This window comes from Nerophis lumbriciformis, linkage group LG27 (assembly GCF_033978685.3).
Source record: "Nerophis lumbriciformis linkage group LG27, RoL_Nlum_v2.1, whole genome shotgun sequence".
Classification (NCBI taxonomy): Eukaryota; Metazoa; Chordata; class Actinopteri; order Syngnathiformes; family Syngnathidae; genus Nerophis; species Nerophis lumbriciformis.
The window spans coordinates 8,141,469-8,213,557 of NC_084574.2; the positions used below are offsets into that span (position 1 = coordinate 8,141,469).

At 40.7% G+C, this 72,089-nt stretch overlaps 1 protein-coding gene and 1 pseudogene across 4 annotated transcripts in view; both read right to left on the reverse strand.

Moving 5' to 3' along the window:
• Positions 1–8,830: 8,830 nt before the first annotated feature.
• Positions 8,831–39,563, reverse strand: LOC133570199 (uncharacterized; annotated as a pseudogene).
• A 7,694-nt stretch (positions 39,564–47,257) lies between these two features.
• rnf150a (ring finger protein 150a) overlaps positions 47,258–72,089 on the reverse strand; it is a 101,252-nt gene continuing 76,420 nt past the window's right edge. For 2 of the 4 annotated variants that reach the window (XM_061922964.1, XM_061922963.1), the window contains 6 exons: positions 60,120–60,370; positions 56,136–56,207; positions 55,893–55,975; positions 53,721–53,817; positions 49,382–49,592; positions 47,258–47,414 (listed from right to left, as the gene is read on the reverse strand). In XM_061922964.1, the coding sequence (XP_061778948.1) occupies positions 47,302–47,414; positions 49,382–49,592; positions 53,721–53,817; positions 55,893–55,975; positions 56,136–56,207; positions 60,120–60,370 (827 nt within the window). In that variant the 3' untranslated portion in view covers positions 47,258–47,301. Of the gene's footprint in view, positions 47,415–49,381; positions 49,593–53,720; positions 53,818–55,892; positions 55,976–56,135; positions 56,299–60,119; positions 60,371–72,089 lie in introns of all 4 variants that reach the window. The other 2 variants (XM_061922965.1, XM_061922966.1) reach the window with 2 other exon arrangements.

The following is a 72,089-nucleotide window of genomic DNA, read 5'->3' on the forward strand; positions in this document are numbered from 1 at the left end:
ACATCTTATACGTAAACGCAGCATCGAGCGCTACTGCCTACTGGCGCTGACGAGACGCGGGGCCACCATCTTGGAGTGGTGATCCGCTCCACTCAGTGCAATTCATTTGGCAGGAGCCAGGGCCGGCCCGTGGCATAGGCCGTATAGGCAAATGCTAAGGGCGCCGTCCATCAGGGGGCGCCACGCCAGTGCCACAAATGTTGGAGAAAAAAAAAAAAAAAGTTGGTACTATTATTTCTAAATACAAAAAATAATCCCACGTTAATTAAAATGCAAAGTAAAGCCTATTTAATAGAAATATTATTTGTTACAACATTACGCCCCCCCTCCTCCCCCCGCACGGATCGCCCCCTCCCTTCCCGTATCATGACTCTTTTTGGACGTCACCACATCAAAAAATCAACACAAGATGTCAAAACGGCCAAAACTGTCAGGTGCCCAGGGAAGAAAAAAGAGAAAAGAAGAGGGGTAGAAACGAGAAAAGACAGAGGTAGCAGGTAGGTAACGTTAGCCTACATGAAATTATTTGTCTGTTACAGAATGTGATAGTAACCTGGCTTTTTAGCATTAAGCTAATGCTACATGATTCGGCAATTGCTAATCAATAAATAGCTAGTTCTGTTTTAACGTCGGGTTAATATTGTGGAGGGGGCTAAATTGTTATGGAAAATAATAATGTAACGTTAGGTAATTACAGTACTCCCACCTTACATTCCTCAGGGACATTTGTATTAGATATTTTAAGCAGGTGTTTTTTGTTTACGTTGTTATTGCCTTCTGGTTAGCTAACGTTTGCCCTGCAGGTAATAGTCACTTTTCCACCCCTTTATATATTAGGTATAGTTGTAAGTAAAAAAAAAGGCCAAAGACAAAGCTATTCGGGTTCTTGTGAGTATATACACTTCACTGCCGATGTGGGGGGGGGGGCGCCACCTAAAATCTTGCCTAGGGGGCCAGATTGGTTAGGGAGCAATGAACTGTCAGCGCATTTAATTAATTTTACCTCACTGAATACCACTGATTTTCACGTGGTTTTTTGTCATACGTATAGCTATGATAAAGGACACATGTTTTGGCGTGTTTTATTATTCATAGTTTGCTTAACAGTTATAGAATATTCTTATATGCTATAAATCAGTGGTCCCCAACCACCGGGCCGCGGCCCGGTACTGGTTCGTGGATCGATTGGTACCGGGCCGCACAAGAAATTAAAAAAATATATATATTTTTTAATTTTTATTAAATCAACATACAAAACACAAGATACACTTACAATTAGTGCACCAACCCAAAAAACCTCCCTCCCCCATTTATACTCATTCACACTCATTCGCACAAAAGGGTTGTTTCTTTCTGTTATTAATATTTCTGGTTCCTTCCTACACTATATACCAGAGGTGGGACCAAGTCATTGTTTTGCAAGTCACAAGTAAGTCTCAAGTCTTTGCCCTCAAGTCCGAGTCAAGTCCCGAGTCAAGACAGGCAAGCCCCGAGTCAAGTCCAAAGTCAAGACTGGAAAGTCTCAAGTCAAGTCCTAAGTCCTGCATTTTGAGTTTCGAGTCCTTTCAAGTCCTTTTAACCACAGACTAATATATTAACACAGATTGTGTATGCTTTTCAAACGCTGTATTTATTTATTAAAACAAGTGCATTTTAAATTAAAATTGTGCTGACATTGCACTTTATAATAGCACTATTAACCAGTCATTTTAAACATTAACTCATTCCTTTACAGAACAAACACATTGAAAAATAAAGTGCAAATGTACTTATTTGTACAAAAGTGTTAACATTGAAAAAACATGACATATACGTGAACATAACAAAAAAGTTGTACTTTTTATATGTCAGGGCCCTATGCTGCATTGCATTTGCAAAAGACCAAATTAGCCAAGAGTCTGTCAGTCATTTGTGCACGATGGGGGCGTAGTATGATGCCACCATGGCTGAAAACTCGCTCCACTGGAGCACTGGAGGCAGGCACTGCCAAGACTCTCATGGCCACTCGGAACAGTGAAGGAAGAGTCTTCATGTTCAATGCCCAGAACAAAAGGGGGGAGAGAGTTTGTTTGGGTTGGTGCACTACTTGTAAGTGTATATTGTGTTTTTTATGTTGATTTAATAAAAAAGAAAAAAAAAGAAAAAAAAGAAAAAAATGTTCTTGTGCGGCCCGATACCAATCGATCTACGGACCAGTACCGGGCCGCGGCCCGGTGGTTGGGGACCACTGAGGTAAACAACCAACAGTATGTCAGAAAGCTAGCTAAAACGGTACACATATTCATAATATAGTATACATTTTAACTGACCTTTATTTTACTATTTTTGTCTTTTTTTAGGTGGCTAAAATACGCGGTGCTGCTGACCGCCGTCTAACGTTACGTGTGATATAATGACTAACGTAACCCTGCTTAAAAAAAAATCACTGAACAAAAAAGTATGAATAAGGTAGTGAACTGCAACAGATTCCCGTGTTTGCAATAACGTTATAACGTTAGCAGTGAGTTTACAGCCTCACTGATTTAACTACACAGCAAATAAAAGTCACGTTACTTAGCCAATAAACGTTATCTTTCATTCAAAACTTACCGTTCTTTGTGCAACTTCAAATGCCGGACGAAGTTGGAAGTTGTTGCCTCTCCATCAGTAATTTTCGAACCGCATGTGTTGCATACTGCAAACCGTTTTGTGTTGACCACCTCGTAATTTTTATACCCAAACAAAATTATTTTAGGTATCATTTTTTGTTCACTGGCGTGTGGTTTGGACATGTCTTCTTCCTTGGTTGTCCTGCAATTTGCTTGGATGAATGCTGTGTGATGAAAACAAAGTAGATCTAATTTGATTGGCTGTTGTACTGAGAGCACACCAGCTGACACACGCAACGCTGATAGACAAGTACACAATGAAAAATACGGAGCGCTCCCGAATAACTTTTTCATCTTTGGGTTTTGGGGAAAGTAGCAAGTCATGTCAAGTCATGTCAATTCAAAAGGCTCAAGTCCAAGTGAAGTCACAAGTCATTGATGTTAAAGTCTAAGTCGAGTTGCAAGTCTTTTTACATTTTGTCAAGTCGAGTCTAAAGTCATCAAATTCATGACTCGAGTCCAAGTCATGTGACTCGAGTCCACACCTCTGCTTCACTGTACTAAAATACTGACTACCAAACTACAAGGTTTAGTGGTTTTAATAACCACCTTGCATAACAATGACCACAAATAATCCATAAATCAATAAAGTTCCTGTAATATCTCTTTTTTAAGTGATGACACACTCAAATGTGCTGTAGAGCAGAGTGATGAGGACAAAAGGAAATTCAAATACTTTGTTACTTTTGAGAAAATGTCACCACCACGTGGAATGTTTTAGTATTACATGCACCAACCTGTAATCTGTCTTGTGATGTGAAATGTTGTTTTAAAGAGATACCTTTTTATGAAACGTTTCTTACCTATTGGTACCTTAATGTGAAACCAAACCGGGGATGCATGGTAGAGATATTTATAAACAATCTTGCCTTCCAAACTTGCTCTAAACAAGCCATTTGAAATTTGCCAACATGTTTTCAAATATGTGACATTGTAATCGGAAACTAGACGGTAACTTACTTTTTTCTCCTCTTTCCTGTTGTGGGAAAGACTGGCTTGTACATATGCACATGCATCCTCCGCTGTTTCCAATTCTAATAAAGTAGCAGATAGTTCTAACATATCTGTCAGTAGACTGACTAAAAACTACATCATGGCTGGCGGGGAGCAGGGCCGGCCCGTGGCATAGGCCGTATAGGCAAATGCTAAGGGCGCCGTCCATCAGGGGGCGCCACGCCAGTGCCACAAATGTTGGAGAAAAGAAAAAAAAGTTGGTACGATTATTTCTAAATACAAAAAATAATCCCACGTTAATTAAAATGCAAAGTAAAGCCTATTTAATAGAAATATTATTTGTTACAACGGTGTGCCCCCTCCCTTCCCGTATCATGACTCTTTTTGGACGTCACCACATCAAAAAATCAACACAAGATGTCAAAACGGCCAAAACTGTCAGGTGCCCAGGGAAGAAAAAAAGAGAAAAGAAGAGGAGGAGAAACGAGAAAAGACAGAGGTAGCAGGTAGGTAACGTTAGCCTACATGAAATTATTTGTCTGTTACAGAATGTGATAGTAACCTGCCTTTTTAGCATTAAGCTAATGTTACATGATTCGGCAATTGCTAATCAATAAATAGCTAGTTCTGTTTTAACGTCGGGTTAATATTGTGGAGGGGGCTAAATTGTTATGGAAAATAATAATGTAACGTTAGGTAATTACAGTACTCCCACCTTACATTCCTCAGGGACATTTCTTTCTTTCTTTAGTTTATTTGGAACATGAACACACTTACATCGTAATACATCACACAATTTCATATCATTTCATTTTACATCATGCCCGAAAAGGAGTAGGAAGAAGCAAAGCTTATTTAATCCTACCCCTTTCCCACTTCAAAGCGTTTACAAATATATAGAATCATTTACTGACCTTTTTATATAATAAAATAACATCTATGAATTAGTATACAACAGTTTTGTAATATGTAATTAATTAATTAATTCAGTCATTATTAACATACTGAGATGAAGAATATCTTATTTTCAATAAGGTTGAAAGTATTTCTCATAATTCTTCTTCTTTGTACTCTGTAAGCACTATTATTTTGAACAACCTCTTAAACTGGATCATATCAGTACAATTTTTAACTTCTTTACTTAATCCATTCCATCATTTAATTCCACATACTGATATGCTAAAAGTTCTAAGTGTTGTACGTGCATATAAATGTTTGTATTAGATCTTTTAAGCAGGTGTTTTTTGTTTACATTGTTATTGCCTTCTGGTTAGCTAATGTTTGCCCTGCAGGTAATAGTCACTTTTCCACCCCTTTATATATTAGGTATAGTTGTAAGTAAAAAAAAAAAGGTCAAAGACAAAGCTATTCGGGTTCTTGTGAGTATATACACTTCACTGCCGATGTGGGGGGGCGCCACCTAAAATCTTGCCTAGGGCGCCAGATTGGTTAGGGCCGGGCCTGGCGGGGAGAATACTCAGTCAAAGTGGAGGCATGTAAATAAGACTGCCCATAAAACCGGTGAGTATTAAGAAACGGTCAGAAAGCGGTTTGGAGATGGTCTGTAAAACAAGCATGTAAAAATGTTATCAAAAAAACACCATTACATGTTATGTAGACCACAAGGAAGTGGAAAAATACAACTATGATCTTTTTAATGTTGAGAAAAATCAATATAATTTTCCTTTAAAATCTCAGTTGAAAAATTAAGTGTCTTTAATATTCTTTATACATTTAGGAGGCCGCGAGGAAGACCCAGGACACGTTGGGAAGACTATGTCTCCCGGCTGGCCTGGGAACGCCTCGGGGTCCCACAGGAAGAGCTGGACGAAGTGGCTGGGGAGAGGGAAGTCTGGGCTTCCCTGCTTAGGCTGCTGCCCCCGCGACCCGACCTCGGATAAGCGGAAGAAGATGGATGGATGGATGGATTCCTCATATAGTGGCCAGGAGTGTACTCAACTGCAGAGAATACCAAGCACTTTGGTTTTCCAATTTAATTATTTTCAGGTCAACATTGTAATAAGCAGCTTTTTGGACTGAATTCTCAGTTTTTTTCTTTAAACCCAAATACAAATGTCAGCTTTACAGATAGTCGTCGGTCGCTACATTGCGGCTTCACCACGTGGCCAATATTTTTTTAAAGCATATTCTACTTTTTTTTGGTTCTAAATGAAGCATTTTCAAGCATAGACATGGCTAAATAAAATAATATCAATAGCACAGTAGCAATGGCCAATAGATGAGACCAAACCAATCAGAGCGTGCTGTTCAGTATTGTGGCCACTGATTGGCTCAGCCTGGGATAGCGTTACTATACTGGATTAAAATAATGTAAAGGTGACTAAAGGGTGTTATTTAATGTCTAGAGGTGTGACGATCTGTCACTTCATTTCGGTTTGTTTCCATGTTTTTGTATTTACTTCCTGTCAGTGCTCTTATTTTGTTATACTTCCTGTTTGTTCCGCTGAGCACTGTTTTCTCCTCACCTGCCGGTGATTGGCAGCTGGTCCACACCTGCTGCAAATCAGCAGATGCCTATTTATGTTTTCACTCGAGCACTCCTCAGTGCTCGACGATAGACTATGTTTGGAACTGTTGTATGCAAGACTGCTACATTTCTCTGTTGTTTTATTATTAAAATCATCTTACCTGCTCATCCTCATCCTGGTTCTTGCATCTTGGGGACACACAAACGGCAGCCATGCGAGTTCCTCACAAGAGGGCTCTCATGATGTTGAAAAACCTGTTAAGAAGGTTGTAAACTGTTTTTTTGCTCAAGCCACAAAAATATTCGATTTATAAGGGAAATTCATTATTCGTGGTCATGTCGGGAACCAATTATCAGCAGTAACCGAGGGACGACTAATATGTTTCAGGCAACACTTGTCAACACCACTCATGATAGTAGTCGTAACAGATTTCATTAACGCTAGTGGATGACAATTTTGACAGCTATCTGGAGCAGGGCCGGAACTAGGATTTGACGAATACCGAAGTCAAAAATTGGTGGTCCAAGAGGTAACCTTGAAAGGCTGAAATCATGGGTATCATAAATTATATTACCTTGAGAAACATGATGAATTTCCAGAATAACAAAAGCTTTAATTGAGCTATAACTGTCTATCCCTTGTCTAAGATATTTGATAATCCGCGTGATTTTGTAACAGTCCACTTTTTTATTAATATCCTGAAGTCTATAACATAATGAAAACATGAATTAAAAAAAAAAAAACAGGAAAAACTTTCAACCATGACCAGGGTTCGAACCCAAGATCTTCTGCTTTGCACTTCAAGTACTGACGACGTCCGCCGAAATTTTGCTTCTTAACACAAAACGCCTCCACCCAACTGATCGTGAAGACCTACGCAGAGCGCGTGTTCTGCATTTAGGACGAGGCGGCACCTGACTGACATGACAACGTTTCACATGGATCTCATTCTGGTGAAAGCAATATTAGTTACATCAGTACGCTTTAATGTTAACGTTATATTGACAGCACATTTCGGATCGGATAATGTTTAAAATAAAAGTGAACTTCTTTGCGTTACGTCGTTGGAGTTATAGCGGGCTGTGCATGACCAAAGATTGCATATTGCGAGAGGATGATCTATGCATGGTGATCAGAGGTGGGACCAAGTCATTGTTTTGCAAGTCACAAGTAAGTCTCAAGTCTTTGCCCTCAAGTCCGAGTCAAGTCCCGAGTCAAGACAGGCAAGCCCCGAGTCAAGTCCAAAGTCAAGACTGGAAAGTCTCAAGTCAAGTCCTAAGTCCTGCATTTTGAGTTTCGAGTCCTTTCAAGTCCTTTTAACCACAGACTAATATATTAACACAGATTGTGTATGCTTTTCAAACGCTGTATTTATTTATTAAAACAAGTGCATTTTAAATTGCAGGAAAGAAAATTGTGCTGACATTGCACTTTATAATAGCACTATTAACCAGTCATTTTAAACATTAACTCATTCCTTTACAGAACAAACACATTGAAAAATAAAGTGCAAATGTACTTATTTGTACAAAAGTGTTAACATTGAAAAAACATGACATATACGTGAACATAACAAAAAAGTTGTACTTTTTATATGTCAGGGCCCTATGCTGCATTGCATTTGCAAAAGACCAAATTAGCCAAGAGTCTGTCAGTCATTTGTGCACGATGGGGGCGTAGTATGATGCCACCATGGCTGAAAACTCGCTCCACTGGAGCACTGGAGGCAGGCACTGCCAAGACTCTCATGGCCACTCGGAACAGTGAAGGAAGAGTCTTCATGTTCAATGCCCAGAACAAAAGGGGGGAGAGAGTTGTTTTGGGTTGGTGCACTACTTGTAAGTGTATCTTGTGTTTTTTATGTTGATTTAATTAAAAAAAGAAAAAAAATTTTTATTTCTTGTGCGGCCCGATACCAATCGATCCACGGACCAGTACCGGGCCGCGGCCCGGTGGTTGGGGACCCCTGAGGTAAACAACCAACAGTATGTCAGAAAGCTAGCTAAAACGGTACACATATTCATAATATAGTATACATTTTAACTGACCTTTATTTTACTATTTTTGTCTTTTTTTAGGTGGCTAAAATACGCGGTGCTGCTGACCGCCGTCTAACGTTACGTGTGATATATTGACTAACGTAACCCTGCTTAAAAAAAATCACTGAACAAAAAGTATGAATAAGGTAGTGAACTGCAACAGATTCCCGTGTTTGCAATAACGTTATAACGTTAGCAGTGAGTTTACAGCCTCACTGATTTAACTACACAGCAAATAAAAGTCACGTTACTTAGCCAATAAACGTTATCTTACATTCAAAACTTACCGTTCTTTGTGCAACTTCAAATGCCGGACGAAGTTGGAAGTTGTTGCCTCTCCATCAGTAATTTTCGAACCGCATGTGTTGCATACTGCAAAAACGTTTTGTGTTGACCACCTCGTAATTTTTATACCCAAACAAAATTATTTTAGGTATCATTTTTTGTTCACTGGCGTGTGGTTTGGACATGTCTTCTTCGTTGGTTGTCCTGCAATTTGATTGGATGAATGCTGTGTGATGAAAACAAAGTAGATCTAATTTGATTGGCTGTTGTACTGAGACCACACCAGCTGACACACGCAACGCTGATAGACAAGTACACAATGCAAAATACGGAGCGCTCCCGAATAACTTTTTCATCTTTGGGTTTTGGGGAAAGTAGCAAGTCATGTCAATTCAAAAGGCTCAAGTCCAAGTGAAGTCACAAGTCATTGATGTTAAAGTCTAAGTCGAGTTGCAAGTCTTTTTACATTTTGTCAAGTCGAGTCTAAAGTCATCAAATTCATGACTCGAGTCCAAGTCATGTGACTCGAGTCCACACCTCTGATGGTGATGTACAGCGCACATTATGTCCTACACAAAGTATATTTACAGTCAGTCATATCACCATCCTTTTGTCACCTGAATAAAATACCTTGGTGTCCCCAATGGTAGTTACGACCATGATCCGGAGTGTGGCGTCCATTACAGCTGAGGGCATTATTTGAGGAAGAAAGTACAACAGTTAAAAATGTCACCTGTCCCTGTTGCAGCCCACTTGTTGCCAAAGAAGCGCCCTGCAGGCTGCGACGCATCCTTATCGGCGTAGTGATACTTCCCGGTCAGAAGGCCACCTGGCAAAGTGAGTCTGAACATTAGCGCCTGGAACAGTATCGCCATTTAATTCCTGTTTTGTTTTTTTAACTCTATGTGTGAAACAGAGTGGATACTATTTGACACAAACCTGATGTATAATGAAGAATACGTGAAATTATTTTTCATGCAAAACAACAACACTGACAAAGAAAACGACTGTGGGCTATCCAAAACTGAAGGTTTTTCTGGCATCAACAGGGATTAAAGCCGTGATATCCTCCTGTACACTTCATGATCACGTACTCTTAACACCGAATGTCATTAATATATCCATGACAGGTGTGTCTGGCAGGGCACCCCTATGACCTGCTGTCTCCCTGGTCTGATATAATGTACTGTAAACTATACCAATAATATTACAAAAGTAGAGTGTGGTGTTCTGCTGACCTCGACTGCGGATGTTGTGGATCGGTGGAGGGGATACTTCGAAGACCTCCTCAATCCCACCAACACGTCTTCTTATGAGGAAGCAGTGCCTGGGGAGTCTGTGGTGGGCTCTCCTATTTCTGGGGCTGAGGTTGCTGAGGTAGTTAAAAAGCTCCTCGGTGGCAAGGCCCCAGGGGTAGATGAGATCCGCCCGGAGTTCCTTAAGGCTCTGGATGCTGTGGGGCTGTCTTGGTTGACAAGACTCTGCAGCATCGCGTGGACATCGGGGGCGGTACCTCTGGATTGGCAGACCGGGGTGGTGGTTCCTCTCTTTAAGAAGGGGAACCGGAGGGTGTGCTCTAACTATCGTGGGATCACACTCCTCAGCCTTCCCGGTAAGGTCTATTCAGGTGTACTGGAGAGGAGGCTACGCCGGATAGTCGAACCTCGGATTCAGGAGGAACAGTGTGGTTTTCGTCCTGGTCGTGGAACTGTGGACCAGCTCTATACTCTCGGCAGGGTCCTTGAGGGTGCATGGGAGTTTGCCCAACCAGTCTACATGTGTTTTGTGGACTTGGAGAAGGCATTCGACCGTGTCCCTCGGGAAGTCCTGTGGGGAGTGCTCGGAGAGTATGGGGTATCGGACTGTCTGATTGTGGCAGTCCGCTCCCTGTATGCTCAGTGCCAGAGCTTGGTCCGCATTGCCGGCAGTAAGTCGGACACGTTTCCAGTGAGGGTTGGACTTCGCCAAGGCTGCCCTTTGTCACCGATTCTGTTCATAACTTTTATGGACAGAATTTCTAGGCGCAGTCAAGGCGTTGAGGGGATCTGGTTTGGTGGCTGCAGGATTAGGTCTCTGCTTTTTGCAGATGATGTGGTCCTGATGGCTTCATCTGGCCAGGATCTTCAGCTCTCACTGGATCGGTTCGCAGCCGAGTGTGAAGCGACTGGGATGAGAATCAGCACCTCCAAGTCCGAGTCCATGGTTCTCGCCCGGAAAAGGGTGGAGTGCCATCTCCGGGTTGGGGAGGAGATCTTGCCCCAGGTGGAGGAGTTCAAGTACCTCGGAGTCTTGTTCACGAGTGAGGGAAGAGTGGATCGTGAGATCGACAGGCGGATCGGTGCGGCGTCTTCAGTAATGCGGACGCTGTATCGATCCGTTGTGGTGAAGAAGGAGCTGAGCCGGAGGGCAAAGCTCTCAATTTACCGGTCGATCTACGTTCCCATCCTCACCTATGGTCATGAGCTTTGGGTTATGACCGAAAGGACAAGATCACGGGTACAAGCGGCCGAAATGAGTTTCCTACGCCGGGTGGCGGGGCTCTCCCTTAGAGATAGGGTGAGAAGCTCTGCCATCCGGGGGGAGCTCAAAGTAAAGCCGCTGCTCCTCCACATCGAGAGCAGCCAGATGAGGTGGTTCGGGCATCTGGTCAGGATGCCACCCGAACGCCTCCCTAGGGAGGTGTTTAGGGCACGTCCGACCGGTAGGAGGCCGCGGGGAAGACCCAGGACACGTTGGGAAGACTATGTCTCCCGGCTGGCCTGGGAACGCCTCGGGGTCCCACAGGAAGAGCTGGACGAAGTGGCTTGGGAGAGGGAAGTCTGGGCTTCCCTGCTTAGGCTGCTGCCCCCGCGACCCGACCTCGGATAAGCGGAAGAAGATGGATGGATGGATGGAGTTAAAAAAAGTTTATGATCTCAACCTCCAGTTAAAGAGCAAACATTCTTTCAATCCTTTCACTGCGTGCTGTCAATCAGTGTTACGTTGGCAAGAAAGTAGCGCCAGAAAGCAAACCAATGAGCTTGTGAGCGGTCTCAAAGGACGAGCTTCAGTCTGAGAGGCGGCTTTCCACCTGGCACAAGTGTTTGACTTGTCTCCATTTAAAAGTATTACATTATTTTTGGACAATTAAGAATGTTCAGGGTACAAAAACTGCCTCTTGAAAATGACATCCATAAGTATGACAGACAAGAACGGGTGTAATAAGTGGTACCTGCGAGAAAATTGTTTGCATAGAACTTCATCCCTAAGTATCTCAGACACGGCAGCAACTCGTCTCGACTTGTCTGGTGGTGGCGTTGTACATCCCCTGTCAATGTAGTAAAGATTAATTCAAGTAATTTTTACAAAACCCAAAACCAGTGAAGTCGGCACGTTGTGTAAATTGTAAATATAAAACAGAATACAATGAGTTTAAAATCTTTGTAAACGTATATTCTGTTACGGTAGCGAGGCATTGTGATGCCGGAGGTCGTCTTTTCAAGATGCAGAGGGATGTCAGGAAGCGGCTTGCAGGTGAGAATAAATGATTTATTCTGATTGCAGAACAAAATGCTGCGCGGTGCACCACGGCACGGAAAACAAGAGGGTAGCAAAGATGCTAATATCAAAAATGTAAACTATGAGCGAAACTAGGAGCGTAACTTGTTGCGTAGGAGCAAACAAAACCAACAGACCGAATGAGGCCAGCGCGTAAACTAAATAGCCCTCTGATTAGTGCCCGGGCAACAGGTGCGCGTCCGGGACACTAACCAGAGGCAGGTGACTATAATCTGCCGTCATGGCAACAGAAACAAACTCAAGAGGTGCTGAAAACACAAGTGACTTGAAAACAAAAACAAAAATATGATCCGGGCAGCGGATCATAACAATATTCAATTGAATAGACTGCAAAGACAAGATATTTAATGTTCGAACTGAGAAACAACATTTTTTTTTTGCAAATAATCATTAACTTAGAATTTAATGGCAGCAACACATTGCAAAAAAGTTGGCACGGGGGCATTTTTACCACTGTGTTACATGGCCTTTCCTTTTAAAAATTGCAGAATGTGGCTTGGCATTGTCTTGCTAAAATAAGCAGGAGCGTCCATAAAAAAGACGTTGCTTAGATGACAACATTTGTTGCTCCAAAACCTGTATGTACCTTTTGGCATTCATTTTACCCATGCCTTGGGCACTAATACACCCCTACCATCACAGATGCTGGCTTTTGAACTTTGCACCTAGAACAATCCGGATGGTTCTTTTCCTCTTTGGTCCGGAGGACACGGCATCTACAGTTTCCAAAAACAATTTGAAATGTGGACTTGTCAGACCACTTTTCCACTTTGCATCAGCCCATCTTAGATGAGCTCGGGCCAAGCGAAGGCGACAGCATTTCTGGGTGTTGTTGATAAATGGCTTTCGCTTTGCATAGTAGAGTTTTAACTTGCACTTACAGAGGTAGCGACCAACTGTAGTTACTGACAGTGGTTTTCTGAAGTGTTCCTGACCCCATGTGGTGATATCCTTTACTGATGATCCTTTTCTGATGCCGCTTTTTAATGCAGTACCGCCTGAGGGATCGAAGGTCCGTAATATCATTGCTTACATGCAGTGATTTCTCCAGATTCTCTGAACCTTTTGATAATATTACGGACCGTAGATGGTGAAATCTCTAAATTCCTTGCAATAGCTCGTTGATAAATGTTGTTCTTAAACTGTTTGACAATTTGCTCATGCGTTTGTTCACAAAGTGGTGACCCTCGCCCCATCCTTGTTTGTGAATGACTGAGCATTTCATGGAAACTGCTTTTATACCCAATCATGGCACTCACCTGTTCCCAATTAGCCTATTCACCTGTGGGATGTTCCAAATAAGTGTTTGATGAGCATTCCTCAACTTTCTCAGTCTTTTTTGCCTCCTATGCCAGCTTTTTTGAAATATGTTGCAGGCATCAAATTCCAAATGAGCTAATATTTGCAAACAATAACAAAGTTTACCAGTTGGAACATTAAATATCTTGTCTTTGCAGTCCATTCAATTAAATATAGGTTGAAAAGGATTTGCAAATCATTGTATTTTGTTTTTTTTTAACGAGTTACACAACATGCCAACTTCACTGGGTTTGGGTTTTGTAATATAAATAATGACTTTAAACATTGTGACAAGTGGAAATTGAAGTGTCCTTTACCTGATACACAGTTGGAGTGATCCAGTGATGCTGTCTGCAGAGGGTCACTATTTCTGCCACTTCCCAGCAAGAGTAGTTGGACAGTCCAAACTCCTTAAATTTACCCTGAGAGGAACATTTCATTGGTACGTTCAAGACTTGAGAAAAGATGGCAGCCACTAGTGATGGGTCCGGCAACACCGATGCATCGGCGCATGCGTCGAGCTCATAGAGCAAAACCCTGTGTCGGTGCGCGTACCGCTTTTAGAAAGTCACGTGACCGATCATGAGCTGTTTTGGTCACGTGACCGATACGCGAACTGTGTCGCACTGACGCCTCCTCTGTGCCCTGTGAACGGGTCTTTTCTACAGCCGGAGAAATAATAACTAAGAGAAATCGTCTAAAATGTAATACGTCGGAAAAACTTTTCTTTTTTTTTTTTTTTTTTTTTATAAAAATGTGTAAAAAAATTAAATTAAAAAAATTCCCAGTCCACAATCATCCACAACACGTTCTCTTAGATTTCCATGTTATGATACATGTTCACATTATTTATTGACTGTATCTAAAAAAGATAAAAATATATTTTTATTTAAATGAAGATATGAAATAATCCTAAATGAAATACAATGACTTGGTTTATATTATTGTATATACTAGGGCAGGGGTCACCAACGCGGTGCCCGCGGTCACCAGGTAGCCCGTAAGGACCAGATGAGTCGCCCGCTGGCCTGTTCTAAAAATAGCTCAAAGAGCAGCACTTACCAGTGAGCTGCCTCTATTTTTTAAATTGTATTTATTTACTAGGAAACTGGTCTCGCTTTGCTCGACATTTTTAATTCTAAAAGAGACAAAACTCAAATAGAATTTGAAAATCCAAGAAAATATTTTAAAGACTTGGTCTTCACTTGGAATAAGCGGTAGAAAATGGATGGATGGATGGGTCTTCACTTGTTTAAATAAATTCATTTATTTTTTACTTTGCTTCTTATTACTTTTAGAAATACAATTTTAGAGAAAAAATACAACCTTAAAAATGATTTTAGGATTTTTAAACAAATATACCTTTTTACCTTTTAAATGTCTTCCTCTTCTTTCCTGACAATTTAAATCAATGTTCAAGTAAATGTATTTATTTTTTTATTGTAAAGAATAATAAATATTTTAGCTTCTGGTTTTTCGACGAAGAATATTTGTGAAATATTTCTTCAAACTTACTATGATTAAAATTCAAAAAAATTATTCTGGCAAATGTAGAAAATCTGTAGAATCAAATTTAAATCTTATTTCAAAGTATTTTGAATTTCTTTTAAAATTTTTGTTCTGGAAAATCTAGAAGAAATACTGATTTGTCCTTGTTAGAAATATAGCTTGGTCCAATTTGTTAAATATTCTAACAAAGTGCAGATTGGATTTTAACCAATTTAAAACATGTCATCAAAATTCTAAAATGTATCTTAATCAGGAAAAATTACTAATGATGTTCCATAAATTATTTTTTCAAAAAGATTCAAATAAGCTAGTTTTTCTCTTCTTTTTGTCGGTTGAATTTTGAATGATAAAGAGTCGAAATTGAAGATAAACTATGTTTTAAATAGTTTCAAAATTTTATTTTAAATTTTTTCTTGTTTTCTCCTCTTTTAAACCGTTCAATTAAGTGTTTTTTTCATCATTTATTCTCTACAAAAAAACCTTCCGTAAAAGGAAAAAAAAATGTACGACGGAATGACAGACAGAAATACCCATTTTTTTATATATATAAATTTATTTATTTAGCTATTCTTGTTTAAATCACACTTACGTGTAACTTACAAATGACAATATATTTATTTATTTAAGTGTGTATCAAACTGGTAGCCCTTCGCATTAATCAGTACCCAAGAAGTAGTTTTTGGTTTCAAAAAGGTTGGTGACACCTGTACTAGGGCATCAAATCAGTGTCAGTTGAGTCGGTCCATAGGTTGCCTGTAGGGATTTTTAATGTCCAGCAGATGTCAGTATTTAGTGACACAGTATCGACACAGTATCAATACAGTTTTGCAATGTGTCGAAACGCTTCATGACGCCTCATCAACCCATCACTAGCAGCTACTGTTGTTTTACCTCTTTGTGGAGTTCATTGCAAGCCCGCAGAGTATCCACAATTGGATTCTGGTGATCGGGGGCGTGCAGGTAGAAAAGGTCCACAGAGTCGGTCTGCAGCCTCTGAAGGGACGTCTCCAGCTGAGAACGCACACTCTCTGGTTTTAACGTCTTGCCGTCCCACGGGTTTGCCTTGGTGGCGATGCTGACTGCAAGCACAAATACGCCATATAGAGGATCTTTGACTAGGGGTTGTATACAGTAGTAGATGTCTAAAAACAGCAGCAAACTCCTGTTAAATTGACGATCTTTGACCAGTAATTTTTGGTCTTTAAAAACATGAGGATCTTTAACTGGCTTTTTTTTAATTTATTTTTTTAAATAGCCGATCACTTTTATAGTGGATCTTTAAAAACATAACATTCTCTGACTAGTGTTTTTGCAGTGGGTCCTAAAAACAACAGAGCACCCTTGTCAAATTAAGGATCTTTGACCAATGGTAGGTCTACATGAGGACATTTAACTGTCATTTAAAACAAATGTAAATGTACTTTTATAGTGGATCTTTAAAAACATAAGGATGTTTAAGAGGTGTCTTTTTTTTTTTTTATAGCAAATTACTTTTATGGTGGATCTTTAAAAACAATGATCTCTCATTAGTGTTTTTCAGAGGTGGGTAGAGTAGCCAGAAATTGTACTCAAGTAAGAGTACTGTTACTTTAGATATTTATTACTCAAGTAAAAGTAAGGAGTAGTCACCCAAATATTTACTTGAGTAAAAGTAAAAAGTATGTTGTGAAAAAACTACTCAAGTACTGAGTAACTGATGAGTAACATACACACTCATATCATATATATATATATATATATATATATATATACATACATATACATTGATATATACAGTATATCATTTATATGTATTTATTTTGCTGTTTTTGTTTACATGTTAAAGGTGTTTTAATGAATATACATGCATGTTTAACATATAGATTCCTTTCTTTCATGAAGACAAGAATATAAGTTGGTGTATTACCTGATTCTGATGACTTGCGTTGATTGTAATCAGACAGTAGTGATGATAACGTCCACGTTTTCAAATGGAGGCGAAGAAAAGTTCCTCCTTTCTGTCTAATACCACATGAAAGTGGTGGGTTTTTGGCATCTTATTTGTCCAGCTTCCATATTCGTTTTTATACACTTAACAAGAAATATATTGGCGTCAAACTCCGTAGCTTGCTAGCTTGTTCGCGCTGGCTTTCGGAGACTCTTGTTTTGAAAGCGCAGGCGCGATGGAGCGGCACTTTTATTGTGAAGACAGGAACTGTGCAGTCAGTCTTTAGGCTTTTGACGGGATGTACGGTTGAAATAAAAAAATATCTTTTTTCCTTCACACTTTTGATTGATTGATTGGAACTTTTATTAGTAGATTGTACAGTACAGTACATATTCCGTACAATTGACCACTAAATGGTAACACCCCAATACGTTTTTCAACTTGTTTAAGTCAGGTCATGTGACCACCTGGCTCTGTTTGATTGGTCCAACGTCACCAGTGACTACATCTGATTGGTGGAACGAAGTGAAACGTCACCAGTAAGGCAGGCACTATGAAGGTCTGTCTGACAGACCAAAACAAACAAAGCGTGCATTAACAGATCGATAAAAATTAGTAGCGAGTAGCGAGCTGAATGTAGATAAAAGTAGCGGAGTAAAAGTAGCGTTCCTTCTCTATAAATATACTCAAGTAAAAGTAAAAGTATGTTGCATTAAAACTACTCTTAGAAGTACAATTTATCCCAAAAGTTACTCAAGTAGATGTAATGGAGTAAATGTAGCGCATTACTACCCACCTCTGGTGTTTTTGCAGTAGGTCTTTAAAAACAGCAATGCGCTCCTCTCAAATTGAGGATCTTTGACCAGAAGTAGGTTTTTAAAAACATGCTCTTTGACTGATATTTTTAAAATAGCAAATCATTTTTAGAGTGGCTCTTTAAAAAGTGTTTTTGCAGTATATCCTCAAAACAGTAGAGAACTCCTGTCATATCGAGGGTCTTTGACTTGTGTTTTCGCAGTAGATCTTTTAAAAACAGCAAAGCGCTCCTGTCAAATTGAGGATCTTTGACCAGTAGTCCATCTTTAAAAACATAAGAATCTTTAACTGGTGTTTTTTTTTGGCGGATCTTAGATAACATTAGGATCTCTAATTGGTGTTTTTGTAGTAGGTCTTTAAAACTGCACATTGCTCCTCTCAAATTGAGGATATTTGACCAGGAGTAGGTCTTTAAAACACATGATCCTCAACTGTTTTTTTTTAAGAATAGCAAATATCCTATTATAGTGGTTCTTCGAAAAGTGTTTTTGCAGTATAACCTTCAGTCTACTACTTTTTTTTTTTTTTTAAGATTTGTTTTGAGTTTTTGACTTATGCATTTGCCAGAAATACAATACAACACGTCAAACGTCTAAGAGAAACTGGTTTAGTTGAGTTTGCGTCATAATCATCCATAACGGAGGGGGATCTAATGCGTCGTATTGATGTATCATATCGAGTATCTTTGATTTGTGTTTTTGCAGTAAGTCTTTTAAAAAAAAGCAATGCGCTCTTTGAGGAAATTGAGGATATTTGACCAGTAGTAGGTCTTTAAAAACATGAGGATCTTTAACTGATGTTTTATTTTTATTTTTAATCCATCCATCCATCTTCTTCCGCTTATCCGAGGTCGGGTCGCGGGGGCAGCAGCCTAAGCAGGGAAGCCCAGACTTCCCTCTCCCCAGCCACTTCGTCCAGCTCTTCCTGTGGGACCCCGAGGCGTTCCCAGGCCAGCCGGGAGACATAGTCTTCCCAACGTGTCCTGGGTCTTCCCCGCGGTCTCCTACCGGTCGGACGTGCCCTAAACACCTCCCTAGGGAGGCGTTCGGGTGGCATCCTGACCAGATGCCCGAACCACCTCATCTGGCTCCTCTCGATGTGGAGGAGCAGCGGCTTTACTTTGAGCTCCCCCCGGATGACAGAGCTTCTCACCCTATCTCTAAGGAAGAGCCCCGCCACCCGGCGGAGGAAACTCATTTCGGCCGCTTGTACCCGTGATCTTGTCCTTTCGGTCATAACCCAAAGCTCATGACCATAGGTGAGGATGGGAACGTAGATCGACCGGTAAATTGAGAGCTTTGCCTTCCGGCTCAGCTCCTTCTTCACCACAACGGATCGATACAGCGTCCGCATTACTGAAGACGCCGCACCGGTCTCTCACGATCCACTCTTCCCTCACTCGTGAACAAGACTCCGAGGTACTTGAACTCCTCCGCTTGGGGCAAGATCTCCTCCCCAACCCGGAGATGGCACTCCACCCTTTTCCGGGCGAGAACCATGGACTCGGACTTGGAGGTGCTGATTCTCATCCCAGTCGCTTCACACTCGGCTGCGAACCGATCCAGTGAGAGCTGAAGATCCTGGCCAGATGAAGCCATCAGGACCACATCATCTGCAAAAAGCAGAGACCTAATCCTGCAGCCACCAAACCAGATCCCCTCAACGCCTTGACTGCGCCTAGAAATTCTGTCCATAAAAGTTATGAACAGAATCGGTGACAAAGGGCAGCCTTGGCGGAGTCCAACCCTCACTGGAAACGTGTCCGACTTACTACCGGCAATGCGGACCAAGCTCTGGCACTGATCATACAGGGAGCGGACTGCCACAATCAGACAGTCCGATACCCCGTACTCTCTGAGCACTCCCCACAGGACTTCCCGAGGGACACGGTCGAATGCCTTCTCCATTTTTATTTTTAATAGCAAATCAATTTTATAGTTGATCTTTGAAAAGTGTTTTTGCAGTATATCCTCAAAACAGTAGAGAACTCCTGTCATATCGAGGGTTTTTGACTAGTGTTTTTGCAGTAGATCTTTAAAAACAGCAATGCGCACCTGTCAAATCAAGGATCTTGACCAGTAGTAGGTCTTTAAAAACATAAGAATCTTTAACTTGTGTTTTTTTTAATACCAAATCACTTTTATGGTGGATCTTTTCAAAACAAGGATCTTTGATTAGTGTTTTTGCAGTAGATCTTTAAAAACAGCAATGCGCTCCTATCAAATTGAGGATCTTTGACCAGGTTTTTCAAAACATGGATCTTTAACTGATGTTTTATTTTTATTTTGAATAGCAAATCAATTTTATAGTTGATCTTTGAAAAGTGTTTTTGCAGTATATCCTCAAAACAGTAGAGAACTCCTGTCATATCGAGGGTTTTTGACTAGTGTTTTTGCAGTAGATCTTTAAAAACAGCAATGCGCACCTGTCAAATCGAGGATCTTGACCAGTAGTAGGTCTTTAAAAACATAAGAATCTTTAACTCGTGTTTTTTTTAATACCAAATTACTTTTATGGTGGATCTTTTCAAAACAAGGATCTTTGATTAGTGTTTTTGCAGTAGATCTTTAAAAACAGCAATGCGCTCCTATCAAATTGAGGATCTTTGACCAGTAGTAGGTTTTTAAAAACATGAGGATCTTTAACTGATGTTTTATTTTTATTTTTAATAGCAAATCAATTTTATAGTTGATCTTTGAAAAGTGTTTTTGCAGTATATCCTCAAAACAGTAGAGAACTCCTGTCATATCGAGGGTTTTTGACTAGTGTTTTCGCAGTAGATCTTTAAAAACAGCAATGCGCACCTGTCAAATCGAGGATCTTTGACCAGTAGTAGGTCTTTAAAAACATAAGAATCTTTAACTTGTGTTTTTTTAATACCAAATTACTTTTATGGTGGATCTTTTCAAAACAAGGATCTTTGATTAGTGTTTTTGCAGTAGATCTTTAAAAACAGCAATGCGCTCCTATCAAATTGAGGATCTTTGACCAGGTTTTTAAAAACATGAGGATCTTTAACTGATGTTTTGTTTTTTTAAATAGCAAATCAATTTTACATTTGATATTTGAAAAGTGTTTTTGCAGTATATCCTCAAAACAGTAGAGAACTCCTGTCATATCGAGGGTTTTTGACTAGTGTTTTTGCAGTAGATCTTTAAAAACAGCAATGCGCACCTGTCAAATCGAGGATCTTGATCAGTAGTAGGTCTTTAAAAACATAAGAATCTTTAACTTGTGTTTTTTTTAATACCAAATTACTTTTATGGTGGATCTTTTCAAAACAAGGATCTTTGATTAGTGTTTTTGCAGTAGATCTTTAAAAACAGCAATGCGCTCCTATCAAATTGAGGATCTTTGACCAGTAGTAGGTTTTTAAAAACATGAGGATCTTTAACTGATGTTTTATTTTTATTTTTAATAGCAAATCAATTTTATAGTTGATCTTTGAAAAGTGTTTTTGCAGTATATCCTCAAAACAGTAGAGAACTCCTGTCATATCGAGGGTTTTTGACTAGTGTTTTTGCAGTAGATCTTTAAAAACAGCAATGCGCACCTGTCAAATCGAGGATCTTGACCAGTAGTAGGTCTTTAAAAACATAAGAATCTTTAACTTGTGTTTTTTTTAATACCAAATTACTTTTATGGTGGATCTTTTCAAAACAAGGATATTTGATTAGTGTTTTTGCAGTAGATCTTTAAAAACAGCAATGCGCTCCTATCAAATTGAGGATCTTTGACCAGGTTTTTAAAAACATGAGGATCTTTAACTGATGTTTTTTTTTTTTTTTAAATAGCAAATCAATTTTATATTTGATATTTGAAAAGTGTTTTTGCAGTATATCCTCAAAACAGTAGAACACTCCTGGCATGCAGAGGATCTTTGACTAGCAGTAGATCCTTAAAGCAGCAGAGCAGATTTGATGGTAGTTTAAACCATAACAAGTCGAAGTTTAAATGTTTTTAAATGTGACCAAAATAGTATGAAAGCTCGAGTAAATACAAGTTGGGTAACGAAACAAGTTTCACATGCAAGCCCTTGTCAAATATTTAATCTTTGACTGCCAGAGAGCAAGGTTGGCTCAAAGTTCATTGCAGTTCGCAGTTAGTCGCTAGTTTTTGAACGACTTATGACAACTCTTGTGATCAACTTGTTTATAGACTAGACTAGAGGGTGTGCTCCTGACAATAAAACAATCTATGTTAATACCTAGCTTTCATTATTTATGCAATACAAGACTTATGAGGAAATGAACACGTTTCTCCTGCACCTGTTTTAGGAAGCTTCATGTCGCCCACGATGCTTTCCGACTTCCCATCCGTGTACATGAAGGCCGTGTCCACCAGCGTGTGTCCCTGCTCCAGGAAGGTCTTCACAATCTTCCCACTTTGCTCCACATCCACCCGGCCTCCGAGGCCCATGGTTCCCGAGTAAGGTAACGGGCCGTGCGGTCGACATGTTCCTCCGAGGGTGCGCCAACAACTCTGCTTGCAGAACTTGACTGCTAATAAAATACAGTGGCTAGTGATGGGTGCGGCAACACCGATGCATCGGCGCATGCGTCGAGCTCATAGAGCGAAACCCTGTGTCGGTGCGCGCAGGGCCGGCCCGTGGCATAGGCCGTATAGGCACATGCTAAGGGCGCCGTCCATCAGGGGGCGCCACGCCAGTGCCACAAATGTTGGAGAAAAAAAAAAGAAAAAAAAAAAGTTGGTACTATTATTTCTAAATACAAAAAAATAATCCCACGTTAATTAAAATGCAAAGTAAAGCCTATTTAATAGAAATATTATTTGTAACAACATTACGCCCCCTCCCTTCCCGTATCATGACTCTTTTTGGACGTCACCACATCAAAAAATCAACACAAGATGTCAAAACGGCCAAAACTGTCAGGTGCCCAGGGAAGAAAAAAGAGAAAAGAAGAGGAGAAACGAGAAAAGACAGAGGTAGCAGGTAGGTAACGTTAGCCTACATGAAATTATTTGTCTGTTACAGAATGTGATAGTAACCTGGCTTTTTAGCATTAAGCTAATGTTACATGATTCGGCAATTGCTAATCAATAAATAGCTAGTTCTGTTTTAACGTCGGGTTAATATTGTGGAGGGGGCTAAATTGTTATGGAAAATAATAATGTAACGTTAGGTAATTACAGTACTCCCACCTTACATTCCTCAGGGACATTTGTATTAGATCTTTTAAGCAGGTGTTTTTTGTTTACATTGTTATTGCCTTCTGGTTAGCTAATGTTTGCCCTGCAGGTAATAGTCACTTTTCCACCCCTTTATATATTAGGTATAGTTGTAAGTAAAAAAAAAAAGGTCAAAGACAAAGCTATTCGGTTTCTTGTGAGTATATACACTTCACTGCCGATGTGGGGGGGGCGCCACCTAAAATCTTGCCTAGGGCGCCACATTGGTTAGAGCCGGGCCTGGGTGCGCGTACCGCTTTTAGAAAGTCACGTGACCGATCATGAGCTGTTTTGGTCACGTGACCGATACGCGAACTGTGTCGCACTGACGCTGACTCTGTGCCCTGTGAGCGGGCGGGTCTTTTCTACAGCCGGAGAAATAATAACTAAGAAGAGAAAGCGTCTAAAATTGAATACGTTGGAAAAACTTTTTTTTTTTTTTTTTTTATAAAAATGTGTAAAAAAAAATAAATACATTTTTTTTTCCAGGTCCACAAGCATCCTCATTCACAACACGTTCTCTTAGATTTCCATGTTATGATACATGTTCACATTATTTATTGACTGTATCTAAAAAAGACAAAAAATATATTTGTATTTAAATGAAGTCATGAAATAATCCTAAATGAAATACAATGACTTGGTTTATATTATTGTATATACTAGGTCAGTGGTTCTCAACCTTTTTTTCAGCAATGTACCCCCTGTGAATTTTTTTTAAATTCAAGTACCCCCTAATCAGAGCAAAGCATTTTTGGTTGAAAAAAAAAAATACAGCACTATGTCTTCAGTTTCTGATTTATAAAATTGTATAACAGTGCAAAATATTGCTCATTTGTAGTGGTCTTTCTTGAACTATTTGGAAAAAAAGATATAAAAATAACTAAAAACTTGTTGAAAAATAAACAAGTGATTCAATTATAAATAAAGATTTCTACACATAGAAGTAATCATCAACTTAAAGTGCCCTCTTTGGGGATTGCATACCTGCCAACTTTTGAAATCAGAAAAACCTAGTAGCCAGGGTCCAGGGGCCTTAGGCCCCGGTAGGTCCAGGACAAAGTCCTGGTGGGGTGTTCGGGCTTCGCCCCCCGACGCAAAATGATTATTAGCATTCAGACAGGTTAAAATGTTGCTAAAACCATCACTTTTCTATCAGTCACAGTGACTTTTCAAAACAAAAATATTACAGCAAAAATCATATGGGTTGATTGACATGTTTATTCTGTAAGCTAACTTCAATAGTTTGAAATTATTTTGACAGTTAATGCCAGTTATCCTGTCAACCTTTCACAAGACTTCAATTTGTTAATTGAAAGTATAAACAGTATAAACACTTTTTACAGTAAACAAATGGTAAAACAGTACTAAACAATTCCATTAAAAAAAAAATTGGTGTCATTATTAACTTCCTGTCCAAGCTTGTATAATCTACTGCCTTGTTCAATTGTAAAAAATATTCTGTGCCTAAAATTCACATTTCTATCACAATTATCATACTGTAAACATGGTAAGCTAACTTCATTAAAATTAATAGTCCTGTCAATAGCATGGAATTACAATTCAAATGTAGTTTTTTTGTAAGCCTTTCAAAAGAATTCAAAATATGAAAAATTAATGAAAATTAATTTAAGCCATCAGACACTTGAAAAGTGGCACATCACATCTCTAATGTAATCATTTGAACTTTTCAACAGAAATAGCACTGCAAAAATATTAAGGACATACTTCTGTATTTTGGTAGTTATGCTGTCAACATTTAACAAGATTTCTTCAACTTGGACTTGAAAGCATAAATAGTATAAACACTTTTAACAGTATGTCGTGCTGTGAAATACAGCCGACAGGATTGTGCACCAAACACGAAGCAAGGCCAAAGCGCATGCATGGTGCAGGAGAACAAAGGACTTCTTTCATTTAAGGTTTGTGATAAACCATCAAACTCATTCGTTAAAAGGACTCTATAGTAATATAAAGCGAATTTTTCTGGACATTATCATGCAAGAAAAGTTTATTTTTGGGACCGCGATCACCGCATAATGATTTTTAAAGGTTGCATTACAAACATTTAACTGTCCCATGTGATCAGCCAGTGCGATTGGAAATCCATGCTCAATTATTGCCTCCGTAAATAAAACTTCGGCATTTATCACATCCAAAGAATCTGTTTGGGCGACGAAAAACGTTGAAAGTTTTCCACTTGTATCGCTAGCAACGGCATTAGACTTGTGTTTTTTTGTCCCAACGTGGTCTTTTACATCGCTAATTCCTCCGTGTCCGATCGAAAAATCTTGTCTGCACAAGGTGCAATTCGCGTAGTTTTCACCCTTTTTTTTTTTTAAATTAATGAAAAACCGTATTTTTTATCACTGCAACCGTAACCCGGAATAGGTTGATGAAAACCGTATGAATTACGGGAAACCCGGAGTAGTTGGCAGGTATGGAGATCCATCTGGATTCATGAACTTAATTCTAAACATTTCTTCACAAAAAAAAAAAATCTTTAACATCAATATTTATGGAACATGTCCACAAAAAATCTAGCTGTCAACACTGAATATTGCATTGTTGCATTTCTTTTCACAGTTCTTTTTGACAGACATTTTAGTGACAAACCTGAGCTTGTGCTTCACTGAGTTTATGAACTTACATTCATATTTTGTTGAAGTATTATTCAATAAATATATTTATAAAGGATTTTTGAATTGTTGCTATTTTTAGAATATTTGTTAAAAATCTCACGTACCCCTTGGCATACCTTCAAGTACCCCCAGGGGTACGCGTACCCCCATTTGAGAACCACTGTACTAGGTCATAAAATCAGTGTCAGTTGAGTCGGTCCATAGGTTGCCTGTAGGGATTTTTAATGTCCAGCAGATGTCAGTATTTAGTGACACAGTATCAATACAGTTTTGCAATGTGTCGAAACGCTTCATGACGCCTCATCAACCCATCACTACGTCAAACTGTTCGCTCAAACCCAAATCAATTAAACAAAACCAAAACAGCTTCACTTGAACGCTTTGTACTTTCTCTTCATTTTCAAAACTAAGGTTCAATACGGAGCGGTTGAAAACTATTTCTGCTGGCGTCTGGACTCTGGTGTGCAGCGAGCACACCTGTGTCATATTGATCATCAAGGCAACGGGCCTGCATTGATTGCGTCACCGCTCAAATCCAACAAAAATGCGAGGTTTGTAGTACGGTATCTCTTTAGATGGCTCCGACAGTCATTTTTCAAATTCCTGTTTGACTGCACAATGCTTCCAGATTGTTGGCCTATTTTGCATGAGACACAAATGTTTTATTACTTTTTACTAGGGGTGTAGCGGTACACAAAAATAAGGTTCGGTGCATACCTCGGTTTAGAGGTCACGGTTCAGTTCATTTTCGGTACAGTAAGAAAACAACAAAATATACATTTGTGGGTTATTTATTTACCAAATTTGCAAAATATTCCACCAAAAATATTTTTCTTAGTGGAATATTTGATGTGAAGTAATGGGAACCTTAGATAGGTCAATAATTCATAATAACATTGATTTTGATTCAATATTATGTTTTGAGCAATGACAGTTTGAAAGAAAAAAAACAGCTTTGTTTTATTAGTCAACATTGCAACTTTTTATAAATTACATTTAACCTTTAAGCTTTTTTATTTCACTTTTGTTTATTTTAAAAGTATTTTTAGAATGTGGCGTGGGCCTTTAAAACATTAGCTGTGGGCCGCAAATGGCCTCCGGGGCACACTTTTGACACCCCTGCTATAGATAATAAAACATTTAAATGTGATAAATCTATGGATAAAAAGCAGAGCCTGGCGACGCATGCGCGTTTATCATAACTCTCTCTCTCTCTCTGTCTCTGCCCCTCCCTCACCAATGCTGCTGCGCGCACAATTTGTTTTGTTTTTCACCCCTTCTTAACCCTGAACGTACATTGAAAATACACGCAACCCTAACTCAAAATGCCGGACATTTGAGGCATTTAAGAAACTCTGCCCTGACAGCTCTGCAAAAGAGATCATGTCCGGTTAAAAGAGGACGTATGGTCAGTCTATCGTAGCCCGTTAGCTGCTAGCATGCCGTGTGTTGTGTCTCGGTGTGCATTGTTTACACAACGTGCGTTACGCTACTTAATATGTCCATGTGGAAACTCGTTCGGTACACCTCCGAACCGAACCGGAACCCCCCTACCGAAACGGTTCAATACAAATACACGTACCGTTACACCCCTAATTTTTACCTTATAATCTTTAAGCATATGCACTAAAATACATATCATATTTTGGGATTGTCTCATTCCTAATGCAAAACAAAATGCGTAGTATTTTTCGGACTATAAGGCGCACTTAAACTTCTTTAATTTTCTCAAAAATCGACGGTGCACCTAATGTACGGAATAATTCTGGTTGTGCTTACTGACCTCGAAGCAATTTCATTTGGTAGATGGTGTATTAAGTGTGACCAGTAGATGGCAGTCACACATAAGAGATACATGTAGACTGCAATATGACGCCAGTAAACAACATCAAAACTTTAATAAATGTTCCATTGAAAAATAAAGAACATTACACACAGCACTCAAAAATATGTCAAAAATATTTTAGCATGACTTTGAAGCCGCACCGCTTGATGGATTGTCGGCCCATTACGGCTACCGGAGTCAGAGATACAAGTACTACTATGGTGTGTGTATAAGGACCGCAAAATGGCACCCATTAGCAGACATTATCTGGCGTTTTGCTTTGCAATATTACGCAAAACCAAGTTGTCTTACCTTCTGGTACCTGCTGATGTGTATTTGGGATCTGCATAAGTCCTGAAAATTTGCCCACGTGCCGACACCATAGTCGATAAGCTTCTTCTTTTTCACTATCTTCTTGTTATGGGGCATTCATCCTCTGCTGTTGCCATTTCTAATATAAAGTAGCGTCAAGTTCTAACTTATATCTCGCTATGGAAGCGCTAAAAACTACCGGTGTAGTGAGTTTACATAATTCACCCGTGGAACGTTATTAGAGAGTTCCGGTCGGACGGTTTTTCACGGAACACATTTGCACTAGACCAGCTCTATACTCTCGGCAGGGTCCTTGAGGGTGCATGGGAGTTTGCCCAACCGGTCTACATGTGTTTTGTGGACTTGGAGAAGGCATTCGACCGTGTCCCTCGGGAGGTCCTGTGGGGAGTGCTCAGAGAGTATGGGGTATCGGACTGTCTGATTGTGGCAGTCCGCTCCCTGTACGATCAGTGTCAGAACTTGGTCCGCATTGCCGGCAGTAGGTCGGACACGTTTCCAGTGAGGGTTGGACTCCGCCAAGGCTGCCCTTTGTCACCCATTCTGTTCATAACTTTTATGGACAGAATTTCTAGGCGCAGTCAAGGCGTTGAGGGGTTCCGGTTTGGTGGCTGCAGGATTAGGTCTCTGCTTTTTGCGGATGATGTGGTCCTGATGGCTTCATCTGGCCGGGATCTTCAGCTCTCACTGGATCGGTTCGCAGCCGAGTGTGAAGCGACTGGGATGAGAATCAGCACCTCCAAGTCCGAGTCCATGGTTCTCGCCCGGAAATAGGGTGGAGTGCCATCTCCTGGTTGGGGAGGAGACCCTGCCCCAAGTGGAGGAGTTCAAGTACCTAGGAGTCTTGTTCACGAGTGGGGGAAGAGTGGATCGTGAGATCGACAGGCGGATCCGTGTGGCGTCTTCAGTAATGCGGACGCTGTATCGATCCGTTGTGGTGAAGAAGGAGCTGAGCCGGAAGGCAAAGCTCTCAATTTACCGGTCGATCTACGTTCCCATCCTCACCTATGGTCATGAGCTTTGGGTTATGACCGAAAGGACAAGATCACGGGTACAAGCGGCGCAAATGAGTTTCCTCCGCCGGGTGGCGGGGCTCTCTCCCTTAGAGATAGGGTGAGAAGCTCTGTCATCCGGGGGGAGCTCAAAGTAAAGCCGCTGCTCCTCCACATCGAGAGGAGCCAGATGAGGTGGTTCGGGCATCTGGTCAGGATGCCACCCGAACGCCTCCCTAGGGAGGTGTTTAGGGCACGTCCAACCGGTAGGAGGCCACGGGGAAGACCCAGGACACGTTGGGAAGACTATGTCTCCCGGCTGGCCTGGGAACGCCTCGGGATCCCCCGGGAAGAGCTGGACGAAGTGGCTGGGGAGAGGAGAGTCTGGGCTTCCCTGCTTAGGCTGCTGCCCCCGCGACCCGACCTCGGATAAGCGGAAGAAGATGGATGGATGGATGGATGGACATTTGCACTAGTGAGCCACGGATGAGGAGATGCTGCTCCGTTGTTTATTTAAGTAAAGTCTGAACGTCATTAAAACAGTTAGCTCCATCTTTTGACACTTCTTCCACCTCCGTCCTTGCACGCTACACCGCTACAACAAAGATGACGGTGAGAAGACGCTGCGAAAGGTGAGCCACGTAAATAAGACCGCCCACAAAACAGCGCATCCTGAAGCGACTGTCAGAAAGCATACTTGCCAACCATGGCGGATTTTCTGGGAGACTCCCGAAATTCAGCGCCTCTCCCGAAAACCTCCCGGGACAAATTTTCTCCCGAAAATCTCCCGAAATTCAGGCGTAGCTGGAGGCCACGCCCCCTCCAGCTCCATGCGGACCTGAGTCCGCTTCCCCACAATATAAAGAACGTCTACAGTAAAGCAGTCCGTCTGCCGTAAACAGCAATGTTGTGACACTCTTAAACAGGACAATACTGCCATCTAGTGCATTTGATGAAAGCACTTTTGTGCGTGCTCACAGCAATGCATCATCAGAGAGGGTGTTCAGCATGGTTAGAAAGATAGTGACTGAGAATAGAACAAGGATGGACAATTCAACCCTTAACTCAACAATGAGTAGATGAGTGTTATGTGTGTGTATATGTGTAAATAAATGAACACTGAAATTCAAGTATTTCTTTTATTTATTTATATATATATATATATATATATATATATATATATATATATAATAAAATAATTATATATATAGCTAGAAATACTTGACTTTCAGTGAATTCTAGCTATATATAGCTAGAATTCACTGAAAGTCAAGTATTTCTTATATATATATATAGATATATATATCTATATATATATATACATACATATATATATATATTTGAAATACTTGACTTGGTGAATTCTAGCTGTAAATATACTCCTCCCCTCTTAGCCACGCTCCCAACCACGCCCCCGCCCCACCCCGCACCCCCCACCTCCCGAAATCGGAGGTCTCAAGGTTGGCAAGTATGTCAGAAAGTGACTTGAAGATGGTCTGTAAAACATCATCTATGCAACATTTTGACCAAAGAACCACCATCACATGTTATGTAGACCACAAGGAAATGTTTTAAATTTAGAAAAAAATCATAATATGACCCCTTTAATGCGCCTTATAATCCAGTGCGCCTTTTGTATGAAAAAATACCTGAATAGACCCGCTCATCAGCAGTGCCGGTGCGCCCTATGGTCCGGTAAATACGGTGGATAAATTGTTGGTATTACAGAAGTAATGGAGCGTGGTCAATTCTGGTGGCGCTTGCGATCATCACAGCGTCGCTCACTGCCCACCTGAGTGCAGGCACGTTCACAATTGTACAGATGAGAGTTACTGGCATGTTGGCGTGACAACATTAGACTGTGTAAAACAAAAACATGTTTTCTACAGTCTCCTTCTGGTGGGAATGTTGTTGTTTTTTTTCTTGTATAAAACAATAGTCCTTCAAGCCGCGCCTCCGTGAGTTAGGACGATTTCACAGTCGCTCAGGGTTTCGGCTCGACACGCACCTTTACCGGCCACCTCCAGGGGCGCCCCCTTGTAGGTGGCCACGCACTGGCCGTCTGTGCGCAGGTCTGCATGAACCTCGTCCCACACCTGGGCCGAGTCCAGCTCTCTGTCCGGGTCACCTGGAGACCATCAAGCAACGGTCATGAACTAGTTCTTCGTAAGAAAACATTTTATTAAAGCAACAACAAAACTGTACAAAAATACAAGTGTATATATTAGGGATGTCCCGATCCAGGTTTTTGCACTTCCGATCCGATACCGATACTGACCGATACTGGCCTATCTGAGCATGTATTAAAGTTTAAAGTTATTTAGCCTACTTAGTTGTCAGAATCATGTTGAAAAGGGTTTTAGTACTCTTGATAACAACTAGCCAGCTGAATTAGGGGAGTTTGAATAATACACAATGGTTGGTAACAAGAAACTGACCTGTTTATTCAAGGATAAACACAAAATAGACAAAATTATACATGACAAACAGAAATGGCATCATTGAAACTAGGGCTGGGCGATATGGCCTTTTTTTAATATTGCGATATTTTAAGGCCATATTGCGATACACGATATATATCTCGATATTTTGCCTTAGCCTTGAATGAACACTTGATGCATATAATCACAGCAGTATGATGATTCTATGTGTTTTGATTGATTGATTGAGACTTTTATTAGTAGGTTGCACAGTGAAGTACATATTCCGTACAATTGACCACTAAATGGTAACACCCCAATAAGTTTTTTTATAGATTTGCCCTGCGCAGAGGACGCTTGAGCAGGCGCGCACCTTAGCGGCTGCGCTAGCATCACAGCTAACGTTAGCCATGCTGCTACCTCTCTGCTGGGAGAGGGCGTATACGTATGTGACGTATGACGTGACAGTATGTGATGTGTGTAAGAAGGTGCGCTTGCTGTCTGTGAGAGGGAGACACAGGAAAGAGTGAGAAGAGCCTGTCGTGTAATGCCAGCAGCTAAAAGCAACTGCGTGAGAATCCAATGGATGTGTTGAAGGTGTGCTGGAAAATGCGGAACGGCGCTTAGGGAACAGCATAAAAGTGGAATGTATTATTTAAATCGGTGCGTTGGAAAACACGGACCGGAGTTTTTTTTTTAAACTGGATCTGGATCGGCATTTTCCCATGCCTTGCCGATATGCATTTTTTTGCAAATATCGGCGGCCGATCCGATCCAAATATCGGATCGGGACATCCCTAGTATATATGTTTTGGGTTGTTCAGGGAAAAAAATTACATATTTAGTTAAAATACAGAGATACCTTCAATTTTTATAGCATTTTTTTAATTAAACGGATCTAAATATTTCAGGAGCAAAAATATATTTTACATAAAATTTAATTATACTCATAACAAAATCAAAAAGGGACATTTTTACATTTTAAGTAGGTATGTTCCGATCAGGTCTCATACTGCCAATTTTGATACCAATCATCCATGAGTGAGATTGTCTGATACTAGAGATGTCCGATAATATCGGACTGCCGATATTATCGGCCGATAAATGCTTTAAAATGTAATATCGGAAATTATCGGTTTCAAAAAGTAAAATTTATGACTTTTTAAAACGCCACTGTGTACACGGACGTAGGGAGAAGTACAGAGCGCCAATAAACCTTAAAGGCACTGCCTTTGCGTGCCGGCAAAATCGATTTTCAGATTAATCGAAATTCTTAATCGATGAAAAAAAAAAAGAAGAAAAAAAAATACATACCGTACATACATATATATATATATATATATATATATATATATATATATATATATATATTTAAAAAAATAAAAATAAAATACAAAAAAAAAATATATATATATATATATATATATATATATATATATATATATATATATATATATATTTTTTTTTTTCATCGATTAAGAATTTCGATTAATCTGAAAATCGATTTTTTTTTATTATTTTTTTTTACACACCTTATTTCTTATCTCTTCAAACAAAAAACCGAAGAAAATCTTAAGTGTGGACATTTTAAACAGTGGTACATTCTCGGGATGTGTCAATCGGTGTCAGGACGTGAAAAAGTACGTGATCGCCCATTATGTCTTAAACATCGATCACTATTTATTTTTAAATTAATCATCATCAGACTTTATTCCAAAAATGACCCATAATACACTGAAACGATACAGACATCAACAAAACATAATAAATTTATTAAAAACAATCATCTCCATTTCTGGAAATAAACTACATTTTCAAGTATATAAAAAAAATAATATATATATATATATATATATATATATATATATATATATATTTTTTTTTTTCATCGATTAAGAGTTTCGATTAATCTGAAAATCGATTTTTTTTTTTTTTTTTTACACACCTTATTTAAAAAAAAATAAATAAAAATAAAATATATATATATATATATATATATATATTTTTTTTTTTTCAATCTGTCATGTCCAGCCACTCATGCAAATCCTATTGTCGATGTAGATGATCATATCTGCTGTACAGATTTACTTATTATTTAAGAAAAGTGCTGGATATTTCTCTAGTTGCCTTATTTGTATTTGACTTTATTTAATGTTTGGGAAGCATTTCAAAAAACGAATTTTGTTCAATAAGTTATATAGAAATTAATCAGAACTTTATTATTTTATCAAGGATTGTTTTGAATCGAATCGTGCGGTGTTTTAAGATTCACAACCCGAGTAAGAATGTCCCCAAGTTACCTGGACAGTCAATGCAATAGTGTCCCAATACTTTTGTCCAGCGCCTCCCTTACCAAAGTTAACGAAGAGCCCTTTACCATAGTTTCACTATTTTTACTTTTACAATGGCACGACAACAAAGTTAAAATGTGATTTCAAAAAAATGACCTTTACAGTGACTGAAGGTGTCATAGTTTGAACCTGGAACTGATTATTTATATTTCCAATTAAAAATATTGTTTTAAAATATGAACAAAGCTGATGTTTTGCATGGGGGAGTTGAACAGTACCTAGAAGGCCCCGGAAGGTGACTCTATCCCCAGGAAAAGCTCCGTTGGGAGGGCTGAGGACCTCCACTTTGTCCGGCGACCTGACACAGATGACCACCGCCTGCGACGCCACGCCTCGGACCTGCGTGGGCTTCAAGTTACACAGCAGGACAGCCATGCCGTTCTGCAACTGACACACGGCATGCGCCGACATTAGTCGACGCAACATTTCATTTCCATGTGATAGGACGCCGCACCTGGTTAACAGGCACACACTCGCTGACCACCGTCCTGGGATGGGCCTCTCCCACGTCCACGTGCCGCAAGTACAGATTATCCGTTTCGGGAAGCTGCATGGTTCGGATTATGCATCCCACCCTCAGGTCCAGGCGGGAGACCTCCGCTTTGTTCGAACCGTCCACAGCAATGTCCAGACCGGAGGGCAGCTGTGCCTTCTTTCTTTCTGGCATCAAAGATAAGATTAAATTATCATTTAATCACATCAAGACTTGGTGGACACTTCATTAAGTACACTGTAAACCACTTTTCAATACCACAGTTTCCCCTACATGTAGTTGCTGGGTTGCAATCACGTGACCTAGAGGCACTTCCGGGTTTCAGGCAATGGTCGAGTTTATTTACCTGCATCAGTGCATATTTTGAAAGGTTTAGAGGCAAATACACAGTACAGGCCAAAGGTTTGGACACACCTTCTCATTCAATGCCTTTTCTTTACTTTCATGACTTTTTATTTACATTGTAGATTGTCACTGAACTATGTTTGTCACTGAACTACGAATGAACACATGTGGAGTTATGTACTCAACAAAAAAAGGTGAAATAACTGAAAACATGTTTTATATTCTAGTTTCTTCAAAATAGCCACCCTTTGCACTGATTACTGTTTTAAAGTTAAACTACCAATGATTGTCACACACACACACTAGGTGTGGTGAAATTTGTCCTCTGCATTTGACTAGAGATGTTCGATAATGGCTTTTTTGACGATATCCGATATTCCGATATTGTCCAACTCGTAATTACCGATTCCGATATCAACCGATACACACTTGTGGAATTAACACATTATTATGCCTAATTTTTTTGTGATGCCCCGCTGGATGCATTAAACAATGTAACAAGGTTTTTTCCCAAAATAAGAGAACAACTTCAACTCAAGTTATGGAAAAAAGTGCCAACAAGGCACTGCCATATTTAGGGCCCGCATGGCCCATTGCATAAGGACTCCCAAAGGGAGTCCTTATGCAATGGGACATAAGGACCTATTGAATTTGTAAGGTTTTATTCTTTATTCTTCCGCCGCCACATTAAACTGTAATTTGACCCACTTAACATGCTTCAAAACTCACCATATTTGACCCACACATCAGGACCTGCGAAAATTGCCTTTTCAAAAAAAAAAACTAACCACAAAACTCAAAATTGCGCTCTAGCGCCCCCTAGAAAGAAAAAAAAACTAGACTGCCTGTAACTCCCACTAGGAAGGTCGGAGAGACATGAAACAAAAACCTCTATGTAGGTCTGACTTAGACCTACCTTTCATAATTGTATATCCTCGGGCAAAAATCAACAGGAAGTTGGCAATTCCCCCTTCAAGACAAAAAAGTACTAAAAACAGTAACTTTTGCCTCTTTGAGCTGTAATTTGACCCCCTTAACATGCTTCAAAACTCACCAAACTGAACGCACACATCAGGACAAAAATTGCGATCTAATAAAAAACCTAACCCCAAATTTAAAAATTGCGCTCTAGAGCAATTTTTGAATAAAACGGAGAAAAAACTGCTCCTCGGAAGAAAAAAATGACAAAACTGCCTGTAACTCCCACTGGGAAGGTCGGAGAGACATGAAACAAAAACCTCTTCGTAGGTCTCACTTAGACCTACATTTCATAAATTGACACCCCCCAGCAAAAATCTACAGGAAGTTTGCTATTCCCCCTTCAAAACAAAATTTTTGTAAAAAACGGTCACCTTTCTTCAAAATCTATCTCCTCTGAGCGCGTTTGTCGTTTCGGCTTCAAACTAACACAGGAGAGAGATTAAACCCTTGTGTATAAAATAACAGAACAGCGTTTTAATACCTGCTCCGGTTTTGATTTTATGACCCTTCAAAGACCTGCTGCGCTGCTGTTTTTTTAAGATGGCTGCTTAAAAGCAGGAAGCACCAACGTGCCCACACAATGCAGACAAGGTAGGTACATTAGACAAAAGTCTTGGGACACTTCCGACTAAAAGTAGATAAAAGTATTGGGACACTTAGGACTAGCACCTGCCAAATACGCGGGCCCGACCAATGCTGCTTGCAGCTTTAATTATTATTGAAGTCACAAAGTGCTTTTTTTTTTTTTTAACATGCCTCAAAACAGCAGCTTGGAATTTGGGACATGCTCTCACTGAGATAATCCTGATACCCACTACAACTATGGGAAATACTATACTTTGACTTTCACAAAGTGCATTATTTTTTTTAAACATGCCTCAAAACAACAGCTACAAAAACAATGAAGGCACACAGCTTCAGTCCGGAGTATACTAGAGTAATAAAGTAAACAATAACATAGTCCTCCTTTAGTACAAGACTGCCTGGTATACTGTATAACAGGAAATTATAAACTGGGCTCAATCTGCCCTGCTCTAACATATTTGTATGAGTAACACAAATGTGCTGCAAGCTAGTGGTGAGTGCTTGAAGTGGCCTAGCAGTCAGCCAGAGCTTCTGAAATGCTGCCTTGAGACAGGGCACCTCCGTTCACTGCAAGCTGCAAAGTGTGCGCCATGCAGGGCAGACTGTCCACACCGAACTCCATCGTAGCTTTCCCCCAATTGCAACCCTTGGTGCTGAGTGCCAAGCAGGGAGGTAATGGGTCCCATTTTTAGAGTCTTTGGTATGATTCGGCCGGGGTTTGAACTCACAACCTACCGATCTCAGGGCGGACACTCTAACCACTAGGGCTCGGCATTCTCTCGATGAGCTTCAAGAGGTAGTCACCTGAAAGGGTTTTCACTTCACAGGCGTGCATAGTTTTGACACTATTTACATTGTAGATTGTCACCGAAGGCAATCTACAATGTAAATAGTCATGAAAATAAAGAAAACGCATTGAAATGAGAAGGTGTGTCCAAAAAAAGCATAGACGAACGTCTAACAGAACTTGGTCTGAAATTGTAGAACGTTCGGGAGAGACCGTGTCGAATATGCTTACGGTGCTTTCGCTTGATAGGGAAACTCGAAGACACTCTGCCCACTTATAAAAGATGGCAAAAAACTGAGGAAGAACCGAGTTCTGAACAGTCATCTCCTTCGGCGACATCAGAGAGTGCAAATGTGTCTGTCGCACATGAACGGGACAACGAAATTGTGTCCCCATCCCGACACCTACTGCTCCCCCAGCTCCTAAACTACTGAGGCCAACAAGTGAAACCAGAGCACGACAAAGTGTTACTGAGGTAAGTCAAAATCGTGAATTGTAAGACATGCAGTAGCTAATGATGCAGACCAGTGCAACGCAAGCACAATATGAACAGTTTTTTCATCTTTTAACCCTTGTGTAATGTTCATATTGTTGTTACTCAGCCAGCGTTTGTGGGTCTGATGGACCCCTTGCATTTTGTGGTTTTAATGCCTCACAATCAAACACTTTTATGTTAAAATACTGAACAGATGTTTACCTTATCCCAATAAACATCTGTTGAGACCTCCGAATTCGGGAAATGGGGGGGGTTAGAGGGGAGGGACTTGGTGGTAGCGGGGGTGTATATTGTAGCGTCCTGGAAAAGTTAGTGTTGCAAGGGATTCTGGGTATTTGTTCTGTTGTGTTACGGTGCGGATGTTCTCCCGAAATGTGTTTGTTTATTCTTGTTTGGTGTGGGTTCACAGAGTCGCATATTTGTAACAGTGTTAAAGTTGTTTATACTTACTTGAGTACAATTTCTGGCTACTCTACCCACCTCTCGTTGTTACTCAGCCAGCGTTTGTGGGTCTGATGGACCTGTTGCATTTTGTGGCTTTTAATCAAACACTTTTATGTTAAAATACTGAACAGATGTTTATTGGGATAAGGTAAACATCTGTTCAGTATTTTAACATAAAAGTGACTGTAATTGATTGGTGAAACGGAGTCAAACGTCACCAGTGACTGCATTTGATTGGTGAAACGCAGGCATGCGATAGATCCTACTTTGAAGGTCTGTCTGACAGACCAAAACAAACAAAGCGTGCATTAACAGATCGATACAAATCAGTAGCATAGGCACATAGGCGATTGCAAGGCATACTTGGTCAACAGCCATACAGGTCACACTGAGGGTGGCCGTGTAAACAACTTTAACACTGTTACAAATATGCGACTCTGTGAACCCACACCAAACAAGAATAAACAAACACATTTCGGGAGAACATCCGCACCGTAACACAACAGAACAAATACCCAGAATCCCTTGCAACACTAACTTTTCCGGGACGCTACAATATACACCCCACCCCCCCGAATTCGGAGGTCTCAACAGATGTTTATTGGGATAAGGTAAACATCTGTTCAGTATTTTAACATAAAAGTGATTGTGAGGCATTAAAAGCCACAAAATGCAAGGGGTCCATCAGACCCACAAACACTGGCTGAGTAACAACAATATGAACATTACACAAGAGTTGGTGAAACGGAGTCAAACGTCACCAGTGACTGCATTTGATTGGTGAAACGCAGGCATGCGATAGATCCTACTTTGAAGGTCTGTCTGACAGACCAAAACAAACAAAGCGTGCATTAACAGATCGATTAAAAATCAGTAGCATAGGCACATAGGCGATTGCAAGGCATACTTGGTCAACAGCCATGCAGGTCATACGGAGGGTGGCCGTATAAACAACTTTAACACTGTTAAATAAATAAATAAATGGGTTGTACTTGTATAGCGCTTTTCTACCTTCAAGGTACTCAAAGCGCTTTGACACTACTTCCACATTTACCCATTCACACACACATTCACACACTGATGGAGGGAGCTGCCATGCAAGGCGCTAACCAGCACCCATCAGGAGCAAGGGTGAAGTGTCTTGCTCAGGACACAACGGACATGACGAGGTTGGTACTAGGTGGGGATTGAACCAAGGACCCTCGGGTTGCGCACGGTCACTCTCCCACTGCGCCACGCCGTCCCTCGTTACAAATATGCGACTCTGTGAACCCACACCAAACAAGAATAAACAAACACATTTCGGGAGAACATCTTCACCGTAACACAACAGAACAAATACCCAGAATCCCTTGCAACACTAACTTTTCCGGGACGCTACAATATACACCCCCGCTACCACCAAGTCGCCCCCCCCATCTCCCGAATTCGGAGGTCTCAACAGATGTTTACTGGGATAAGGTAAACATCTGTTCAGTATTTTAACATGAAAGTGATTGTGAGGCATTAAAAGCCACAAAATGCAAGGGGTCCATCAGACCCACAAACGCTGGCTGAGTAACAACAATATGAACATTACACAAGAGTTAAGCACCCGTACGAACCCTGAAACAACATGACGTCGCCCGTTTATGGTAACTAAAGCTCCTAAATGAGTCAAAGCCCGATTATTAGTCTTTAACGAGACTTTTGAGATGTTGGACGCTAGGCCCGGAACCCACCTCTGGCCTTGCCTTCGGTGGACCCCCGCCGGCGGAGCCCCATCTCTCGCAGCTCCCTGCTCACCGTGGTCGCGCTGACTTTGGCCCCCGACGCTCGCTGGAACTCGAAGGTGAGAGCCCGCAGGGAGGGGAAGGTCTGCTCCTGGGCCAGGCTCTCCAGGACCTGCCGGTGCTCCTCCTTGAGTTTGTGCGGGCGGCCGCAGCGGGGGAGCGGACACGTCCTGCCCTCTCGCTTCCATTGTAGCACTACGTTGCTGATGGTGGAGCGCGGCAGGTTTAAGAGGTTGGCAATCTCCCGCAGGGTCTTCTTACACATGTGGCATCCGACCACGATGCCCCGCTGGAAGTCGCTCAGCTCCCGGCTGCGACCCATTGCGGCCAGGCGGTGGACGTCGAGTCCCAGGTAAACTGGGCCGGGAAACAAACCACCGCTTTCTTCTTCTTCTTCCTCTTCTTATTCAGTTTATGGCGCGTCGCAACCAACGTTATAGTTGCATACCGCCACCTACTGTACTGGAGTGTGTATCCTCAGGGTGAGTACTTACTACTTAGGTCAGGGTTTTTCAACCTTTTTTGAGCCAAGACACTTTTTTTTTTTACATTGAAAAAATCCGGGGGCACACAAGCAGCAGAAAACATTAAAAAATGAAACTCAGCAGCCGATATTGACAGTAAAAAAATTGTTGTCGCAATTGTTGGATATGACTTTAAACCATAACCTAATTGTATTATTACCTTCGTAGGGTTTTTTATTCATTTAATTTTTTTTTCTATATATTTTTTTCTATATATATATATATCGCCTTCCGCCTGAATGCAGCTGAGATAGGCTCCAGCACACCCACACATTTTCATAACATCAATCAATCAATCAATCAATCAATGTTTATTTATATAGCCCATACTTGCCAACCTTGAGACCTCCGATTTCGGGAGGTGGGGGGCGTGGTTAAGATATATATATAAGAAATACTTGACTTTCAGCATACCTGCCAACTACTCCAGTTTTCCCGTAATTAGTACGGTTTTCATCAACTAGCTATTCCGGGTTACGGTTGCAGTGATAAAAAATACGGTTTTTCATTAATTAAAAAAAAAAAAAAAAAATTCTAAATGCGCGAGGCTATTTATAGCACCGCTGCCAAGCACGAGGCACCAGTTGCCATTGTTTCCAAACGAGCGGACGATCATGGAATCAGCCGGAGAAAAATCGCAAACGAGTCTTAAACCGAAAAGAAAACTGCAGTCATTCCGTGAAGAATATTCAAAAGCCTATCCGGGAATAATTATCCGTTCCAAAAAGGGTGAAAACTACGCGAATTGCACCTTGTGCAGACAAGATTTTTCGATCGGACACGGAGGAATTAGCGATGTAAAAGACCACGTTGGGACAAAAAACACAAGTCTAATGCCGTTGCTAGCGATACAAGTGGAAAACTTTCAACGTTTTTCGGATTTTAGCCACAAAAAGGTAATGACACCAATGTTATCTATTGGAATTGTTTAGTACTGTTATACTGTTAAAAGTGTTTATACTATTTATGCTTTCAAGTCCAAGTTGAAGAAATCTTGTTAAATGTTGACAGCATAACTACCAAAATACAGAAGTATGTCCTTAATATTTTTGCAGTGCTATTTCTGTTGAAAAGTTAAACTGATTACATTAGAGATGTGATGTGCCACTTTTCAAGTGTCTGATGGCTTAAATTAATTTTCATGAATTTTTCATATTTTGAATTCTTTTGAAAGGCTTACAAAAAAACTACATTTGAATTGTAATTCCATGCTATTGACAGGACTATTAATTTTAATGAAGTTAGCTTACCATGTTTACAGTATGATAATTGTGATAGAAATGTGAATTTTAGGCACAGAATATTTTATACAATTGAACAAGGCAGTAGATTATACAAGCTTGGACAGAAAGTTAATAATGACACCAATTTTTTTTTTAATGGAATTGTTTAGTACTGTTTTACCATTTGTTTACTGTAAAAAGTGTTTATACTGTTTATACTTTCAATTAACAAATTGAAGTCTTGTGAAAGGTTGACAGGATAACTGGCATTAACTGTCAAAATAATTTCAACCTATTGAAGTTAGCTTACAGAATAAACATGTCAATCAACCCATATGATTTTTGCTGTAATATTTTTGTTTTGAAAAGTCACTGTGACTGATAGAAAAGTGATGGTTTTAGCAACATTTTAAGCTGTCTGAATGTTAATAATCATTTTGCGTCGGGGGGCGAAGCCTGAACCCCCCACCAGGACTTTGTCCTGGACCTACCGGGGCCTGCGGCCCCTGGACCCTGGCGACTAGGTTTTTCTGATTTCAAAAGTTGGCAGGTATGTTTCAGTGAATTCTAGCTATATATATTTATTTTATTACATATGTATATATATATATGTATATATATACACATATAAATAAATAAAAGAAATACCTGAATTTCAGTGATCATTTATTTACACATATACACACACACATAACACTCATCTACTCATTGTTGAGTTAAGGGTTGAATTGTCCATCCTTGTTCTATTCTCTGTCACTATTTCAGAACACACACATTATACAAATATACATTATAAAATCAATAAGAAAACGGGAGCTCTAATTTGGGAGTCTGAATTAGGATCAGAAGTTCCTATATAAACATTGCGCACTCACGTCGCCTTTTTGTATTGATTACTGCAGCTGTGCACTGGATTCATTCACAAATACAAACTACAACTCACAAACACTTTAGAGTTAGGCTCCACCATCAGAATGTGTACTTAAACTTACAAAGATCACATGGATATTATTCAGTGAGTTGATTCACCAAAACTAACCTGTTATACAGGAGGAAAAAGCACACAGGACGTTTCAATTGTTCACAGACTGGTCGCGCTCATCAGAATGACAAGACACTTCCGGTCTGCAGGTGATAGCATTCAATTGGGAAGACACGCCCTACTGCCCCCTACTGACCAATGTGAATACTGATAAATGTGGAATGACAGCTCCAAAAACGAATTCAAACCACAAAATAAACTAAATAAATCAACACAAAAACGTGACACATTATGGGTGGGTCACATATGCATGTACAGTAGATGGCAGTATTGTCCTGTTTAAAAGTGTCACAACATTGCTGTTTACGGCAGACGAACTGCTTTAGGTAGACGGAAACTTGACTGCTGTTGTTGTGTGTTGTTGCCACGCTGGGAGGACGTTAATGAAACTGCCTAACAATAAACCCACATAAGAAACCAAGAACTCGCCCTCGATCATTAGCTGTTTATATTGTGAGAAAGCGGACGTGTGAACAGGCTGTCAACACGTCACTCAGGTCCGCATGGAGCTGGAGGGGGCGTGGCCTCCAGCTGCGCCTGAATTTCGGGAGATTTTTAGGAGAAAATTTGTCCCGGGAGGTTTTCGGGAGAGGTGCTGCATTTCGGGAGTCTACCGGAAAATCCGGGAGGGTTGGCAAGTATGATATAGCCCTAAATCACAAGTGTCTCAAAGGGCTGCACAAGCCACAACGACATCCTCGGTACAGAGCCCACATAAGGGCAAGGAAAAACTCACCCCAGTGGGACGTCGATGTGAATGACTATGAGAAACCTTGGAGAGGACCGCATATATGGGTAACCCCCCCCTCTAGGGAGACCGAATGCAATAAATGTCGAGTGGGTCTGACATAATATTGTAAGAGTACAGTCCATAGTGGATCCAGCATAACAGTAAGAGTCCAGTCCATAGTGGGGTCAGCAGGAAACCATCCAGAGCGGAGACGGGTCAGCAGCGCAGAGATGTTCCCAACCGATACACAGGCGAGCGGTCCACTCCGGGTCCCGACCCCGGACAGCCAGCACCCCATCCATGGCCACCGGACCTGAGTGTCTCCCCCTCCACAAGGGATCGGGGGGAGCAGAGGAGAAAAGAAAAGGAACGGCAGATCAACTGGTCTAAAAAAAGGGGGCTATTCAAAGGCTAGAGTATACAAATGAGTTTTAAGATGGGACTTAAATGATAACATGGTCACTACTGCCTCGTTTCTCTTGTTATATTATTATTTTACTGTAATATTTTTATTCTCATTGTTGCTTTTTATTTTTATTCTATTATAATATTTTTCTATTTTGTTTCCATTTATACTCCCATTATTTACTTTTCAAATTAGATCTCAATTCTGTACACTGCTGCTGGAATTTGAATTTTCCTGAGGGAACTCTCCTGAAGGAATCAATAAGGTACTATCTATCTACCCCGCGACACCGAAAGGGACAAGCGGTATAAAATGGATGGACTTTAAACCATAACCTCATTGTATTATTGCCTTAGTAGGTTTTTTTATTCATTTCTTTTTTATGTTATTTTTTTATCTATTTTTAAATAAAACATTTTTTATTTTTTTTTATATATATATATATATAACGCCTTCCGCCCAAATGCAGCTGAGATACACTCTTAAAACGAATGTGTTGGAAATCAACACATGTTTTGTGTAATGATGATTTCAACAAATGTGTTAAGTCACAGGATTTCCCTGAGGGGAAAGTTACACAGACATTCTACACAACATTGTGTCATGAGCTGTGGCCAATCGCCTGGAATGCCATAGTGTTTGAAAAAATGAAAATAAAAAAATAAGTCAGCTACATCAAACTCAACATTTTAAGCACGTAAGCCCGCCCGTCCCGCCTTTTCCTGGATCTATGTGGCCATTACCGGACCTCTGCGACTGTATCAGTCCACATTTAGGCTTAAAGCTGCAAGCAGCGTTGGTCGGGCCCGCATATTTGGCAGGTGCTAGTCCTCAGTGTCCCAATACTTTTGTCCAGTTTTAGTCCTAAGTGTCCCAATACTTTTGTCAAGTTGTAGTCCTAAGTGTCCCAATACTTTTGTCCAGTGTCGGTGTCCCAATACTTTTGTCCAGTGGTAGTCCTAAGTGTCCCAATACTTTTGTCCAGTTTTAGTCCTAAGTGTCCCAATACTTTTGCCTAATGGTAGTCCGAAGTGTCCCAATACTTTTGTCCAGTTTTAGTCCTAAGTGTCCCAATACTTTTGTCCAGTTTTCGTCCTAAGTGTCCCAATACTTTTGTCAAGTGTTAGTCCCAAGTGTCCCAATACTTTTGTCAAGTTGTAGTCCTAAGTGTCCCAATTCTTTTGTCCAGTGTAGGTGTCCCAATACTTTTGTCCAGTGGTAGTCCTAAGTGTCCCAATACTTTTGTCCAGTTTTAGTCCTAAGTGTCCCAATACTTTTGCCTAGTGGTAGTCCGAAGTGTCCCAATACTTTTGTCCAGTTTTAGTCCTAAGTGTCCCAATACTTTTGTCCAGTTTTCGTCCTAAGTGTCCCAATACTTTTGTCAAGTGTTAGTCCTAAGTGTCCCAATACTTTTGTCCAGTTTTAGTCCTAAGTGTCCCAATACTTTTGTCCAGTTTTCGTCCTAAGTGTCCCAATACTTTTGTCAAGTGTTAGTCCTAAGTGTCCCAATACTTTTGTCAAGTTGTAGTCCTAAGTGTCCCAATACTTGTGTCCAGTGTAGGTGTCCCAATACTTTTGTCCAGTGGTAGTCCTAAGTGTCCCAATACTTTTGTCCAGTTTATGTCCCAAGTGTCCCAATACTTTTGTCCAGTTTTAGTCCTAAGTGTCCCAATACTTTTGTCCCGTGGTAGTCCGAAGTTTCCCAATACTTATGTCAAGTTAGGTAAGCATCATACTTGCCAACCTTGAGACCTCCAATTTCAGGAGGTGAGGGGGTTGGGGGCGTGGTCGGGGGTGGGGTTGGGGGCGTGGTTAAGAGGGGAGGATTATATTTACAGCTAGAATTCACCAAGTCAAGTATTTCATATATATATATATATATATATATACACATCCCATCCATCCATTTGCTACCGCTTATTCCCTTCGGGGTCACAGGAGCCTATCTCAGCTACAATCGGGCGGAAGGCGGGGTAAACCCTGGGCAAGTCGCCACCTCATCGCAGGGCCAACACAGGCAATGGCAAATCTGGTATGCAATGTCACCGTTAAGCAGAACTTTGTTTCAAACTGTTGCTTTAACATGTTTATTATCTGGGAGACTGACACAGGCATTTAGCTTTTTCACACACCATCCTGACTCACGGTTTCAACATTTGGTTCTTCTTAAAAGTGTATTAAATTACTTTGTACTTTCTGCAACCATTGGCCTTCCCAATGTAAAGCGAGTGGAGACAATTTGGAGATAGCACTATAGCAATATCAGACAAGTGCTGCTTTGACTCTTTTTCTTGTTGTTAAACTTGCACGTGAACAATTTTGCAGCAGAATACGCCAAATTAATATAACATGACATAGGCCAACGTATGACTCAGAGTCATATAACTTGGTTTCTTGAGCAACAGCTATAAGGTATAATGCATCCGTAACTTAAAAGGGTTGGCTGAACAGCTATTAAGGTACGATGCAATCGGCGCCCACGTTCACTACAGAACCATAACTTAAAAGGGTTGGCTGAACAACTATAAGGACCATAAGGCGGCCGGGCACCATGGGGGTCCGGGGGAGGCACAGCACGCATGGACTGCCCGGCCGCCGGGCAGGCCATCGCTGGTGTTGCCGGGAGGCACAGCACGCATGGACGCCCGGCGGCCGGGCAGTCCGCTTTTCCACTTCCATCCATCCATTTCCTACCGCTTATTCCCTTTTGGGGTGGCGGGGGGTGCTGGAGCCTATCTCAGCTACAATCGGGCGGAAGGCGGGTTCCACCCTGGACAAGTAGCCACCTCATCGCAGGGCCAACGCAGATAGACAGACAACATTCACACTCACATTCACACACTAGGGCCAATTTAGTGTTGCCAATCAAGTTGTGCCTCAACTAACTGCTGGCCTGCTGTGCAGTGAGACCGTATTGCTATATGAACTATATTATACATTTCCATAGTTTAGTTAGCTGAGGTATATAATGTACAGTGTATTTTGTCAACAACTGTATGTGTGTAACGTATTTCTTGTGCTGAGCGATCATAAAACTGCCGCGAAGACGCACTGTGTGAGGCTCGCAGTAATCCCGCCTCCTGGTGGTAGAGAATGCACCCCCGGTGTAGAATGCACCCCCTGACGGGAGTGTTATATCAACTAAAGCCCACACTTAAACTTTCCACGTGCAAGATTGAATCTATTTAAAAAAGTTATTTATTAAGAAGCCAAAAAGTGCAAAAACAATAATGTTCGTGTTGGAGGAGTTGTGAATGACTGCAGGGCCACAACATTAGGTACACCTGCAGACGGCAGCACGGATTTCATATTTCATTCATTCACAACTCCTCCAACACGAACATTATTGTTTTTGAACTTTTTGGCTTCTTATTGAGCTGCTGCATTTTTTGGTTGGGTTGTTTATTTCTCTTGAGTAACTTCTACATTTCTCAAAGGGGAGGAATGTAATAGAGTGATCTATGTTTGTCTGTTGCCATCTCCTGGTGAATGTTGGCAATAGCGTACTGCGGTTACTTTTTGGTTGGCCAACGATTTACGTGGTGTTGCGCACCTGATGTCAAGTGTGTTGAGTCTGTTCTGAAGTCTACAGTAAAGAGACGTACTTCATCCCCTCGCCTGGTTATTGCCTCCAACCCAATATATTACATAAAGGTAAGACCATAATAACGTTTTTTTTTTATTAAATGTGCTTTTTTGTGTGCTACAGTTTGTATGTGTAAAGTTAAAGTTAAGTTAAAGTACCAATGATTGTCACACACACACTAGGTGTGGTGAAATTTGTCCTCTGCATTTGACCCATCCCTTGATCACCCCCTGGGAGGTGAGGGGAGCAGTGGGCAGCAGCGGCGCCGCGCCCGGGAATAATTTTTGGTGATTTAACCCCCAATTCCAAGCCTTGATGCTGAGTGCCAAGCAGGGAAGAATGCTGGTATGAGCTTTTAAACATAACCCGTTAACTGCTGCCAATCAAATGGTGAATAAGATACTCTTTAGGGTTCATATGTTTGTAAATCTGACTGTGATGAAGTCAGTGCCTCACCAGTCATCAACCTCACCGCACGTCACTGAGTCGCACTAACCCCTCTCTTCCACCGTGCTGCCTGGAAACAAAACACGCTTGTCAAATAGGTTAAAAAACAAAAACAAGCAGAATTTTATTCCAACATGCATCAAACTTAACACTGACGGATGCTACATCACACACACGCGACCGTCTCCACGTCCTGGCGCTTCCTTGGCGTGCACTGGTTCTGTCGGGTCGCGCTGATGGAAGAGTCCGAGTCGCTGCTGGCAGGAAGCTGCTGCTCGCCTGAGTGATTGTTGGAAGGAGCAGTAAGTAAGGGAACAATGCTGTGAATATGTGTGAATATTAGGGGTGTAACGGTACGTGCATTTGTATTGAACCGTTTCGGTACGGGGGTTTCGGTTCGGTTCGGAGGTGTACCGAACGAGTTTCCACACTTACTGACAAGTTAGCCAGGCTGGGGGGGGAGAAAAGTTCATCTGAGGCTGAGTTGACTTGGAACTGTTTAATGTTGCACTTTTTATATGTAGAAGAAAAGTTTTGTCATTTTATTTAAAGGGGAACATTATCACAATTTCAGAAGGGTTAAAACCATTAAAAATCAGTTCCCAGTAGCTTATTTTATTTTTCGAAGTTTTTTTCAAAATTTTACCCATCACGCAATATCCCTAAAAAAAGCTTCAAAGTGCCTGATTTTAACCATCGTTATATACACCCGTCCATTTTCCTGTGACGTCACATAGTGAAGCCAACACAAACAAACATGGCGGATAAAACAGCAAGCTATAGCGACATTAGCTCGGATTCAGACTCGGATTTCAGCAGCTTAAGCGATTCAACAGATTACGCATGTATTGAAACGGATGGTTGTAGTGTGGAGGCAGGTAGCGAAAACGAAATTGAAGAAGAAACTGAAGCTATTGAGCCATATCGGTTTGAACCGTATGCAAGCGAAACCCACGAAAACGACATGACAGCCAGCGACACGGGAGAAAGCGAGGACGAATTCGGCGATCGCCTTCTAACCAACGATTGGTATGTGTTTGTTTGGCATTAAAGGAAACTAACAACTATGAACTAGGTTTACAGCATATGAAATACATTTGGCAACAACATGCACTTTGAGAGTGCAGACAGCCCAATTTTCATCAATTTATATATTCTGTAGACATACCCTCATCCGCGCTCTTTTCCTGAAAGCTGATCTGTCCAGTTTTGGAGTTGATGTCAGCAGGCCAGGGAAGCTAGGGTCGACAGCTCGCTCGTCTGCGGGAACAAACTGCCGCCATATCCTTGCCGTGCTACCGAGGCCCTTTGTCCCTGAATTGCTCACACACTCCGGCAGATTCAATGGGGGTCTGGCGGCAGATTTCTTTGACTTTATCGTTGGAAATGCATCTGCTTTGAGTGTCGCAGGATATCCACACATTCTTGCCATCTCTGTCGTAGCATAGCTTTCGTCGGTAAAGTGTGCAGAACAAACGTCCAATTTCTTGCCACTTTCACATCTTTTGGCCACTGGTGCAACTTGAATCCGTCCCTGTTGGTGTTGTTACACCCTCCGACAACACACCGACGAGGCATGATGTCTCCAAGGTACGGAAAACAGTCGAAAAAACGGAAAATAACAGAGCTGATTTGACTCGGTGTTTGAGAAAATGGCGGATTGCTTCCCGATGTGACGTCACAACGAATAATAGAAAGGCGTTTAATTCGCCAAAATTCACCCATTTAGAGTTCGGAAATCGGTTGAAAAAATATATGGTCTTTTTTTCTGCAACATCAAGGTATATATTGACGCTTACATAGGTCTGGTGATAATGTTCCCCTTTAAAGAAGTTGAAAAACTTATTGGGGTGTTACCATTTAGTGGTCAATTGTACGGAATATGTACTGTACTGTGCAATCTACTAATAAAAGTCTCAATCAATCAATCAAAAAAAGCACTTTATATGTAGAAAGGTTTTGTTAAGAAACCATTCTGAGCCTTATCTAATTTAGTTTTTATTTTATATATGTTGACCACATTAACCCTGGCAATGGACCCTGTGTGTATATGTATGTTATGCCATTGTTTACAAATTTGGTAAATAAATAACCAAAAAATTTATATTTTGTTGTTTTCTTACTGTACCAAAAATGAACTGAACCGTGACCTCTAAACCGAGGTACGTACCGAGTTTTGAGAAAATGAAAAGGATTTTAAGTGCGCCCTATAGTCTGAAAAATATGGTATATTGTATTATACTCACTGTTAGAAATGACGTAGTTTTCCTCCGCCCGTGGCGCTATCTCCACATGTGGACCATGTTGATGCGGCCCCGTCTCCCTCTCAACCACATCCAGCACCACAGAGCTCTCGTTGATGGTGACGTCGCTCGCCCCGCTGACGAGGTTGGCGGACGGACCCCCGACGGACATTTCATAGTCTGCGGGCATCTCATCGGAGCCGTCTGCGTGGAGCTGAGCACAACATCCTTTTTCATTGTCAGATTACATACAATAACTTCAATAAATGCATAAAGACACTGTGACGGCCATACCATGACTTGGAATAGAGAAAAAACATTTAATGTAAAAAAAATAAAAAAATATGTTGACACTAATTATTCACAGCACAGATTTGTTTTGAAATTTTTAGCCATTTTAAAGAAAATACATGCGCCATAGCCAATTATGCTAATTATGCGATGATGTCATATTGATACCGCCCACACCACACCCCTGGCCACGGCCCCACCTCCACATAGATTTTCCGGACAATAAAGCGCATCGGTATTCAAGCCGCACACACCAAATTTTAGAAGAAACAAATATTTTTTTACATGTATTAGCTGCACCGGACTATAGGAGGCAGATATATACTGTCAGAATAATTGTATCTAAGTTATCACAAAACTTTGTGTTGCCATGAGCTCCCGGCGAGCAGACAAAAGCCGTCTTTGATCTTACCAATCAAAAAGGCTTGTAAAACTCCACTGTGTAGGATGGGAAGCGACATTAAGGTGTCGGTTTCTTTGATGTATTGTAATCCACAGGAAGATTTTGTCTTGACCCGAGATCTACAAAACAGAGAGGAAGCAGGACCTGACCCCCCTCCTTTTCTTTGAACTGTTTTGTGACCAAAGACAGCGGCTGTTTACGACCCCCTTCCTTTAGAAACAGCTGTTGCCATGTAATCATGGAAAATCCAAATAAAAGAGGAGGCGTACAATCTTTCGTCACTGTACAAGGGTACAGGTGTACGCGCTTCTCCTCATTGAGCCAAATTTAATTCTGTCTCTGTTTAATTCCTTGCTTCCTTTGTCTGTTTAATAGAAGCCATCAGTGTTTGAACCTGACATATACAGATACAAAAATTTTGTAAATATTTATTGACATACCTTAATGGTGCCTGTTACATGGCAGTAAAACGGATGGCCAAACAAAACAGAAATCATCCTCACGGACCCACAAGCTGTGGAAGCTAGCTCCCTAATCAGCTAAACAGACTCAATAACTCCACGGTGACATTTTGGTGACATAACGAAACTGAAACAATACAGAAAGAATGCCCCTGTAAGCTAATAATATTAACACACAGACTCGTAAACGTAATTGCATAGCAGAAAACCTATCGACAGTTATACTTCCAGTTCAAGGCACAAAACTGGAAGTTGATTTTCAACCCGCGGCACCTGCAGTGAGCGAACACGTCCAAAAGATGGCGCCAATAACACACCTTTTTGTGTCTGTTGGTGTTATACAAAATATATTTCTTGAATACAAAACATTATGGCCGTTGCAAAGAAAAATCCATAAATTAGCCGCACTGTTTTGTAAGCTGAAGGGTTAAAAAAAAGGCGTCGCTTATAGTCAGGAATACGGTAATCTAATTTATCTGTTCTAGTCACCCAAACATATGAGCATATAGATAATTATAATCATTTGAATGACAGGTGAAATGTATAAATGAACATTTGACGAAACTTCCCTTTTTTGTTTTGTTCCAGCCGCAGCTATTCTTTTAAACTAATTATAGTTATATTGCACATATTTTTTTATCTAATTATTAATTCATGGTAGTTTTATCTTCTTGTCTTTTATTAACTTTTACTCTGCCTCTTTTTTTTTTATTGTTTATGTGTCTTCTTTTCCTGGTCCAGGTCCCAGGCAGCCTGTTGAGTACTTTGTCATGTTGTGATCTGTTTTGTGTTAATACAGTACCTTCGTTTATTTGAATATATATGCATATGCCATTCTCCTGTATTTTACACTGCAAAACAAACCTACCTTCGGGTACAAATAAAGCCACTTGAACTTCTCTCTTGGAATTTTTCACCTTTTTTTAATCAAATAGCTGGCACTCGCAACTTTCTCTGGCCCCAGGACGTCATACTAAATAATAATGAATCCAAATGCACAGAGAACTGAGTCACCAGTGCATTAGATTCTTGGTTTGGGCACTGCACTGCAAAAACTGAAATCTAATAAGGGTGATATTTGCTTAATTTCTGTCTGATAAGATAATTCTTCTCACTAAGCAGATTTTATGTTAGAGTGTTTTACTTGTTTTAAGGTTTTGGTCCTAAATGATCTCAGTAAGATATTACAGCTTGTTGCTGAGATTTGATGAGCTATATTGAGTAAAACATGCTTGAAACTAGAATATCAACTGTTGCAAAGCTGTGTCATCAACACTCACAAGTATAAAAGTATTTTTCAAATTTGTGGTATCATCCAAAACTAATGTAAAGTATCAAACAAGAGAAAAATAAGTGATTATTACATTTTATGTAGATAGAACATGTTGAAAGAGAAAGTAAGCAGATATTTATGAAAAAGTAGATTAATAATCCATTTTCTACCACTTGTCTTTAATAATGTGTACAAAATAATAGGTAGATAAATGACACACAATGTTACTGCATATGTCAGCGGACTAATTAGGAGCCTTTGTTTGTTTACTTACTACTAAAAGACAAGTTGTCTCGTATGTTCACTATTTTATTTAAGGACAAACTTGCAATAATAAACATATGTTTAAAGGGGAACATTATCACAATTTCAGAATGGTTAAAACCATTAAAAATCAGTTCTCAGTGGCTTATAATATTTTTCGAAGTATTTTTCAAAATTTTACCCATCACGCAATATCCCTAAAAAAAGCTTCAAAGTGCCTGATTTTAACCATCGTTATAAACACCCGTCCATTTTCCTGTGACGTCACATAGTGAAGCCAACACAAACAAACATGGCGGAAAGAACAGCAAGCTATAGCGACATTAGCTCGGATTCAGACTCGAATTTCAGCGGCTTAAGCGATTCAACAGATTACGCTTGTATTGAAACGGATGGTTGTAGTGTGGAGGCAGGTAGCGAAAACAAAATTGAAGAAGAAACTGAAGCTATTGAGCCATATCGGTTTGAACCGTATGCAAGCGAAACCGACGAAAACGACACGACAGCCAGCGACACGGGAGAAAGCGAGGACGAATTCGGCGATCGCCTTCTAACCAACGATTGGTATGTGTTTGTTTGGCATTAAAGGAAACTAACAACTATGAACTAGGTTTACAGCATATGAAATACATTTGGCAACAACATGCACTTTGAGAGTGCAGACAGCCCAATTTTCATCAATTGATATATTCTGTAGACATACACTCATCCGCGCTCTTTTCCTGAAAGCTGATCTGTCCAGTTTTGGAGTTGATGTCAGCAAGCCAGGGAAGCTAGGGTCGATATTCTTCTCTTGATCATCTTTGGTGGCATAAGGGACGGTGTGAGCCAAGACATCCAGGGGGTTTAGCTCGCTCGTCTGCGGGAACAAACTGCCGCCATTGCTTGCCGTGCTACCGAGGTCCTTTGTCCCTGAATTGCTCACACACTCCGGCAGATTCAATGGGGGTCTGGCGGCAGATTTCTTTGACTTTATCGTTGGAAATGCATCTGCTTTGAGTGTCGCAGGATATCCACACATTCTTGCCATCTCTGTCGTAGCATAGTTTTCGTCGGTAAAGTGTGCGGAAGAAACGTCCAATTTCTTGCCACTTTCGCATCTTTGGGCCACTGGTGCAACTTGAATCCGTCCCTGTTCGTGTTGTTACACCCTCCGACAACACACCGACGAGGCATGATGTCTCCAAGGTACGGAAAACAGTAAAAAAAAAACGGAAAATAACAGAACTGATTTGACTCGGTGTTTGAGAAAATGGCGGATTGCTTCCCGATGTGACGCCACGTTGTGACGTCATCGCTCCGAGAGCGAATAATAGAAAGGCGTTTAATTCGCCAAAATTCACCCATTTAGAGTTCGGAAATCGGTTAAAAAGAAATATGGTCTTTTTTCTGCAACATCAAGGTATATATTGACGCTTACATAGGTCTGGTGATAATGTTCCCCTTTAATGGACCCTAAGATTTTCTGTTCAAATAAAGCCAATAATGCCATTTTTTGTGGTCCCCTTTATTTAGAAAAGTACCGAACATTTTTTAGTACCGGTACCAAAATATTGGTATCGTGACAACACTCGTGTGCATACATACATACATACAAATAAGGGATAAGACCTTTTGAAACATGGATGGAGGAAGAGATTGTTAACTCACAGAGATTCCCAAAGCTTTGAGGATGTTCATTTTACACATAGGACACGTCTGGTGGTCATGCAGCCAGGGGTCCACACAGTGCTTATGGAACACGTGCCTGCAAAAAAAAACCCCAAAAAACACTCACATACTTCTCGTTTTAAACGCAACTATAAGCATACATACCTGCCAACTTTTGAAATCAGAAAAACCTAGTAGCCAGGGTCCAGGGGCCGCAGGAAGATACCGAGCCCGGGATTGAACTCAGGACCTTCGTATTGTGAGGCACATGCACTAACCATAATAATAATAATAATAATAATAATAATAGATTTTATTTGTAAAAAGCACTTACATTGAGTAAACAACCTCAAAGTGCTACAGTGTATTAAAAAAAAAAAAAAGATAATAAAAAATAAATAAAAATACAAACTAGAACAGCCTAATAGCTAAAACTAGTATGCATATATATAAAGAAATGCTTTTTTTTTTAAAAAGAAGGGTTTTTAAGCCTCCACAGTCTGTGGTGCCCTCAGGTGGTCAGGGAGAGCATTCCACAGACTGGGAGTGGCGGAGCAGAAAGCCCGGTCTCCCATTGTTCGTAGCTTTGTCCTCGGAGATTGGTAGGAGGTTAGACTGTCCGGAGCGGAGGTGTCACATACCTGCCAACTTTTGAAATCAGAAAAACCTAGTAGCCAGGGTCCAGGGGCCGAAGGCCCCGGTAGGTCCAGGACAAAGTCCTGGTGGGGGGTTCAGGGGGGCTTCCACGCAAAATGATTATTAGCATTCAGACAGGTTAAAATGTTGCTAAAACCATCACTTTTCTATCAGTCACAGTGACTTTTCAAAACAAAAATATTACAGCAAAAATCATATGGGTTGATTGACATGTTTATTCTGTAAGCTAACTTCAATAGTTTGAAATTATTTTGACAGTTAATGCCAGTTATCCTGTCAACCTTTCACAAGACTTCAATTTGGTAATTGAAAGTATAAACACTTTTTACAGTAAACAAATGGTAAAACAGTACTAAACAATTCCATTAAAAAAAAAATTGGTGTCATTATTAACTTTCTGTCCAAGCTTGTATAATCTACTGCCTTGTTCAATTGTAAAAAATATTCTGTGCCTAAAATTCACATTTCTATCACAATTATCATACTGTAAACATGGTAAGCTAACTTCATTAAAATTAATAGTCCTGTCAATAGCATGGAATTACAATTCAAATGTAGTTTTTTTTGTCAGCCTTTCAAAAGAATTCAAAATATGAAAAATTAATGAAAATTAATTTAAGCCATCAGACACTTGAAAAGTGGCACATCACATCTCTAATGTAATCATTTTAACTTTTCAACAGAAATAGCACTGCAAAAATATTAAGGACATACTTCTGTATTTTGGTAGTTATGCTGTCAACATTTAACAAGATTTCTTCAACTTGGACTTGAAAGCATAAATAGTATAAACACTTTTAACAGTATAACAGTACTAAAAATTCCAATAGATAACATTGGTGTCATTACCTTTTTGTGGCTAAAATCCAAATTTATTCTATCCGATTGATCATACTGCAAAAATGATATGGTAACTTTATGATAAGTTTACTTCTTCAAAATGTAATTCAATAGCATCATTAGCATGGAACTACAATTCAATTGCAGTATCGCTAGCAACGGCATTAGACTTGTGTTTTTTTGTCCCAACGTGGTCTTTTACATCGCTAATTCCTCCGTGTCCGATCGAAAAATCTTGTCTGCACAAGGTGCAATTCCCGTAGTTTTCACCCTTTTTGGAACGGATAATTATTCCCGGATAGGCTTTTGAATATTCTTCACGGAATGACTGCAGTTTTCTTTTCGGTTTAAGACTCGTTTGCGATTTTTCTCCGGCGTATTCCATGATCGTTCGCTCGTTTGGAAACAATGGCAACAGGTGCCTCGTGCTTGGCAGCGGTGCTATAAATAGCCTCGCGCATGGCATTCGGAATGACTCGATAGGAAGTTACGGGAAGCAGTGTCGATTGTCATTGTTGTTACGCGATTTCGTGAATAAAACTTAAAAAAAATTTTTTTTTTAAATTAATGAAAAAACGTATTTTTTATCACTGCAACCGTAACCGTAATAGGTTGATGAAAACCGTACTAATTACGGGAAAACCGGAGTAGTTGGCAGGTATGAGCATACCTCACCTGCATGGCAACACCCTGACCACGTCGTTAGGCTTATAGGCCTCGATGCACACGGCGCAGCTGTCAAAGTCGCGGTCGGTCTCCTGTGAACACACAAAAGCCGCGCCGTCACGTCTCAACGAAACGACGTGGATAAGCGTCGTTGCCACACACACACACACACACACACACACACACACACACACACACACACACACACACACACACACACACACACACACACACACACACACACATACACACCTTGTCTCCTTTCTTGATGGTGCGGACTTGAAGCTTGCCGATGGCTTTTTTGGCAGCGTCTCCCAGGCGTCTCTGTGGAGCGTAACAAAGACGCGGGACGCTTACATGTGACACGGTTACGCGTACAAATGTGCAGGATTTCGACGACTCGGCAGATTGCAAGCTGTGAAAATAAAACATCGGGACATGACTGATCTAAAATATCCTGAAGTGAAACGCTGCCAGGACGGGAGAGGAGTGTCGGCTTTATAGTTTGTGCTGGGAGAGGCTCAGCTTTCCTACGGACATAAATGCAATGCAGACAAAACTAATTACACTATAAAACTCCTCATCAATTATAAATAAATACAAACAATGCACAGAAGTGGATGTGTGTATGCAGAAGGAGCCTCACTGGTCATTTTATTAGGTACTCCTGCACATTGCATGAGATACTACATACTAGGGTTGTACGGTATACCAGTACTAGTATAGTACCGCGATACTAATTCATCATTTTCGGTACGATACCGTCTCTGAAAGGTACCGATCCCGCACACCCACGCGCCCGCGTCGAAGTCACGTCGTGACATTGCTGGGTTTACCAGCAGAGGAGCATGTTCGGCAGCGCACAATCACGGAGTACTTACAACAGGGGTGCTCATTACGTCGATCGCGAGCTACTGGTCGATCTCGGAGGGTGTGTCAGTCGATCACCAGCCAGGCATTAAAAAAATAGTCCTAAAAATGAGCGATCATAAATCTTCACTATGACGTCACTTCCGTCACTTGATTGACATTCACAGCACCCGAGGGTCTTCTGAGATGACGCTGGCTGCTGCCAGATCATTTAAATTACCGACTGGAAGGCGAGAAACACTTTATTTCAACAGACTCTGGCGCCGTACCTGTCGTCAAAACTCCAAAGACCGACTGCACAGTTGCACAATAAAAGCTCTGCTTCATCCTGCCTGCGCTACCAAAATAAGAGTCTCAGAAAGCTGGCGTGCACAAGCTAGCAAGCTACGGAGTTTGCCGACAATGTATTTCTTGTAAAGTGTATACAAAGGAGTACGGAAGCTGGACAAATAAGATGCCAAAAACCAACCACTTTCATGTGGTATTGGACAGAAAGGAGGACTTTTTTTCTCCTCCGTTCGAAAATGCGGACGTTATCAGCACCACTGTCTGATTCCAATCAATGCAAGTCATCACAATCAGGTAATACACCAACTTATATTCTTGTCTTCATGAAAGAAAGGAATCTATATGTGTTAAACATGCTTGTATTATCTTTAAACACCTTTAAGTTGTTAACAATATTAACTATATGTGTTAAACATGCTTGTATTATCATTAAACACCTTTAACTTGTTAACAATATTAACTATATGTGTTAAACATGCTTGTATTATCTTTAAACACCTTTAACTTGTTAACAATATTAACTATATGTGTTAAACATGCTTGTATTATCTTTAACCACCTTTAAGTTGTTAACAATATTAACTATATGTGTTAAACATGCTTGTATTATCATTAAACCCCTTTAACTTGTTAACAATATTAACTATATGTGTTAAACATGCTTGTATTATCTTTAACCACCTTTAACTTGTTAACAATATTAACTATATTTATTAAACATACTTGTATTATCATTAAACACCTTTAATGTATTAACAATATTAACTATATGTGTTAAACATGCTTGCATTATCATTAAACACCTTTAACTTATTAACAAAAACATATATTTCATAAATAAGCAAATATAAATTATATATATGAATGAGGTAGATCCCCACGACTTGATCAATTGAAAAGTAGCTCGCCTGCAGAAAAAGTGTGAGCACCCCTGACTTACAAGCAGACACAGTGTGGAGACAGAAAAGGGAGAACGGACGCATTTTGGCTTAAAAAGTAAAGATAAAGGTGAAGTTATAACACTGAAACGCCCTCAGGAAGAGGTTCTTTAAGACATGGCTAACTAGCTAGTGGCTAACATCCATTCGCGTCGTTTTAGCTACTTCTAAATCACTAATCCTGGTCTCCATGGCGACAAATAAAGTACGTTTCTTACAAGTATCATTATCACTGCAGGACGAGGAATAGCTAAACATGCTTCACTACACACCAGCTCACTGGCATCAAAATGTAAACAAACGCCATGGGTGGATCTACACCTGACATCCACTGTAATGATACCAAGTACAGGCACGTATCTAGTCGATATTACTATGATTACGTCGAGTTTTTTCTTCTTTCGTTTTTTGTTTATACACTCAGGAAATATGTCCCTGGACAAATGGGGGGAGGAAAGTCCCACATCTGCGATCCTCTCCAAGGTTATTCATTGTAATCCCATTGGGATGAGTTTTTTCATGCCCTGATGTGGGATCTGAGCCGAGGATGTCGTCGTGGCTTGTGCAGCCCTTTGAGACACTCGTGTATATAAGTAATGGTAAATAGTCATGAAAATAAAGAAAACGCATCGAATGAGAAGGTGTGTCCAAACTTTTGGCCTGTACTGTATGCACGTCTGTACTGGATCACATTGTATATCATCTAATACCAAAGCTTTTTTTTTTTAAATAAAAAAGCCGATTACTGTCAAATTTGGCTGCTTTTTAGAACAAATTCGTTAAGAGTTTTCCAAAATTGGAAGGTTAAATTAAGATATTCAAATACTACACTGCAAAAACTGAAATCTAAGTAAGATTAAATATCTCAAATAAGGGTGATATTTGCTTATTTTCTGTCTGATAAGATAATTCTTCTCACTAAGCAGATTTTATGTTAGAGTGTTTTACTTGTTTTAAGGGTTTTGCTCCTAAATGATCTCAGTAAGATATTACAGCTTGTTGCTGAGATTTGATGACCTACAGTATATTGAGTAAAACAGTGGTTCTCAACCTTTTTTCAGTGATGTACCCCCTGTGAATTTTTTTTAAATTCAAGTACCCCCTAATCAGAGCAAAGCATTTTTGGTTGAAAAAAAGAGATAAAGAAGTAAAATACAGCACTATGTCATCAGTTTCTGATTTATTAAATTGTATAACAGTGCAAAATATTGCTCATTTGTAGTGGTCTTTCTTGAACTATTTGGAAAAAAAGATATAAAAATAACTAAAAACTTGTTAAAAAATAAACAAGTGATTCAATTATAAATAAAGAATTCTACACATAGAAGTAATCATCAACTTAAAGTGCCCTCTTTGGGGATTGTAATAGAGATCCATCTGGATTCATGAACTTAATTCTAAACATTTCTTCACAAAAAAAGAAATCTTTAACATCAATATTTATGGAACATGTCCACAAAAAATCTAGCTGTCAACACTGAATATTGCATTGTTGCATTGTAATGAATGGAATAGCCTACTTGATTTGATGTTCAGTTTATGAACTTACATTCATATTTTGTTGAAGTATTATTCAATAAATATATTTATAAAGGATTTTTGAATTGTTGCTATTTTTAGAATATTTTTAAAAAATCGCACGTACCACTTATTTTTGTATTTTTTTCCCTTGTTTTTGAACACTGACTTTTTGCAGTGTAATTATTCAATGAGAAATTTAACAACCTCAATTAAATATATCACACCGAACGCACAGTTCTGCATGGGAAGTGTTCAGTAAAAATATGAAATAATAAAAAAAAAAATTAATCACAAGTGTTGCATATTGTTCGTGACGGGAGATGATAACAGTTGCAGTCGTCACTTGATTATACTTTTTTTATTTTATTTAAAAAGCTAACAATGGTCGCCTCCCCGCCAGCTGTTCCATTAACAGACGTGATGATGTAACCAGAAGCCTGTGTTGACTCTGACGGCTAAGGTTGATGGTCCGCTGCTTCGCGCCGCCTGTCAGGCTAACAATTCCCGCCTCTCCATGCCGACGCCAGATGTAAAGACGGCGCCGGCCAACATGGGGATTTACAGCACAGCACCATCCACTCAGACAAGATCAACAGTTGCATAAAGGGCGGAGTCGTACCTGGTTGCGGTCTCGGGCATTAACATAGCGGAATCTCTGGATATAGTAGAAGACAAGCCAGGCGAGGGAGATTATCATGAGAATGATGAAGGAGATGGAGACAAAGACTACGGAGGTTCTGCTCACATACTTCTGCAGGTTGCGCGTTCCTACAGTGATGTGCAAGGTGACGGCGACACACTGATCCAGCAGGGCCACAATCTCCCGACCTTTGTGCTCCGGGATCATGATGGCCACCACCTCGCCTGTGCCTGCACACAAACACACAGGAAAACGCAGTTCCAGCTTTGGAGTGTTTCCATTCAGAACACAACAGGGCTGTTCAACTGCCGACCCAGGGGCATACTTGTCAACCCTCCCGGATTTTCCGGGAGACTCCCGAAATTCAGCGCCTCTCCCGAAAACCTCCCGGGACAAATTTTCTCCCGAAATTCAGGCGGAGCTGGAGGCCACGCCCCCTCCAGCTCCATGCGGACCTGAGTGACGTGTTGACAGCCTGTTCACACGTCCGCTTTCCCACAATATAAACAGCTAATGATCGAGGGCGAGTTCTTGGTTTCTTATGTGGGTTTATTGTTAGGCAGTTTCATTAACGTCCTCCCAGCGCGGTAACAACACACAACAACAGCAGTCAAGTTTTCGTCTACCGTAAAGCAGTTCGTCTGCCGTAAACAGCAATGTTGTGACACTTTTAAACAGGACAATACTGCCATCTACTGTACATGCATATGTGACCCACCCATAATGTGTCACATTTTTGTGTTGATTTATTTATTTTATTTTGTGGTTTGAATTCGTTTTTGGAGCTGTCATTCCACATTTATCAGTATTCACATTGGTCAGTAGGGGGCAGTAGGGCGTTTCTTCCCAATTGAATGCTATCACCTGCAGACCGGAAGTGTCTTGTCATTCTGATGAGTGCGACCAGTCTGTAAACAATTGAAACGTCCTGTGTGCTTTTTCCTCCTGTATAACAGGTTAGTTTTGGTGAATCAACTCACTGAATAATATCCATGTGATCTTTATAAGTTTAAGTACACATTCTGATGGTGGAGCCTAACTCTAAAGTGTTTGTGAGTTGTAGTTTGTATTTGTGAATGAATCCAGTGCACAGCTGCAGTAATCAATACAAAAAGGCGACGTGAGTGCGCAATGTTTATATAGGAACTTCTGATCCTAATTCAGACTCCCAAATTAGAGCTCCCGTTTTCTTATTGATTTTATAATGTATATTTGTATAATGTGTGTGTTCTGAAATAGTGACAGAGAATAGAACAAGGGTGGACAATTCAACCCTTAACTCAACAATGAGTAGATGAGTGTTATGTGTGTGTATATGTGTAAATAAATGAACACTGAAATTCAAGTATTTATTTTATTATATATATATATATATATATATACATAGCTAGAATTCACTGAAGGTCAAGTATTTCTTATATATATATATATATATATATATATATATATATATATATATATATATATATATATATATATCTTAACCACGCCCCCGCCCCACCCCGACCACGCCCCCCACCTCCCGAAATCGGAGGTCTCAAGGTTGGCAAGTATGCCCAGGGGGCCAAATCTGGCCGAGTTCGGGTCAAAACTAGGGAAACGTTTTCGCAGGGAATTCCTAAAAACACTAGAGTGCTCCTGTTGTATAAGGCACATGTTTTTCATTGGAAAAACCCAGAGGCACACCACTAGCAGAAAACATAAAAAAAATGAAACTCAGCAGCCAATATAGACAGTAAAAAGTCGTTCTCACAATTGTTGGGTATGACTTTAAACTATAACCAAGCATGCATCACCATAACTCTTGTCTCAAAGTAGGTGTACAGTCACCACCTGTCACATCACGCCGTGACTTATTTGTTTTTTTTTGCTGTTTTCCTGTGTGTAGTGTTTCCTGTTTTGTTGTTGATTGTCATGTCATGTACGGATGTACTTTGTGGATGCCGTCTGCTGCTCCCACACGCTGTAAGTCTTTGCTGTCGTCCAGCATCCTGTTTTTGTTTACTTTGCAGCCAGGTCAGTTTTAGTTTTGTTTTGCATAGCCCTCCCTAAGCTTCAATGCCCTTTACCATGAATTGATTAACGTGGACCCCGACTTAAACAAGTTGAAAAACTTATTTGGGTGTTACCATTTAGTGGTCAATTGTACGGAATATGTACTGTACTGTGCAATCTACTAATAAAAGTTTCAATCAATCAATCAATCAATTTCTTAGCAGCACGCGCCTTTTGTTTATTTTTGGTTTAAGCGTTCGATACCTTTTTACCTTCACCCTGCCTCCCGCTGTCGTCTGCATATTGTGATCACGACAAACCATGTTCCCGACATCTACAAAGCAATTAGCTACCTGCTGCCACCTGCTGATATGGAAGAGTATTACACGGTTTTTCTGCTGCGCTCTCGACAGCACAGGCACTCAACTACGGCACATTATTTGCGGATTATAATTACCGGTTTGCAAAAATATTTTTAACCCAATTAGGTGAAATGACATCATCTCCCACGGCACACCAGACTTGAAAAACACTGGTATAGAGCATTGATTCTCAAATACGTTGGCTCCATGTAGTGGTACGCCAAAGAATCACGTCAATATTCAAACACAGTGTTACTGTTCAAACTGTGCGTAATGTTACAGTGGCCAAAAATAATAGATATACTTGTTAAATAAAACCTCCACCTTGTTTTTAATGAATATTTAGGCCTACTACGCTTGTGTGTTTTCATGTTGGTCATTATGGTGGTACTTGGAGATCCAAGGGTTTTCTAAGGTGGTAATTGGTGAAAAAAGTTTGGCAACCACTGAGGAACTTGGACCACTGTAAACTAGGGTTGTAACGATACCGATATTTTGGTACCCGGTACCGACATGTATTTTGATACTTTTCGATACTTTTCTAAATAAAGGAGACAACTGAAAAATGGCATTATTGGCTTTATTTTACCAAAAGATTTTACGGTACATTAAACATGTGTTTCTTATTGCAATTTAGTCCTTAAATAAAATAGTGAACATATTAGACAACTTGTCTTTTAGTAGTAAGTAAACAAACAAAGGCAACTAAATAGTCTGCTGACATATGCAGTAACATATTGTGTCATTTATACACCTATTATTTTGTACACATTATGAAGAACAAGTGGTACAAAATGAATTATTAATCTACTTGTTCATTTACTGTTAATATCTGCTTACTGTCTCTTTCAAAATGTTCTATCTACACTTCTGTTCAAATGTAATAATCACTTATTCTTCTGTTGTTTGATACTTTACATTAGTTTTGGATGATACCACAAATTTGGGTATCAATCCGATACCACGTAGTTACAGGATCATACATTGGTCGTAATTTAAGTCCTCATGTGTTCAGGGACGTATTTCCTGAGATTATAAACATAATATAATTTTTTTTTAAACTAAAAAAGATTTTGTGATGCTAAAAAATATTGATGTAATCATAGTAGTATCGACTAGATACACTCCTGTACTTGGTATCATTACAGTGGATGTCAGGTGTAGATCCATGAATTGATTAACGTGGACCCCGACTTAAACAAGTTGAAAAACTTATTGGGATGTTACCATTTAGTGGTCAATTGTACGGAATATGTACTGTACTGTACAATCTACTAATAAATGCTTCAATCAATCAATCAAATCCACCCATGGCGTTTGTTTACATTTTGACGCTGGTGAGCTATTGTATCCTACTACGGTGTGTAGTGAAGCATGTTTAGCTATTCCTCGTCCTCGTTACTCTAATAACTAAAGTTACTTGGGTGAATAATGTAAACTCACCACACCGGTATGTTTTAGTGCTTTCATGGCGAGTTTACTGACAGATACAAGTAAGAACTTTACACTACTTTATATTAGAAATGGCAACATCAGAGGATGACTGTCCCATAAGAAGATAGAGAAAAAAATAAGCTTATCGACTACGGCGTAGGCACGGACTACAAAGGCGGGATTTATTCAGGATTTCTGCAGATCCCAAATACAGATCAGCAGGAACCAGCAGGTAAGAAAAGTTGCTTTTGCATAACATTGCGAAACAAAAACGCCAGGTAATACGTCTTACCTTATACACACACCATAATAATACTCCTATGTTGAAGCACATCAAACGGTGCAGCCTATACTTATCTCTTATGTTTGACTGCCATCTCCTGGTCACACTATACACCATGTACCAAATAAAATGGTTTCGAGGTGGGTAAGCTCAACCAAACGTATTCCTTACATTAGGCCAGTGGTTCTTAACCTGGGTTCGATGGAACCCTAGGGGTTCGGTGAGTCGGGCTCAGGGGTTCGGCGGAGGTCAAAACACACCCGACTCATCGTGTAAATAAAAACTTATGGATACGGCAACAGCAGAAGTCAGACTGATTTGCAGGTGTGTAATTTGTTGTGAGTTCATGCACTGTGTTGGTTTTGTTCTTTGAACAAGGTGATGTTCATGCACGCTTCATTTTGTGCACCACTAAAAAAACATGGTAACACTTAAGTATGGGAAACATATTCACCATTAATTAGTTGCTTATTAACATGCAAATTAGTAACATATTGGCTCTTAACTAGTCATTATTAAGTACTTATTAATGCCTTATTCGGCATGGCCTTATTATAACCCTAACCCTCTAACACTGACCCTAACCCTAACCAAATAACTTTAAATTAAGTCTTTGTTACTTAGAATATGTACCCCTAGTGTCCAAAAAACTCTAAATTAAGTCTTTGTTACTTACAATATGTTCCCCTAGTGTCCAAAAAACTCTAAATTAAGTCTTTGTTACTTAGAATATGTTCCCCTAGTGTCCAAAAAACTCTAAATTAAGTCTTTGTTACTTATAATATGTTCCCCTAGTGTCCAAAACACTCTAAATTAAGTCTTTGTTACTTAGAATATGTTCCCCTAGTGTCCAAAACACTCTAAATTAAGTCTTTGTTACTTACAATATGTTCCCCTAGTGTCCAAAAAACTCTAAATTAAGTCTTTGTTACTTACAATATGTTCCCCTAGTGTCCAAAACACTCTAAATTAAGTCTGTTACTTACAATATGTTCCCCTGGTGTCCAAAACACTCTAAATTAAGTCTTTGTTACTTAGAATATGTTCCCCTAGTGTCCAAAAAACTCTAAATTAAGTCTTTGTTACTTAGAATATGTTCCCCTAGTGTCCAAAAAACTCTAAATTAAGTCTTTGTTACTTATAATATGTTCCCCTAGTGTCCAAAAAACTCTAAATTAAGTCTTTGTTACTTACAATATGTTCTCCTCGTGTCCAAAAAACTCTAAATTAAGTATTTGTTACTTAGAATATGTTCCCCTAGTGTCCAAAAAACTCTAAATTAAGTCTTTGTTACTTAGAATATGTTCCCCTAGTGTCCAAAACACTCTAAATTAAGTCTTTGTTACTTAGAATATGTTCCCCTAGTGTCCAAAACACTCTAAATTAAGTCTTTGTTACTTAGAATATGTTCCCCATACTAAAGTGTTACCAAAAACATATAACTTTGTCTTGAATTTGAAAAAAAAACATTTTATTTTTCACTAAAGAAGGGTTAGGTGAATGTGCATATGAAACTGGTGGGGTTCGGTACCTCCAACAAGGTTAAGAACCACTGCATTAGGCACACCGAGTTATAAGGCGCACTGTTGAATTTTGAGGAAAAAAAAGGATTTCAAGTGTGCCTTATAGTCCGGAAAATACGGTATATGGAATTGCATGCAGTACAGGTATTTTTTCAGTCAAAACAGAAAGAAGGAAAAAATTTAGTAAAAAAAAAAAAAAAGATACCGTACTCGACTTTCGCAGGCCACATCAACTGATGTGGCGGACCAGATCTGGCCCCCGATCCTTGAGTTTTACACGTGTGTTATAAACTACTTGAGAATTGTCAGAACCTGTGTTGTCAAGGGAGCTTTAGTGAGCCGTCTACACTTTAATCCTAAGTGCTAGAGCAGCCATCTGGTGCTTCTTTTCATGCGCACTAAAGCTTTCGGATCTAAGGACATCCAGGTGGAAAACAGTGAGTTGACATCATGAGGAAAACTCCCTACAGGCACTTCAAATGATACTATTTTTAGCCTTTTCGCTTCGGAATATTGAAACAAAGACCTGCTGAGCGACTGACACATGGGAGTCTGAGTGGTTCCTGCCACAGTCAGAGAACAACAAACGGGGTGTGTTTCACCGGGCTGCATCAAGAGAGCAGTTACATCATATTCCCTCTGAAAGCTGCATGAAGTCATCGCGGTCTTACGGCGGCAAATTTTTAACGGCTTCATTTCAACCCTCCATCACAAACATCTCAGACATCATGCATGCACCTGTGAACTAGGGTTGTCCCAATACCAAAATGTATTTTGATACTTTCCTAAATAAAGGGGACCACAAAAAATGTCATTATTGGCTTTATTTTAACAAAAAATCTTATGGTACATTAAACATATGTTTAATATTGCAATTTTGTCATTAAATAAAATAGTGAACATACAAGACAACTTTTCTTTTATTATTAGGTAAGCAAACAAAAGCTCCTAATTAGTCTGCTGTAGAGATGCGCGGATAGGCAATTATTTCATCCGCAACCGCATCAGAAAGTCGTCAACCATCCGCAATCCACCCGATCTAACATTTGATCAGAACCGGACCCGCCCGCCATCCGCCCGCACCCGCCCGTTGTTATATATCTAATATAGACGATGCAAGGCATTAGTGAGGTTATAAAGCTTTTGCCTGTTAAAGAAAGGAGACTGATCCAATGCAGCACAGACATTCGCGTGCCACGCTGTCACGACCCAGACGCACATCAGTGCGCAATCATATGGGAGCCGCACTGAGCGCACCTCCAAGCGCGTCTCGCTGCCGGGGACGGCCGGGTATATGGGCCCGACGCTCCAGCGCCATCCATTTTCAGGGCTAGTTGATTCGGCAGGTGGGTTGTTACACACTCCTTAGCGGGTTCCAACTTCCATGGCCACCGTCCTAGCTGCTGTCTATATCAACCAGGGTGAGCCCCACCCCTTTCGTGAGCGCACTGCGCGCGGAGTGACCCCTGTTACGCGCCCCCGGCAACAGGGGTGGCGGGCAGGTAAGCTGCGCGGGCGGAGCGCGCGGAGTGACCCCTGTTACGAGCCCCCGGCCACGGGGGTGGCGGGCAGGTAAGCTGCTTACCTGCTGCGCGTGACGCCGGCCGCGGCGAAGGCGGACGAGGCAGGGTGTCGGTGCGGTGGGCGCGGTGGTGACCCTGGACGTGCGTCGGGCCCTTCTCGCGGATCGCCTCAGCTACGGCTCCCGGTGGGGCCCTCTCGGGGGAAGGGGCCTCGGTCCCGGACCCCGGCGAGGCGTCGGGGGCCTTCTCCGCTCCGTAAAAGTGTCCATCTCTTTTTTTTTTTTTCTTCTGTTGTGGCATATGCTGCAGGTGCCTGCTCGTTTTTCGTATGTGGGTAACAACATTTAACTATGTATATATATTTCCGAATTGGTTTAACTGCCACCCGCCTGAATCTATTTAAAATCTAATTTCTTTCAACCGCCCGACCCGACCCGACCCGCGGATAAAATCTAATTTTTTTTAAATTTCATCCGCCCGATCCGCGGATAATCCGCGGACTCCGCGGTTGTGCCCACAAACCGCGCATCTCTAGTCTGCTGACGTATGCAGTAACATATTGTGTCATTTATTGTCATGTCTGTGTGATCATGTTTTTGTTTTGGTCATGTTCGTTTTGGGTTTTGGACTTTTTGTGCACTTTTGTTTTGTCACCATAGCAACCATTAGTTTCCACCTGTCACGTCACGCACCTGTTTCACGTTTTGAGTCACGCACCTGCTTTCACTAATCATGTCCATAGTATTTAAGTTCATTCTTTTCAGTTTGTCGTTCTGACGACATCCCCAAATTTATGCTTCTGCACACTCTCCACACCCTTATGATCCTTGCTGCTCTTTTTTCATGCCGGTTCCATGCCAAGTAAGTTTTTGTTTTATTAAGCCACAGTTAGTGTTTTTTTGTTGTTCATAGTTTTTGCCTTTGTGCAAGTGTTTGATTTCATAGTTTGTTCTCCGCCATTGTGCGCGCCTTTTGTTTACTTCCTTGTTTTGTATTTATAGTCTCTAAATAAAAAAATGTATCTTCATTCCCGTCTCGCCCGAGCCAACTTTCCGTTGCATCCCGGAAAAGCAAACACCCAGGACCAAGTCATGACATTTATCTACCTATTATTTTGTCAACATTAATAAAGGCCTACTGAAACCCACTACTACCGACCACGCAGTCTGATAGTTTATATATCAATGATGAAATCTTAACATTGCAACACATGCCAATATGGCCGGGTTAGCTTACTAAAGTGCAATTTTAAATTTTGCGCGAAATATCCTGCTGAAAACATCTCGGTATGATGACGTCAGCGCGTGACGTCGCGGATTGTGGAGGACATTTTGGGACAGCATGGTGGCCAGCTATTAAGTCGTCTGTTTTCATCGCAAAATTCCACAGTATTCTGGACATCTGTGTTGGTGAATCTTTTGCAATTTGTTCAATGAACAATGGAGACAGCAAAGAAGAAAGCTGTAGGTGGGAAGCGGTGTATTGCGGCAGGTGTTGTGCCGGATAACGCGGCCGGTGTTTCATTGTTTACATTCCCGAAAGATGACAGTCAAGCTTTACCGTTGGCCTGTGGAGAACTGGGACAACAGAGACTCTTACCAGGAGGACTTTGAGTTGGATGCGCAGACGCGGTACCGTGAGTACGCATGCAGCTGCGGCTTCCAAACATTTGATCGCTTGCCCGTACGTGCGTGCCGCTATGTGCATGTCACGTACGTAACTTTGGGGACTTTGGGGAAATATATGTGCTGTATGAACTTTGGGGAGGTGAACGGTACTTTGGGCTGTGGGATTGAGCGTGTTGTGCAGGTGTTTGAGTTGTATTGGCGGGTTATATGGACGGGAGGGGGGAGGTGTTTGTTATGCGGGATTAATTTGTGGCATATTACATATAAGTCTGGTTGTGTTGTGGCTAATAGAGTATATATATGTATTGTGTTTATTTACTGTTTTAGTCATTCCCAGCTGAATATCAGGTCCCACCCGCCTCTCACAGCATCTTCCCTATCTGAATCGCTCCCACTGCCCTCTAGTCCTTCACTCTCACTTTCCTCATCCACGAATCTTTCATCCTCGCTCAAATTAATGGGGAAATCGTCGCTATTTCGGTCCGAATCGCCCTCGCTGCTGGTGGCCATGATTGTAAACAATGTGCGGATGTGAGGAGCTCCACAACCTGTGACGTCACACGCATATCGTACAGGCAAGGCTTTTTTATCAGAGACCAAAAGTTGCGAACTTTATCGTCGATGTTCTCTACTAAATCCTTTCAGCAAAAATATGGCAATATCGCGAAATGATCAAGTATGACACATAGAATGGACCTGCTATCCCTGTTTGAATAAGAAAATCACATTTCAGTAGGCCTTTAAGGACAAATGGTAGAAAATGTATTATTAATCTACCTGCTCATTTACTGTTAATATCGGCTAATTTTCAGTTTCAACATGTTCTATCTACACTTCTGTTAAAATGTAATAATCACTTATTCTTCTGTTGTTTGATACTTTACATTAGTTTTGGATGATACCACAAATGTGGGTATCGATCCGATACCAAATAGTTACAGGATCATACATTGGTCATGTTCAAAGTCATATAAGGAGATAATATCCCGATTGTAAGAATTGTCATATTTACTGAGTTTATAAACATAATATACATTTTTAAAAAAATATTTTGTGATGCTCAAAAATATCGATGTAATCATAGTAGTATGGACTAGATACGCTCCTGGACTTGGTATCCCATCCATCTCATCCATCCATCTTCTTCCGCTTATCCGAGGTTGGGTCGCGGGGGCAGCAGCTTAAGCAGGGAAGCCCAGACTTCCCTCTCCCCAGCCACTTCGTCCAGCTCCTCCCGGGGGATCCCGAGGCGTTCCCAGGCCAGCCGGGCGAGATAGTCTTCCCAGCGTGTCCTGGGTCTTCCCCGTGGCCTCCTACCGGTCGGACGTGCCCGAAACACCTTCCTAGGGAGGCGTTCGGGTGGCATCCTGACCAGATGCCCGAACCACCTCATCTGGCTCCTCTCGATGTGGAGGAGCAGCGGCTTTACTTTGAGCTCCCCCCGGATGACAGAGCTTCTCACCCTATCTCTAAGGGAGAGCCCCGCCACTCAGCGGAGGAAACTCATTTCGGCCGCTTGTACCCGTGATCTTGTCCTTTCGGTCATGACCCAAAGCTCATGACCATAGGTGAGGATGGGAACGTAGATCGACCGGTAAATCGAGAGCTTTGCCTTCCGGCTCAGCTCCTTCTTCACCACAACGGATCGATACAGCGTCCGCATTACTGAAGACGCCGCACCGATCCGCCTGTCGATCTCACGATCCACTCTTCCCCCACTCGTGAACAAGACTCCGAGGTACTTGAACTCCTCCACTTGGGGCAAGATCTCCTCCCCAACTTGGTATCCCAATAATGAAATTGTGGTATTTTAAGACGTTTCATATTTTCTGTGCTACAAAAACATTTCTGTGAAAAAGCTAAGCGTACAGTTCACACTGTGTATGGAGACACAATTAGCTTCTGGCCGCCATTCAGCCGGTGGACCAAAAATAAATATAGTGTCAGCCAGACGGGATCGGTGTGATTGGCATTATAAGAAACATCTGAATGTCTCTGAAGGAAAGGGTTAAACACCGAGCTTTGGACCTTTATAGCCCAGCTGTATTGGCTCAGGACCAAGAAGTCTTGCGCTCTTTATTTGGCAGCTTCACATTGGGTCCCAAACATGGTGAGCCATTCCTGCCTTCAGTTATTGCCTTTATTGTCTCTCTGCCAACACTGACATCACCCCTCTGCCTTTTCCCACCTCTTTGATTCATGGAGGGTCTGGATAACGACTTGGAACTCTTCTGCTGTGCCAAGATTCGTTGGATACAGCTATCCAACCCAAACACTCTGAAGAGTCACAGAGGATTCCCAGGAATCAAAAAGGTATTCAAAGACTGAATCCATCCATCCATCCATTTTCTACCGCTTGTCCCTTTAGGAGGCGTGGGGGGTGCTAGAGCCTATCTCAGCCGCATTCGGCCGGGAGGCGGGGTACACCCTGGACAAGTCGCCACCTCATCACAGGGCCAACACAGATAGACAGACAACATTCACACACTAGGGACCATTTAATGTTGCCAATCAACCTATCCCCAGGTGCATGTCTTTGGAGGTGGGAGGAAGCCGGAGTACCCGGAGGGAACCCACGCGGTCACGGGGAGAACATGCAAACTCCACACAGAAAGATACCGAGCCCGGGATTGAACTCAGGACCTTCGTATTGTGAGGCACATGCACTAACCATAATAATAATAATAATAATAATAATAATAGATTTTATTTGTAATAAGCACTTACATTGAGTAAACAACCTCAAAGTGCTACAGTGTATTAAAAAAATAAAAATAAAAAGATAATAAAAAATTAAAATAAATAAAAACTAGAACAGCCAAATAGCTAAAACTAGTATGCATATATCTAAAGAAATGTTTTTTAAAAAGAAGGGTTTTTAAGCCTTTTTTAAAAGCATCCACAGTCTGTGGTGCCCTCAGGTGGTCAGGGAGAGCGTTCCACAGACTGGGAGCGGCAGAGCAGAAAGCCCGGTCTCCCATTGTTCGTAGCTTTGTCCTCGGAGGTTAGCCTGTCCGGTGTGGAGGATTTGGGGGTGAGTAGTTCTTTGAGGTAGAGGGGGGCATTTCCATGGAGGCACTGGTGGGTTAGTAGGGAGACTTTGTATTCAATCCTGAGTGGAACAGGAAGCCAGTGAAGGGATTTGAGAACTGGTGTGATATGGTCGTATTTCCGCACTCTCATCAGGATCCTAGCAGCACT